Raw genomic sequence first — 60,555 nt, forward strand, 5'->3', positions numbered from 1 at the left:
GAAAGATTTCGTCAGCAGCTTAGAATATTTCATATCTTCAAAGAAGGGTGTTTGATGACGTAAGCAACCTTCAAATCCCCCTTCCCCCCTTGTCATCAAAAGTCAGCAAATCCGAAACCCCCTTCCCCCTCGATGCTGACGTAATACTTGAATGACCCCAAAGGAGCTCGTAACGAAAAAAAACTTCTCTATGATTTTGATTTTGAAGAGGATTTTGAAGAGATTTTATTACTTCTGTATTATATAGTTTTCCTCTTTTGCATTATATGAATTTGTTTTTAATTACTTTATTTTAATTTGTGCGAAGGTATGTGGGGCTTGTGTATGTTAGTTTTCAAGTGTTTCGGAAACTTTCGTGTCATGTTATATTCTTAGTCAGCTTTTATTCTTTGCTGATTCAATCAGGGGCGGCTCGAGCTTACCTGCCGCCCGGGTGTGAAGCCTCATGTGCCGCCCCTAATGTCGTCAGTGAAGGGGACCTGGAGATGAACCTAATTTTTTTTTTTTCAGAAGAAAGCCGCACATCACTGTTTACGGTGCAAAATGTGCGTGATCATACGTCCCACTTTTGAAGTAGAATTTTTTTTTTGTTCCAGAATTATTTTACCATTCTTATAATAATGCCAGATAATTTAATCCTTTAAATAGCACTTACTTTTGTGAGCCATCATCACTTATCCTGTAAAGATGATATTTAACGGAGTAATTTTTATTAAGAAATTTTTTTCAAAGGTGTCTTTGGTACTCCAGGGGCTGGACGAGGGAAAAGCCAAATTTTTCCTTTGCTTTTATTTGACTATTATGGAATGAATTCTGAGTGAGGGTATGGGCCCCAATCCTAGAGCAGGGCCGCCTAGGCTGGAATCTTTTGCCGGCCCGCCCCCCTCCCAGTCAGATTTCTCACGGCCTCTTTTCTATAGTTAATTTATAGCCTAAAAAAAGATAAAAAAATTATGAGAATTGTCCCCGGCTCCCGGCTATGGGAACCAAAGCGAACCAAAGTTCGCACATGCCCCTTGTAATAGAGTACAGGGCGGCGCTGGGTCATGCGACCCATTGCGACCACACTGGGCACCGCTCGAGAGGGGTGCTAAATCCGAGCTGAATGGATAAAAAACATTTTTGTTAAGAATTATTTGGATAAATTGTGGGAGAGAGGCATGACCTTCCAACGGGGGCTAACAGGGCTCCAGCTTGAGGCCCGGGACTAAATACTTATAACTTTTCTTTTTCACTCTATAAATTAACTGTAGAAGGGCTCCATGGAAAACCTGGCAGGGGCAGGGCCGCAACTAGGTGCTTGGTCACCCTGGGAAAGCGCGCATTTTGACGCCCCCTTGTAATGTTTAAGGAGAGGTTTCAGAATGAAATTTGCGCCCCGTCGGGGTCTAGCGCCAGGGGCACAAGATCCGCCTGCTCCCCCTAGTTGCGGCCCTGGGCAGGAGCCCCCACGAGAGATTCCAGCCTAGGTGCCCTGATACAAGATGTAGGAGACAATATGTAGGAGGCGCAAAAAAATAAGTCCCACACTGATACAGATTTTGTCTTGAGCGCCGAGATAGCCGAGATAGATCGCCTACATTCTTGTTTCTGGTATTAGGTCAGAGGTCCTGTCTATTTTCTCAACGTTTCCGTTGTCAAAGTATGACTCAAAAGCGTGATGCCGTGTGAATTTTTACTGTGTTAAATTTTGGGGTCTTAAGTAAAGTCTACGCTGCCGCCCGGGTGCGCCGCACCCCTTGCACCCTCGCTTAAGCTGCACCTGGATGTAATACTTGCTAAGTTCTCTGTTTTTCGAAAATCTTGTTTTTGAAAGCAGCGTTTCTCAACCTTTCGCAACATAAGGGCCTGTACAATGTCTAAAAGAATTCGATGGACCACTACCTGGCAGCTTGAGTATAGTCACTATGACTTGTTCTTAAGGGAAATTAACGCATTTTTTGGCTATTCCGGTTTTTTTGTTTAATTACCGTTTTTCAAAGAATGTTGTGAAATTGGCGATATATTGGCGAGATCCCATTTCCCTGTGTTTTTATTAATGAAATATCGTCATTCTGTCATGATCTTTGTTTTGAAATACGCCTTTACTCACAGCGATTCGCAGTAGTCCTTCATTTCTCACGTTCTTCAGCAGCAACAAGCAAAACTGTCAACTGAAAACTGTGTTTTTCGGCCGCAATTAGCGATATAGGGTAGTTAGGCTATTAATTTCTAATATTTGTTTTGACGAAATATTTTTCATTATAAGACTAACTTATCATTTTTCACTCATAAGGCGATTACTGTATGCCGGGCCGCAACTAGGGGGGGGGGTGTGCCGGCCGGTCTCGTGACGCAAGAAGAACAGCGACGAAGGAGGGATTGGCGAACGCTGTGGAAATATTCCAAGCATATCGCGAACATCCCAGCAGCAGCCGAAAGTAGCCGCTGTGGTGCCGAGTGATTATAGTGACGGATTCGCATCGCGAGAATCCGGGTTCAAACTCCACCGTCGCCACAGTGGTGGTCGGCTGAAGTCGGTTTTCTGCGGTTCCCAACTTCGAGGCGCGAATGCGAGCTGATCTCTCCGTTAGAAAGTCTCGCCGCAGAGAGCAACGGACCTACAATCAGTACAAATGTAATTCAATCATAACACATCACTCACTTCACTTCTGAAATATAGACGGCAGCACTGAAAAATCAAACACAATACTACATACGCACTCAGACTGTTAGGTACACACCCACAGTTGCACTTCCGGACAACTCACTAGGTAGTAAATCGCCCATAGATGGTGATAGACCTGAATTGCGCTCGGTTTAAAAGAAAGAAAGAAAGTACGCGAAAAATGACTGGGCTGACCATATTTGCCGGAGAAAAATACGGGTAATTCGATCCCAAATAAAAGAAATAATCAAAAAGATTCGAAATAATTAAATAATAAATACACGATAATGTGAAAATTAATCAAAATTAAACGAAAATTTATTCAAATTGAAATTTCATCACCATCAATTTCTTTCTTGAAGGGATAATTTCTCCACATAATCGGTATATACTCATTTAAAGGACAGCACAACATGGTTCAAGTTACCCTTCGAATATTCAAAGGACGTTATAGAGGTATGATCTTGTTTTATGAAGTAAATAAATCATTTCTCACTATTTTTTTTCCACATAACTTTTGTTGAGTTTACTGATAACATAAAATATGAACCGCTTAATTTAAAATATATAAATACTATTTAAAATTTAGTGATCTCTAGGATCCGTAAAAATAACGTTTTTCTTTTTATATAACGGATAAATTGAGGGTTTTTTTTTCATGTTATGTTGAATATTTAAAAATTGTATTTATCTCTTCCTTTTTTTATTTATTCCAGATATTTGCGCGCCAACGATGTATCATGATCTCAAAGATTTGGTGCTTAAATTATGAAGAATCGGTGCTGTAAGTAATAGCAACATCCCCACTTTTATGTTTTGAACACGCCTCGCAGCATCCACATCATTGAGTGGTTACCCAGCACCTCCTAGAGATAGGCGTCCTCCACTCTAATTGCCAAGTTCATCTGCAGCATCATTAAGACTGCCTAGCAAGTTCGCCACTTTTTTCAAACACAGCATCCTATTTCGTTTCTTATTATTTTGCCGTAGACTCTTTCTGGTTGGCTCGAAAAAACCACATAGTGATTGGATGTGTGGGCATAGAAATCACCAATTCTGAGCCCGATTGTTTCTCTTTCGCACATCGGTGATACTAGCATATGCAGCAGAATTTTTTTGTCTGGATATTCTGAGTGTGGAGGGACTACTTATTGATGTCATGGGCAGCGTGCAGGGGTCTTCTATCTCTAAGAGGTGCTGCCGCCACACGGGTTGCCAAGTTCATCTGCAACATCATTAAGACTACAGTGGAACTTTGGTTAATGAGCATTCACATAACGCGCAAAAATTTTGCTTCAATTAACAAGCGACGATTCAAATTACAAGCAAAAATTTCGCACTTTGTTTATTTATTGTCATGTTTTCACAACTGAATTCCCATTATTTCCTATGGGGAAGGTTGATTTGAATAACGAGCAATTCGTATAACGAGCACATTGGCAGAACGAATTAAGCTCGTTAACCGAAGTTCTGCTATATCTAGTAAGTTAGTCACATTTTGAACTACAGCATCCTATTTCATTTCTTCTTATTTTGGCACAGAATCTTCCAAGTTGGCTCGCAAATACCACATGGTGATTGGATGTGGGGCATATAAATCAGCAATTCTGATCCCAATTGTTTCTCTTCCACACAATGATGGTACTGGCGGGTGAAGTGGAATTTTTTTCCCTCTGAAAATCCCGAGTGAGGATGGACTACTTGCTGATGTCATGAGCAGCATGCGAAGGCCTGCTATCTCTAGGAGGGTTAAAATGCAGAACATGGTCCACCTAAGCATTCCAAATAAAATTCGTTGTAACCGAAGCTACCAGCGCCAAAAAAAAAAAAAAATCCACAGCATAGAAAACTAGCAGAAACCCACAACCATAATAATAAAAATATCGCTTCATAGAGTAAACATCAGAACAACATCATAAGGTATCAAGATTAAAAATGAAACGTTTTAGACTAAATGAAAACCCAGACACTTAAATAAACCATGGTTCTTTTCCTGTTGTATAAATGAATATTCTGTGTATAAAAGAAATAATACAGAGAGAGAGAGACTATTTTTTCAGATCAGGGCATAAAAGTCAATGGAAAAACGATTAAAACTCAGATATAATGGCTAAATATTAAAGGTACAACCTGAGATGCAATGATATATAAAACAAAGTAATCCAACACTGTGACGATATACTGATGGAAAAATAATAATTCACGACTACTGACGCACTGGGAAAATTAGCGAAGAAATAAAACAGCTGTTTGAAATTTCAAAAGATGCTATCGGTTGAACAAAGGTGAAACCCGTGAGAAGAAACAGCAATTAGCACCAGAAAGATCTAGAAATACTATGCTACTGAACCATACATGCACCTTGTCCATATTCCTCTGCGGAATTTCTGATGAATTGGTACATGTTGGCATGTGTAGGGGAACCAGACGTGAAGTCGTAATGCTTGTTGTGTGTAGTGCTTCCATCTACCATAAATTTTTCTAACTATGAGTGAAGTGTAATGATTGAATTGTATTGTTGTAGGCCTGTTGCTCTCTGTGATGAGACTTCAATGGGGAGATCAGCTTGCATTTTCACCTTAAAATTGGGAACCTAAGAAAACCAACTTCAGCCAACCGCCACTATGGCGATGGTGGGGTTTGAACCCGGATCCTTTTGATGCGAGTCCATTGCTGTGACCACTCGACCACCGTATTGGCATCCAGAAAGACTGCAAGTGGTACAGCAACCCATCGCCATTATGTGGGCCCTGGGTAAGTTATCATCATCTGGCCATCTAAAAGAAAGTCAGGGAAGTGGCCGATTATATAGTGGTTCCAATCCAATGATATTTGTTGACCAATTACAATTTTTTTAAGGATTCTTTAATCATTACGATTAATCATCAGATAGATGTTAATCATACCCAACTCAGAAGTACCCTGGGCACAGGCGGCTGGAGCTTACCTGCCGCCCGGTTGTGAAGCCTGATGTGCCCCCCTGAAGGTATTTCTGGCGAAAGGCTTCCAATTCAAGAGGGCACCTTGAGATAAGTCTGGTTTTTTCACCATTGTTATCGTGCATTATGTTTGCGACCATGTGTCCCGCTTTATGATTCAGAATTAGACTAAAAAAATCAAAAATTTTTTCTGTCCTCTCTGGAGATGTGTCAAATCTGAGATGAAAGGGCAAAAATTGAAAAGAAAACTTTTTTTTTTTGTTAGGAATGGGATAAGTTATGAGAGAGGGGCATCCCCCGTCCCCACAAGAGTAGAGCTGACAGTGCTTCGGCTTCGGGGGTTCAGTACTCGCTTTCCTCGTCATTTTCCTTTTTTCATTCTATAAATTAACTGCAGAAGGGGTACCATATGAAAAATCTGGCTTGGGGACCCGCGAAAGATTCCATCTAGGGCCATGGGGAGCAGATAGGCAGGAAGATAAAAAAATAAGTCCTGCACGGATAAAGGTTCTATGTGCTAAATTCGGATGTTCTACAAAAGTGTGTTTTAAGAGAAAATAGAAGAGTGGGAGGTATATAGAGTTCACAGATTTGTCATCACCAACATGCAGCTGTTTTGGGAACGCTTGCCAGGAAGAAGGGTTTGAATGTTCGCAGGGGTTGACCCATGAATTGAAGATGCATTGAGAACATTATTCACTCTTTGTGCATTATGATTGGTTAAACTGGTGGTTTCAGAAATGGTATGATACATTAGGCTATTTCTGGGTCGAGAGTGGATCAAACTCTATTTCAGCCAATGCCATATATTTTCTCATCGTCTATTTTCTTATCAAATGTCAACAAAATGGAAAATATCGTGCTTGGAAGTGCGTGAATTTTTTTTTTTTTTTTTTGACAGCAATCAATGTGTGAACACTTTCTCTCTGTCTTACATAGACAGAAATTGCCAAAAAGTGCATGATTCAAAAAATTTTACGTAGAGCCCTCTCTCAGCAAAAGATCATATCTACAGCAAGTGATTCCAGCGGCATTCCACCATCTTGAAAATATTTTGGAGAAGCGAGATTCACATGAAATGTTATCCTACATCAATTCCATGGAATCATATTTACCAAAATGTTGTGATGAAGCTAACAAAAATAAGTGATTTTTATGGGAATCGCCAATAAACGTGAATGATTCATTTTTTACACTTCTCGCATTCTTTTTTTTTCTCCATCGTCTCTCTCATTTAGGAACTTTCGATTTTACAAACTGATTACCAATTCTGGGTTCATAAAAATGAGTGAAGATTGTATCGGCGTCTGAAATACCAGAAGTTGTTTTCATTCCTTATTGCTTGTAACAATTCCATAAGATTTCTAGAATTAGATTTTAAAATGCCTGCCTTGTTCTATTTTTTATTTGCAGTTTCCATTACAGAGGGCAACGCGGGGCTAGGAAGATTATGAGATTTTTTATCAATTTCAGAAAATAATTCGTTTACATGGAACACAACTTTATGCTGCATATTATGACTGGCGGAAGTAAGTCGAGCCTGCAGTATATTTTTTTTAATGTTTTAGAAAGTGTCACTTATGTACAGTGTTTGCTCCCAAATTTTTCACGCTGCTTAGTTGGTAAGAAGATATATTTTGGTAGGAGCTTGAGTGCACAGTATGGTAGGCTTATTGTAAAATTGATGAACTCTCCATCTTATAAAATAGTGCTCCAGAACACGGGTTGACAAATCGATAAAAAATTTAGGTGCCAGCTATGTATAAATGTTTTGGTAGTTAAGCATATCCAAGAAAATCAGTTGCATTTTTTTTTACTTTTCTGTGACCAGAATGGTAAATGCATTTACGAACGCGTTAGTAATACATTTAGATTACATTTAATAATCAGACGTAAAAGATTTCTGGCAGCAACATAATTTTTTTTTCGTCATTGTGATCACCTATTGCCTTGGATTTGTCAGGCTCTGCTATTGTAATGATTTCAAATTATTCACATTGAGCGCATGTAATAGCTGCATGAAGCTCTTCCCCTTGAAGAGTTATTTCATGAATTAGTAACTCGAATCATTCCGAATATATATTGTTATCCTTTATTATAAATTCTGACTTTTATGTTGATTTTCAGAACTGATTCGAGCTTTAGCCAGCCAATACGCAAAGTGGCCAGAAATATTTGGTCAAAGTCGGATGTGCAGATTAGAGATGTAAAATTCTCTAGAATAATCTATAGGAAAATAGGCCTATCCTCTGGTGGAATTTCTATTATAAATAACGAGAATATATTATAAATTCTTGATGAGAGTATTTTCCTGTTATTTATAATATCCTTGAGAATATTCTCTGGAAGGATTATTTCTATAAATTACTGGGAAATATTATCGAAAATAATAAGAATTATTCTCAAGTTATTAATAATAGTCCTTCAGGATGTTCTCCTCGATGAGAATATTCTTTAGTTATAGAAGTCCTTCCAGAGAGTATTCTCAAGAATATATGTAATAACGTATTATAATAAATAATCTCTATAAACAACTTAAGCAAATTTTATTTTCGTCCTGGAATATTCTCTTGTAATTTATAATAAAAGTCCTTTGAGAGAATATTCTCTGTCCCCGTCTCTCTTCCCATCAATAAGACGGGAATACTGAGGTTTGTAGCCCACAATATTAATGTTTGAAAATAAGGAAATGAAACTAAGATGGCTGAATTACATAACTTTTAAAGAAATATGAGTGATGTACGGGGCCGTCATTTCAACTTTTTCCAGGGGGGAGGGGGCAAAGAACATGTACTCAATGTATTTATAATTATATATATATATATATCATTTTTAGTGTATTTTCAAAAGCCAGGTGGGAGCACCCCCCGACCCCAAATGATGGGCCTGGTGATGTATGATTTAAGTGTATGCACAAACTGTAAACATATTTAATATAATATATTTACAAAGTGTAAACATGAATAGTTTTTCCTGTCAAATTTTGAAAAATATATATATATTGTTTTGGCCACGATATGATCGGTTTCCATAGCTAATGTGGGCATGATTATCATGAAAAAATATATAAACTTGGCGATAACTCAGAATCACATCTCTTGTTATCAGACTTTTGCCAGGGATCTCCAGCCACTTCGCGAACTGGCTGGCCAAAGCCCAAAACAAATCAATTTACAATGAAATTGGCCAATTTGTTTTTGCGAACTGACCAATTTCACGCTCCATAGGACTACTGGCCTTGGCAGTAACATTTATATGTATACACCATTAGGAATTAACTCAGCATTCAACAGTGCTTAAATATACGGGGCGAATGCGGCCTATTCTGCCAAATGAAAGGGGATGATAGATGAGCTCAAGTGGAACATAAAGCACCCTACCAGCCCTGTCCTATCTCGAACTGTTTTCAAGTTATGGTGGATAATGGATTGTGTAAGAAAAATGTGTCAAGTATGAAAAAACATGTTTAGCTTGAAAAATTTGTGAAGTTTCTTAGAGACCTACGTGCAAACTAAGTACCTATTTCAAAAGAGCAGAAAAATCGTGGAAAAAAAAAGGTGACACTACTTCCATCAAAATATCTGGATTTATTGGCAAGCCACAAATGCTGAAAGATTGGGCATGGACGTAGATACGGGGCCCCCCTCCCAGCGTCAAAGGTGGAGTCGACTGATCTAATGTATATATATATAGACATCATCATTGTGCCCCCCAGCAATAATGACCGTGACCCCCCTCCCCAGACTTCCAAGTCTAGACTAAAAGAGCCTACACTATATGGTATCATTGTTTTGGTTCAGGAGAAATTTAGCCTGTGTGTTGTTGCAATACACCACTGAAATCAGCATTTGTCGAAGTACACATTTTACTACATTTTGGCGACACTTCAATTTTTCACATCAACAATCTCAGCACTTCTAGCTCGCCATTAAATATAAATATCTTCATAGAGGTGGTGTCACCTTACAGGATTTTTCTGCGAAATTGAATTGTCGACAAAATCTGTAACTGCCAATGCTAAATTTTCAAAAAACATTGATTCTATTGATGTATTGCGAACAAAAGGTTAAATTTATCCCGAACCAAAAACCAATATGGCTTACTGTAGGCTCTATTGAAAGCTGGTACAGTGGACTATTGTTTAGTAAATTTTCCCAATCGTAGCTTAGAGAGTGCTTGCGAAATTGGCTGTTCAAAATTTAAGCAGATTTTGAATCTCTCCAGTTTTTCAGCATTCGTAGCTCACCAATATATCCAGATATTTTGATATTTTGATGGGAAATAGTGTCTCCTCATAGAATTTTTTCTGCTTTTTCCAAATATGTGCTTAGTTTGCGTGGAGGTCTCCCAAAAACTTCACAAATTTGGGTTTTTCAGACTTGTCACATATTTTTTTCCTATAATCGATTATTCACTATAACTCAGAGATACCGGAAGTTAAAAATTATTGGTGTTGCTCAAAGTGTGCTTGCTTTGCAAAATAATAACAATAAATTTCTTTTGATAGAATATAATATAATTCACCAGATACCATACATCCCGCTTTCAAGTAGAATGTCCTGTAATGCTCCAGGCAGATGTGCTGGACCGGTTGGGATCTTAATTCACTCTTTGGCCACTGAATCAATATTGCAAGAATCTGTCCGAATGTAATATATTCTGGGCAACAAGTTGACCAGGTATCTAATTGCGGATCTGTTGTGTATTGTATTTATTTTGAGCATGCCTCCTTGTGCGTTTGGATTGGATTCTGTGTATACGATGTTTAGCAGAGATAGATTGTGTTTTTATTGGTAACAGTGTGCACACACATGGTGGTCTTGAGAAGATGAGGTCACACCCATGGTCACAACTAAGGCAGTTCAGGGAATCTGGTGCCCTGGGCATTGGACAGAAAGGGTGCTGAATTTACTCTTTTTTTTGTTAAAAATTATAGCAACTGGGACACCAAAATGACAGTGTTCCCTAGCGACAGAATAAATTCTCTTTTTTTAGTTGCGAGTGGCAAGTTTCTGAGGTCAGGGTAGTAATCACACTTGACCGTAAAACAGGATTAAAGTTTATGTGATATAATTCTCATTTAAATTATTTTCTCAGGTCAACCCCGTCTGACTCATGGGCAGATAAACGAAGCATCTCTACCTATGCTGGGGGTATTGCTCCCCCTCCCCAAGCCAAGTCAAAGGCAGAGCTAGCTGATCTAATGTATATGCATATATATAAATTTACAACATCATCATCGTGGCCTCCCCCCCCCCCCAAAGTTTCAAGATAGGACAGGGTTGGTTGTTTTATGTTCCACTTGGGCTCATCTATCATCCCCCTTTCATTCGGCAGTATAGGTCTCATTCACCCTGTATAATGGAAGCAGTTTGCTTCATAAAAAGTTTATTTATGACATTCTTCGGTATTTGCAGAGAAATCAAGAGGGGCTAGCATTTCAGCAAATTTTCAGAATGGAATCACGTTACCTTTGCCTCCAATTGGCGTTTTCTGGGACATTGAGAATGTGCAGGTTCCCAGAGGTAAATCTGCTGGATCTGTGGTGAGCTCGATACGGAACAGATTTTTCCAGAACCACAGAGAGGCCGAATTCATGTGTGTGTGTGACATAAATAAAGAGAATAAAGCAATCATCCATGAATTGAATGATGCTCAGGTAAGTAAGTCTTGAAAGGTTTTGGTTATTTTTCGTTTTAATTTACTACTGTATGTACTTGTATATAATTCGAGTTTTTTTTCCAAAATTTGTTCCGAAATCGGGAGAGTCAATTTATATAAATACAGGTCAGTTTTTGCAGAGGAACACCGTGATCTCTCTCTCCATATTGTGGTTTTGTTGGTCCTCAAGGGGAGGGGGGATAGACTTATACACCAGTGGCACAGTGGTACAATGCTCGTCTTCCACTATGAAGGTTACCATCGAGATCCATGAGTTCAAATCCAGTCAAAGAACATCAGAATCAAGTTATTTATGTATTGAGCCTGTGGCCACAACCGATAGATAGTGCCTTCATTTCCCACCCAACTCAGTTGGAAATTGCAATATGGCAATATATAACTGGAGTTGGTGTGCAGTAAAGTAGTATGTATGGTAAATATCTTAGAAATAGAAATTTTTTTCTTCAAAACTTATTTTTTGGGTTGGCTCATACAAAAGTTTTAAATTATTTGTTGTTTTTGTGGTCCTCAAGTCTGGGAAGGAGGCATGGACTTGAGGTTGATTTGTGTGTCACACACAGCTATTACAAACCATTTCTGTTTTGTGAGATCAGTTCATCTTTTCTCAGTCAAAACAAAATTTTCCCTGTACTAGCCTAATCATTCATACCATCTTAATGTGTTACAGGGGTAGATGAGCAGGAACTCTCTGAATGGAGATGGGTCGTGTCTGTTGTGTGGGGATTGGCCTTTATACCATGAACAGTTTATAATCTGGTCAGGGCTGAAAAATTGAAAAAAATATATATATGTAGGCAATAACAATTTCCTAGGAGCCACAAGCATGTTTTTCATCGAGAAGAACGGTCCCAAATTATGTTTTTTTTAACTACAGTCAAATCCCGTTTTAATGAATACTGTTATAGCAAAAATCTTGTTTTAACGAACACTCTTCTAATCCCTCAAATAAGTATACACAGGAACAACGCAAACAACTTGAAATTCCTTTATAATGAAATTTGGTTATAACGAAGTGATTTCTCTGGTCTCTTGGAGTTCGTTATAACGGGATTAGACTGTATTCCCGGGACTTTATAACCCCCTTTCCGATGTTGGAAGAGACATGTGTTGTGTCATATTTATACAGTAAAACTGGTCTTTAACGGAACCTGTATTAAACAGAAACCTGTCTTCAATAGAAAAAAATTTTGGCCCTGTGATTTAATTGTCAAAATTCATATTTAAAAATCTGGATTAAACAAAACCTGTCTAATGCGGAAATGGGAAATAAAATTATATATACTTTTGGGGGCCGTTCAAGTATTACGTAAGCAAATTTTTTGCCATTTTTGACCCCTCCCCTGTCAGCAAAATTTCATCATCAGCTCTGCCCCTCTGAATCCTAACTCATATTTTCATAAATGGTAGTTGCTGATGTAAGCATTATCCAAACACCCCCTCCCCCCTTGTGATAAAAAAAAGTCAGCAAATCGGAACCCCCCCCTCCCCCAATTGATGATGACGTAATACTTGAACAGCCTCTTAATGGAAATTTTTTTATAGTTGACAAAGAAATTATATTGGGTTACAGAAAATAATCATGTTCTAGAGTTTCTAAAAAAATACATTCTAACTTTGGAATTGAATACCTTAAAAACTTTTAATAAAAAAGTTCGTTTTGTGTTCCTCAGGCACAGCTAAAAATTTTCATCACAATCTTAAATGATCCTTGTTGAGCATTTCATCTATAGATGGTACCGTCTTGTCCAAATCAAATTAGTTAAGTCAGCTCTGCATTGTCGGATTTCTTGAAGATTTGACATCTTGTGTGTGTGTTATTGAGAAAAATAGATATTTGCTGTGGTGGTCGAGTGGTTATAGTGACGGACTCGCGATGCGAGGATCCAGGTTCGAACCCCACAGTGGTGGTCGGCTGAAGTTGGTTTTCTGTGGTTCCCAACTTCAAGGCGCAAATGCGAGCCGATCTCCCCGTTAAAAAGTCTCGCCACAGAGAGCAACAGTCCTACAACGGAAAATCATTCAATCATAACACTTCACTCATAGTTTGAAAAACTGGTGACAGATGGCAGCACTACACATAACAAGCATTACAGAGAAACAAAAAAACTCCACGTCAGGTTTCACTACACGTACACGCACATTCCCGCATGTACCGATTCGTTGGGGGTTCCGCGGGGGGTTGTGGGCGGGGTGCATGTGTGGTGTAGCAGTAGTAGGTAGGGCTCGTAGGTAGGGTAAAAAAGGGCTCGGGATCCATGATGTTCTTAAGTCAGCCACCTCGTTGGGCAATTTGCCTGTTGTGGTGTTGTATTTGTATTGTATTAGAGATCCGTGAGTGGTTGTGCTTTTACCGAATACGTGAACCTGCATCTGAGAACCAATGAAAGTCCTTTAAATGTACTGCCATCTATTGTTGAAATCAATAATTGCATAATTTTGTCAGACCTGATAGTTAAAATTTTACAGTACAGATTGTCCAACAAACATGCAAAGAATTTGTTATCATTTGTTGGTTTTAAAGACATTCAATTTCAAAATTGGAAGTGCCCCTTTTCTGTACACTCTGTACATATGTATCTATTTCATCATCGCATTATATGCTGTGTATTACATACTGACCACTTCTAATGTATAATGTATGTTAAGTGATAAATAATTTATAGAGCTTAAAACATACATTACTTTAGTTTGACCTTCATTTAAGACAAGTAAGTACAAAGAAAATTGTTATGCTATTTTACACATATTGTGTTCATTGAACCTTTATTCAGTGGAAACCTGTCTTCAAAAAAAATCTTGGCCCCATGTGAGATTCCGTTGAAGACAGGTTTTACTGTACTTCAGTTTAGCAATTGATGCATATAAAATTGTAGGTACTAATACCGATTTTCTAGTTGTCATGAGGACCTATGTGTCTGGGATTTGTCCACCCCTACTTCACCAAACACCAACTCTGGCCATATCGCTATATTGCAATTTACTGCCATTAGTGAGATGGGTTGGAAGTGAAGGTGCTGTCTATCGGTGGTCGCCTCGAGTTCGTTTGGGAAAATATCTTATCTATATCCTCCCTTGGGTTCGAACCCGGGAACCTGACAACCACTTTCACGATGGTAGATGAGCATCTTACCACCATGCCACTCGGGCACCCAAAGTGATGCCAACAGCACGTGGTGTTCCCAGGTGGTCACCCTCCTAAGTACTAACTGCGCCCGATGCTGCTTAACTTCGGTGATCAGACGAGAACCGGTGTTTTCAGCATGGTATGGCCATTGGCATTTGTCCAGCCCTGGTACATACCATAAGTAAAGTTTGAAATTTCAGATCAAATGCGATATCGGCCTACATCAGCTGTTTGGTGCATTAAAAATCTTTGTCTTATAAGTAAAATTCAAATTTCATTCGTGTTTTGGCAAACTCAGCAATCCAAATTATATATATTTTTTTGGTTACTTATTGTAATGAATGTGAGAACTTGTATACATATATATTTATACCATGTGTAATCTTGATCATTCACTATACAGCTATTTATTTTACATTTGCACTTTTAAATAAAGTGAATTGAATTGCAACTTTTAGCAAGTGCAGCTTATAAATGTGCATCTGTAGATGCTGTGTGTGCATTGATATTTTCTTCCTCTGACCTTTCAAATTAACTGTCAAAAAATGTATTTTGAGATGCTTCTCTCAATTTTTATAAATTTTATACTGTTTTGGAGATGGCATGTAAACTAGTATATTTGCTCTTTTTTTAGGTGACAGTCGTCCATATTGATGCCACCTGTAAAAATGCTGCGGACGAGAAGCTTCGGCAGTGTATGAGACGTTTTGTTGATACCCATGGCAGTCCATCTACAATACTTTTAATATCAGGTGAGTATCTTGTAATGCTATCAGAAAGAAGGTTTTTGTGGGTTTTTTTTCTGCGTATTTTTTTTAAACTATTGTACACATGTATGCAAGTACTTATTTGTTTCATTTCATTCAGAATAGGCACAGATGTGGATTCATGTTTTTGACCTGCTAAACATTTTGTATGCTATCTAAACTTTAATATAGTACACCATTATCTCATTTTTTATTCTTACACAGATTTTAGGTGCCATTAAAGTATTACATCAGCATCGACAGGGGGAGGGAGTTTTGGATTTGCTGACTTTTGATGATGGGGGGTGAGGTTTGACTGATGCTTATGTGTCACCAACGACCCTTTATAAAAATATGAAATATTCTCAATGACATCTTTACTGCCAAAAACGAGAAAACTCTTTCCCTAGTTTGTGTGCACCTGCATTAACATTCCACCTTATTAATAGGTCCTCTATAAAGCTCCTTTTCTAGTAGAACTCTCAGACCTCTACAGACTCCTAATCCTGTCTCACTTATTCGGGGGGGGGGGGGGGGGGGGGTCGGCTAAACTGTTTTGTGTCCACTCAGCATGTGTTGTTTTTGAGTGATTTGCTGGACTCCCATACATAAGTGGATGCATGCTCTTTGAACCAGGAGATGTGGTTCACAGAGGGTGTGCATGATGATCGGAGGAGGGGAATTGACTACTTTTGCCCTGTCGCCTATGCTAATGATACAATTTTGCTTGAATGGCGGATCACCGCCCTCTCCTCCCACCTTCGTATCATCTATGCTCCTGTATGATGTGGACAAGAAAACAAGCTAGCTGCCATAATTTATGGAACAAGCAAAGAAACTACTACTCGGGAAAACAATTTTCTTGTGTGATGGAAAGCTGCCACCGCAACTGGTTTTTGCATAGGTGAGATATTAAAAAAGAACCAAACATTCAATGCAACATTTTATTTACTATTCCTGTGAAATACTTGATCATAGAAAAAAATGCACTCTGAAAAAAAATTGGACTAGCCAAGACCAGACACATCTGCAATACTTTCATTAATCTCATTGATGACTAAATAGAAAAAAAATCACTTCAAATTACTCAAATGGTTGCCTTTAAGCAACCCTCTTGCCATTGATTGATTAACATCTCTGGAATTTAGAGAAATCATGATGAAGATGACAAGAGCTCAATGCTCTGTACTACCAAAAAAGCAACGGAAATCTATATCAGGCCTTTAATTAATGCTTAACTTAAACCAGTGATTAATAAATTGGAAACACAAGCTAAAAATATAGTGTGCTCAGTCTATAATCATGTGAAAAATAATACCTTTGCATACATACCAAAATTAACCACAGCAGTGTCAGAAGGTGGCGATCAGACCCCCACCTTTTTATATTCTCGAAGGGCAGTCCAATCAGAGGCGCGCAGGATTGACCTGTTTAGGGGGCACAAAAGGCTTGAAGGGGGGTGGGGCCCTTATGGGTAATGGAGGTAATCAAATGCTAGACTTTTTTGGCTTCTTATTTCAGATATTTTGCCAGATATTGATCAGTTGCTCTGATGGATATTTCTAGAGTGTTACTAATCATAAATCAATTTTTTTTTAAGTCTTGCATGATGTAGTTTTCGCTTCAAAACCTGATATTAAGCAACATAATCCCTGTAGTTAGGTTTGCAAATGAATACTTAGAAAATTATGTGCTCGAGTTATTTTTTATTTCAATCATGGAATTTTATGTTTGGTTTATTTTTTCCCTTCCAGATGACATAAATTTTGCACCAGATTTGTCAGATTTTCGTCATCGCCATCAAGTCAAAATAATAATATTGCATAGGAGTAATGCAACAGAAGCACTGCTAGCATGTGCGAATGAACATTATGACTTTTTTGAACTAACGGAGGACTTGCCATTCAGAAGTCCAGTTAAGGTAATTGTTTCTGTTCTTGAATGATCTTTATTTCTTTCAAGCTGAGCACAGCTGCGGTCTGTTGCCATGGCCAATTTCCTACAGAATAAGTTGTGCCAGAAATGATATACCAAACAGTCTGAGTTTGTATCCAGTGTAGAGTGGGAATTTTCAGTGCTGCAATCTATCTTTCAAACTGTGAGTGAAGTGTGGGCTAATGATTGGATATTTGTACCGTTGTGGGTCTGTTGCTCTCTGTGGTGAGACTTTTTGATGGGGAAGTCAGCATTCTCACATCCGCTCCTCAAGGTTGGTAACTTCAGAAAACCAACTTCAATTGACCACCACTGTGCCACTGATGGGGGTTCAAATCCAGATTTTCATGCGAGTTTGTCACTATAACCACATGATTATACAGCTGCTCCTGAATGATATGAAAATTTTTCCTAGATTTAGGCGGTTTTCTCATTTATAATTTAAGCCAGATGTCTGAAAGTGTTGGTTGGGGAAACAATAGAAATATAAAAAGCCGAACCAATAGGACTAAGTCACACTGAAATATCAAAATGTATGAATTTACCCAAGTATTTGAAATTTTTATACACAGTCCCATTTTTTTCCTTTTTTTTCACATTCTGGGTATACTTTTTCTCTCAAGCACTCTATATAAAACCTTCCACCAGTTCAGCAGCATTTCTAAGAAGTATCTCTCGTAAGTGGGCTGCTTTATGCTGATTGGTACAGTAAAAACTCTGTCTAAATGTTGGTGGTTTTTAATATGCCACCCCACTTATAATAGTTTTTAAAAGTCTCAGCCGACAGAATAGGAGTGCTTTGTTAAACTTTCCTGTGTTTAGCATCATGCTTGAATTCCAAAACTGCTTACAAAGTCACTTACACAATTTTGTTGAGAGTAACAAATGGATACGAAGATTCAAAATCAAGATACGACTCAAACTTTTAGAAAGTTTGGAGTGAAGCATCCCAGATGCAATAGAATATGTGACATTAGACAAAAATGTTCTCACTACTTTCTCTGAGGCCTCCTTAATAAAGATAGTTGCAAAGATAACGAATCAAAACAAATTTTCAAGTGGTAAATGATGAAAGACTGGCTGTTAATCCAATATTGAGATTGTATCACAAAAACAGGTCTCTCATCTCCCATTATTATAATAAGTGAAAACTATATCTTGGTCCTACCTCCTTTTTCTATACGTAAAATGAATTTTGAATGTGCATTTTCATAAATTTACCTTCCCAAACTGTGTGTTTACTTATGAAATCAGACCTAACTTTTATTAAGTCACTTTTATTCAGTTCCCAGAGGTTATACCAAGGTCTGACTAGTTGCAGTCTTAAAGTGATATCCCACCGAAACGTTTCAGACCAACTGATTTCAGCATGGCCCTCTAGAGATTTTTATTGAGATGCACCTTTCATCTTCTGAGGGCGATTGATTCATTTTCTGCAAACAGCTTTCTCCATGTGCAATCCTGAAATCAAAATATTACATGCACATCCTTTTGAAATACTTATATCCTCATCAACTTATTAGATTTCCATTCACACATCATCCATCCAGTACCATTTTGTGTCCTTGATCGATGAGTTTTGGTGGTGGTGCACTTTTTGAATATCCTCCACAGGAATCGTCTTTAATTCTGGTAAAACCACATTTCAGCATTGCTGCTCGTTTAACAATTTTTGAAGAAGAATATTCATGAATTGCTTGTGAATTTTGAAGGAATTTTATTTGACAATATTTAGCCTTTTTTTTTTGCATTTGTAATCACCACATGCCAGATTTATCTATTTTAATGGCTGTGGATGGACAACCATATGAAGCTATCACACAAAATACTGAAAACAGAGCATTTTAAATTTTTCTGACAATGCTTCTATGTTCTTATATGCATCTGGTATTGGAATTTGTAAATGTTATTTAAAATAATTTAAGATTTTTAAATTAAAAATAAAATCCATTTTTTTCCTACTTTGTGTATATCTTAACCCTTTCGCTGTCACATTCGTATGGAGCGGAAGGGGGGAGTTAATATATTGGCACCTTAGGTGTCAAAAGGTTATTTTTGTAAGTTCTCCTATCATATAAGACTACAAAAATAATCTCGTATAATTTTAATGAGTCACAGACCACAGTTATCAGCTTCTCAGGAAGTGTCTTTGAACTAACTGTTGATTGAGCATCATGTTCATTTTTGTATTCATTTCCTCCCAGACTCCAAATAACAGACCGTGTAATGTGATTGTCACTGACTTGCCGGAGAACTGTAGTCCTGCCATGTTGAAAAAACGCTTGAGACGGATATCAGACAACTGTGGTGGGAAACTCAAATCCCTATCTGGATCTAATGCTGTTGTAAGCTTCAACAATCCAGAATCTGCAGAAAGGTGAGCATATTATAGTTGAACACATAATTTTGATATGCATATGAACCAGGGCTGGACAAATCCCAGGTCGTCATGGTGACTGGAAAATTGGTATTGGCACCTAAAATTTTCTTTGTGTAGTTACTAAATTGCAAGCTGAGAGCAGCGCAAAATGTTTGAAATTTATAGTAGCGTATCTGCCAACAAGAAAGAGGGTTACTATGCCATGAAAAAAAGTCAAAAGAAGCATTACTTTGCACTTTTTCTTTGGGTAAAAATTTTTTTGGTGCCTAAAAAGTTTTCTGGCACCTAGATTTTTTTTGTGATTTGTCCAGCCCTGATATAAACTAAAATAGAACCTCTTGAAGCTGGCACTTCTACCGAGAATTTTTTCTCTCTGTTTCTCAACCAGGGACTTTAATGTTTTTCTTTACCCAAACTCCCTTTTTCCTTTTTCTTTCTTTTTTTGTATCACTTATTGTTGATGTCCCACTGTGGTCTTTGCAGTTTCTGGGAAAGTCGAAATGATTGTGGCACTTGCATGTATCAATGAATTTGATTAGTCAGAAATGTCACAACTTTGGTCAAAAAAAACTTTTCTTTCTTCATTTCATTTCTCAGCGCTGTACAGTTAATCTTAGAACTTGGTCAACGCTCTATTATTTTTTTGACTGCCAAAGTTAGTTTCCAAACATGCCAAAAACGTCAAATAATAATGTGGCAGGTACAAGCTGCAAATTAAAGCATAACTTGTTAAGTATGTGTAGTAAAATTTAACTTTTAAAAGATCTAGAACGTGGAACACCAGTACAAATGCTGTGTGGCGAATAGGGATTCAGTAAATCTATTGTGTTTACTGTGTTTACAACGGGGGTGGGTGGATGTGCAATCCTTTTCGTTAGCGAGAAGTGCTGTATTTCTACCACTGTCAGGCCCAAAACTTTTATATATATAAATATATATTGTGACCATATTGCCCGTATTTTACAGGACATTCTTGTAACTTTTCCCGTACCAACCGTTTTTTTTATAAAATATCTTATTTTTTCCATTATTTTTAACAAGGCTTTGCATTATTTTCATGACTTATAAATTAAATTATAATAATTATGACCCCATCATAATTAATTATAGTCATATAAATATATTCATCTCGCATATTTATCACACATATACTTTGTTTGGATGAATTAGTTAGCCTTTGCCAATTCTTTTGACTAAAATTGGCAACTTCGCATGCCTTTGATATTTTTTGGCTGTAATTGAGTTTTGCTTGCCTTAGACAATTTTCTTTATAATTGTCAAACTTACTTGAATTTAATCGTATTTTTTGCTGTAATTGACAATTTTACTTGCCTTTTACAATTTTTTTTTTTTTTTTTGGCTATAATTGGCAAATTCTCATATGAATCCTAATTTCCTGTATTTTTATGAAGGAAATGTGATCAGCTGAAAAAATGCAGAACACTTTTTGCAGGATGGAACCCCTTGGCAGGCTGGAAGTTGTGCACTTCAGTTTACAATCTTCAGTAACAAATTTTTTTTTTTGGATTTGGGCAATGCCTACAAAAAATGTTAGAAGAATAAATAAAGGGATTTTTTTTTCTGCAGATAGCTTAACAGTATATAAATTTCTGGTTTAAAATTAAATTATCTGCAGGGCTCCCACTTGTCTTATTTTTCCGACTTTTTTGAGAAAATATCCTATTTTTTCATCAAATATTGTCAATAAAGTTCATGTAACTTTTTTTTAAATGAAGAGGGAATCGTTAATATATTGCCAAATAATACAAATGTAACCGATTGCAATTAATGATTCCACCAAAGCAGAAATTGTATCATTTTTCAGGTTATTCAGGGGTGCATATGGACCATTTAGTTTATTAAGTTTCCTTTTGCTTAATTTGAGGATTTAAAAAGTCACCAAAAACTTCTATCCAGATAGAAAAAATAATTTCGTATTTATTACTTCATTGTACAGTAACTAACATTCATCATTTAAAATTATAGTGTATATTTTGTGTATAGGTGAAACAACAATTTGCATAACAAAGCAGTTGGATACATAGCCCTATTCTAGGTTTTATGTGATTCTGATGCTACCCAATAGCATTCTATTGTCTTCCGTATTTTTAGGGCATGCAGAGACATAAACAATGTTCACAAAACTCTGAAAAGAGCTAGAAATAAAAATACTTCATTTGTCGAAAACAATTACACTGGCATATTAAATGGTAAAATGCAAACAAATTCCTTTAAAAAAAGGATGGACAGCGCAGTAAAACCATCTGGTCCACCTTGGCTTATTTACATCAGACTTTGTAATTTATAGATTTTGCACTGTGCTTTTGAAAGTGATCTCAAAGGAGCCTCATTCTTAAACTTGTCTTCATAATTTGCTATGCATCAAAGAAGAGAGTCGACAGACTGAACTTTGAAAGACTCCTTAAAAAATAATAATAATGTAAAACTCCTCTTAACAGCCACCCCTCAGATGTGATCACCTGTCTTTTATGGATGGATTTTTTTTTTGTCTCGCTGGTGCTCACTTAAGAGAAGTTTCACTATAGGAAAGAATTATCTGTCATTGCTAGTATGCTGTTTTGGACCCAAAATTGCTTTTTTTCCAAGTAATTTTGCTTTGGCTCGATGGGATGTTGAAATGATGCTATGAAAAAAAAAATCATTTTTAAAATGTTTTAAAAAATGAAAATAATAAATTTTTAAATTTTTTTTATGTACAGTGATTATTTTGTCTGTGGTGGTGGTGGGGGGGGGGGGTGAAGAGCACCCAAGCCTCTGTCGCACTTTTTCTAACTTTTTCAGTGGGGCTCTGCATTTTTTATTTTAAAGATGTATAAGCCTATTGTGTTTTAATTTTTTTAAAGGAAAATGTCAATAAAAATGCCCAGAGGCATTATATGCAAAAATATAAAAATATTAAATGTGAAAACTTAAGAAATAAATCTTGATCCATAACCCGTAATCACCTTGGTCTGAGGAGTCTGGATTAGCGAGGTTCTACTGTATTTTATTTGATTCAATATGCTTTTTCTTTTTGTAAGTTCTTTCTTCCCCCCCCTTTTTTTTTAAATCTGAAAATCAACAACGTGTCATTTACAATCCTAGATACAATTCATTGGTGAGGAATTTGTGAAATGTTTGATGGGGAATCATAATGAAACACACAGGGAGATAAGTAAAAAAATGATGATGAAGAGAAAAAAAATATGATTAGCTGAAACAAAGGAGTTTCAATATTGAGTATCACCTGTGGGAAAAACCATAGAATCAAAGTATGACATTTAGAGGAACAGTTTATAAGAGGAGATTTGGAACTGATTAGAATCTTCTCTTATATGCTGTAATTGAAGAGCACATTCATGTGAGAATTTACTGGTGCATACTTTTTTTGTGAACATTTCTGTTTCTAACTTTATTTTTCAGTGATCAAATACTTTAATTTTAAATAGTTTCTTTAGGATAATGTTTCTTCCAGAGACTTTTTTTTTTTGGTATTTGAGACTTGTAGATTTGTTGACTTGGATAATGTCATGAAAACATATAATTAAGGTGTAAATTGTTGATAATTGAGCGATACTAGATTTTAGCTACTTGGAATGCTGTATAATCAAAATTAGTTATTGAAAATGGGTCATATATGCAGCTAGTTCTGAAAACAGGTGGTTTGAATGAGGCTAGTATTTCAATAGCAATGTTTGAATTTTTATCCTATATGACTATATATTGAAAAAACACCATTCTGTTATGTGAAATATTAGAATAAGAAAGAGTTGTCTCTTAACCTTTATAAGAGGCAATTAGAAATAATTAAACACACCCCCCCCCCCTCAAAATGCCATATCTTTTTTAATGAAGTAGGCTTTTTTCCGATTTTCAGCTGGTACAAACTAAGGGGTATAGGGAAAAGAGTTCCATTGAGAAATAAACTTTACAAACTATCAGAGCTTGTCAGTGCTAAAATAAGAGGCTCTTATGAAGACTAGTTATCTCGTCAATGCTGCTTAAAGGGTTAAAATTAACAAATGTTTATTGAAAATTTTCCATTCTGATTTAGGATCTTTTTATTGTTAGAAATAAATATTCATTTGTGATTTATTTGTAATTAGTCATTCTAACAGCTTATATAAAAACATCATCAATGTGTTTTCAAATGACTTACTTTTGCTAGAGAGAGAGTCACCTTGAATCTCAGTGTGTAATGTCATTGTAAAATGTTATCTCACAGAAGATTCATCTGTTGGCAAGAAGCTTAGAAAAATAAGCAGAGAGGTAATATAGAGTCCCCGGGAAGAAAATGTATTTTCAGACCATAAAGTTTAGTATTTTATGTGGTAAAACCTTCCAGAAATGGTCTAAAATGGAAATTAATAGTTGGACATTTCTTTGAACAAAAAATTATTTCTCTACATAAGGAGACTTGAATGACATGCCATCAACATTCATTCTAAGTTTTCTTTATCTGCACAGACTGAGTGGGGGGGGGGGGGGGGGGATGCCATTACATGCAAACGATGAGTTCATTTATTTTGACTGCTCATACAGGGTGTCCTGTAAGTCCTAATTTGTCCTTTATCTCATTAACCATTCATCATAAAGGTATGGTTGTAATTTAAAAAATGCTCAGCATGTGTTCAAAAATCATTTTGTAACAGTTTTTTGAGAGTGAAAATATAGCGTGTCATAAAATAGAAAAATTTAAATTTTTATTCAGTCCTCGTCATCTAACTTCCAATCATAAAGTTTTTGCCGTATCTCTCCCTAAGCCGATAATAAAAGTTCCATGTTTTTAAGGGCAATATTTGTTGAAATCGTTCAATTCAAAAATTGGAGAAAAGCTGGGAAAGAACCGCATATAAATGAGAAATGCATTGTCAGTTACTTTATGCTGTTCTTTACCAACTTTTCTTCGATTTTTGAATTTACATATCTTGGAGGATATCCCCTCCATAAAAAAGAGAGCAACTATTTTCTGTTTGGAAGTTAGAGGATGTGGGGACTGTATAAAAATGTAGATTTTTTTATATTTTATGACACTATTTTCACTCTCAAAACTGGTATGAGTGATTCCTGAATGCATTTTTAAAATTTTTTTTTAATTAGAACCACACCTCCACAACGAACAGTTAATAACATAAAAGCCGAATTAGGACTTGCAAGACACCCTGTATATGGGCCTGCACAGCTTAGAGGGGGAACTTCATCTATTTTGATGGTCAAGTTTCTGTTAAGAAATATTGGTATGGAACTGATGAAAGACTGTGTTTGGTGAAATCAGTAGTATACTGTACCATAGGCGTTCTTCTCATACTCTAATTTAGCAATCAAACATAAAAAATTTTGGATGCCAATGCCAATTTTTTTGTCATAATAATCTGGCACCTGGGATTTGTGAAGCCTAAAAGAAAAATATTTGTTTATATTAAACATTTCAAGCGGGTCTATTTAGCATGTTATATAAAACCTTTGAATTTTTTATGTGAAATGATTGCAGAATTAAATTTATTAATTGCTTATTTATTTATGCAATATTGTTGGCCTTTCACAAAGGCCAAAACAAAAGGACACGGTGGATTTACACATAGATAATTTGCGACTTTGAACAAGAAATCAGAGATCATGAGGGAGTCAACAATAGTGGGGGGGGGGGGGGGGGGAGGGTGTTTTTTCCATTATACTATGGTATTAGGAAAGAAACTGTATTTCAAAGGGTCAGTATAGGGGTAAAAATTAGTTTTAAATTTTTTGGAGTGGTCAAGTCTATATTGGTGACATAGGTAGGCTTAGTCAGAATACTGGGTGTATCGAAATTTAGATGACCATGTACCTTATAAATATAGATGACCAGCCTTATAAATATAGCATGTCTAATTGATAGATTTTTTAAGAAAAGAATCTTTTTGAGATTTTGGTTTTAAAAAGGCTATATTCACATGCCTATACTCACCTTATCGACTCTTAAGAACAACGCAATGCTAAATCCCAGATAGTCCAATGCAGTATGTGTGACTATATTATAATATTTATTGAATAATAATGTAATTTTTCTCATAATCTTTATATTTCATGTAATCTAGAACAATATTTCGATTGGTCATTGGTTGTTTGAATGTTTTTCACATGCTTATGAAAACTATAATATAAGTGTGTGGTATCTTATGGAATTAATTTTATTCAACAGAGCTCAAAAGCGTATGGATAAAGAAATGATATGTGGCCAAAGAATATCAGTGAATTTACTAAATAAAGGTGGTGTTGGCTGGAATGATTGCTATGCCCGAAGGAGTTTATTCAAAGACAATAATGAGACCTGTTCGAGTTCAAGCCTCAGCAGCCGGGATCCTTCGCCTCTAGCATCCAGACAGGAAACCTTTAGAAAGGACAAGGGAAAAGAAAAAAAAACGTTTGTTTTTCCGACTCCACCTATACTCGACGATTCCAACCTACCCACCGTATTGAAATCACCAACTATGAATAGATCTCCAAATTTCTACAAGGCGACAGCGAATAAATCATCGTCATCATCATCGGACAATCCTTCGATCCAGCTGTTTGGGAAAAACTTGGAATCTTTGAACTTGGTTAATTTTCCCATCAAGACTGCTGCTTCTAATGTTGCCAGTGGTGGTGATAGAACATCACAAGACAATCATATACGACCATTTTTTAGTGGCGTCGAAAATGGCAGTTGTAATAAGAGTGTGGGCAAAGTGACTCCTTTCCTGAAGCAAGGAGGCATGCAGATTCCTTGGAAGTCATCTGACGGTTTCAGGATTCCGGAGGCATCTTTGAGTCGAAACAACCAAAATGAAGCATTGGGTCAGAGGATGCGATTCCAACCTATTCGCAACAGTAATCTTCTAGCAGGCCAGAGCTTCGGTTTTGGTTTCCGGAACAGTGAGTTAAGTAACCACTCATGCGATGCTAACACCCTGAACTCTTCTAATTGCTACCAGTGGCCGAATCAACAGCTTGCTGCGTCTCTGTTGAACTCGTCAGCAGCGCTGTATAATGAATCTTCTGCAGTTGAACTTGTCATTACGAATTTGGACCCAGTCATAGAGGTCAATGAAATGAAAAACATTCTTCAGTCATTATTCAGGGAGCATGTTATGGTGAGTTCATTACCTATCATCTATTCAAATATGATAAGTAAAAGTTTTCCCCCCTTTTATAACTGTGAATATGCAAGCAGTACACTGAGTAATACAAATGATTTTTATTTTTTTACAAAATCTGTTTATCAGCCTAGCCAGTGTTCCTCAAAGTGTGCATCGTGGCTCCTAGGGGTGTCACCAACTTTTGTCAGAGGTGTTGATATGAGCTGGAGATGTTAATTTGTGTGCCTGTTTACGCTTTGAAGTGATTCTTATACAAGTGAAAACATCTATTGAACACTATAACTAGGGAACCGTGGTGGTATAAGTTTGAGAACCACTGGTTTAGCCAATAAAAAATTGTTGTTAGCCTTTTGAACTAGAAAATTGTCTTTCAAACTAGGATCCATTCAAAGCAAATAATTAAAAAAAATAAATATTGGGAAAAAACTTACAGCATGAGTAGCATGACCATATTTCCCTTAAAAACAATACATATAAACTCAGGTGTGTCCCATATTTTATTGGCCATTCCAACTTCTTTATACAACTGTCCCATTTTTGTGCAATGAAAGTTATTTAAATTGTAATCTTTACTAACACATCATAAAAAATATTCATGTCACATATTAAGGAATGTAATTTTCTGTGTTTTCTTCAATGAGATAAGGTTTTTCTAAGTATGAAGGTATAATTTTCATTTTAACTCGCAAGCATATTGCTAATATTAATTACAAAAGTAGAATAATTTTTCATTTGGTTAGAATTCAACTACGAAGTCTGGGTACGATACCCCAGTCCACGTGGAGTATCATCATAGACTGGGTGGTAGATGTTCATAGGCTGTCATATAAAAAGACACCACTCTGTAATTTTAGGGACGTAAATGTAGAAAAAATACACCCCAAACCTATTATTTGAAAGAGCAAAAAACGATAGGCCCCTGAAATTACTAAGCTATAATTTGATAAATGATCAACTTTTTATAATTTTTTCCTGGCGTCAGATAGAATATTTTACAAGTTTAATACATAAGGTGGCCATATAAATGAAATTGAGTTGATGAAAGTACCCTTTTCACTCCAAAGGCAAAAACGTGAGTCATTTGTCGGTCCTCAAACAACTTGATGATTATTGCACGTTTATTATGTGACTGTTGGAAAGTGTGTATTAGCCCAGATCAACAAGGTACTCGAGTTTGATACCAGATTATTCCTAGTTAGTATCTTTCCTGACTTTGGTATTCCGTCATGGCAATAAAGTGAGCACAAAACGCATGTGACCATCCAAGATGTCGCTACTACTTACTTAACTGTTCATGCACCTCGTACACATTCCTATGCGGAATTTCTAATGAATCGGTACTTGCTGGAATGTGTGTTCTGAGTGTGTGTGGCCCCTAACATATTAATGTTGTCAGAGCTGTACTTGTTTCGTGGTCTTGCTGATGGTGTCATCCATCTTCTATACTTTGAACTGAAGTGAAGATGGTAAATGCTTGAATTTTCATGTTACGAATATCGCTGAAAAAATAATATCGAACAGTGCTGTTTGGAATTGGCAATAAATTGTATTCATCAGTCTAGTTAGCCCTCATATGCTGGAAATAACCATTATAACCATGAAACAACAAAAATCATCAGCAAATGTTGGAGAAGTTATTCAACATTGTTACTATTAATTTTAATCGCATCGAAGTTATTCTGTTAATATGCAATTTAGTAATCAGATAATATATAGAAAGTGATATCCCTGATTTGCATAAGTGGTATTGACACGTATGTTTCTGTCATTGTTTTTCATTTTTGTGTGAATTTTTCACTGGATGTGTTCCCTGGAAAAAAATTAAAACATTGCTTATATATAGATGTTCAATCGATGTTAATCCTCACTTGTGTTGTGTGATCACTTCATCGTGTATAAATTTCCCAGGCATGCATTGTCTCATTAACAATTTTAACAGTCGATCATCAAATTCTTTGAAGCAACATCTAATAGCTTCATTTTTCTGTGGAACTTGTAACAACAGTATGATTGATTGTAGTAGAAAATTCTCAAAATTCCTATAGATTTTACAGCTCATTTTTTTCATCCCCAAACCTTAAAGGTTTTGCACATACGAATTATCTACCAGACTGGAGGTAACCCGAAGGCGGTGATAAGAGTTCCGTCCTTCCAAGATGCACAACTTGCTATAGCGAATCTTCAGAGAAGAAGAATCGGACGTAGACGCATTCTGATATCTCATGCCAGCAATGACAAATCGCCTCCTTTGCACATTCTAAAGTAAGGAAGTTTATACTTCATTTTAATTATTTCATTGTTGTTTTGGTTTTTTTTTTTAAATTTTGAATGTAATTTTAGTTTTCTCGACAAGAATTTTTTTTAAAAACAGGTTTTACCATAGTACAAGCCACTATGTCAAGATTTGGGGTGGTGTCATTATACATCTTACATATTAAAAAAAATTTATATACCTCATATGTGTCTGGTATGGTAGCCCTCTGTATTTATATATGCAGGAACGTAAAAGTGAAAAAAAAATTTGGATTGAAGAAGAGAGGGGCTTACTGTGTCATTTGTTACGTGCATATAGCTAGAGTTCAAGTTTTCGTGTCATGTTCTTTTAGTAAGAAGGGTGTAAGAGAAAATGATTCTTCAAGCAAGAAATGAGACTTGGCTATGTCATGTCACTTTTGCCAGTTCTATGTTCTTATTTTCTTTTAGGTAAAGCAATCAAAAATTTATTAAATTAGCATCATTAGCTTCAAAAATTTCTTGTCACTGACTGAGCTTTCACAGCTTGCTTCTCCCTCTAGATAATAAATCGCCCGATGTGATGGTATGTAGTCAAATCTCATCTGAAGAATCTACAAAGATTATTGTTACATAAGACATACATGTACCAAGTCTCCCGAATTTCTACTCTATCTCCTGGACTCCCATAAAATTCTTTTATCTCCCAAATTCAACCCGTATATTGTAAAAAAAGTCCCTACATTTAAGGAAAAAATTATTCCTCAAGAATTTACCAGAAAAAAAAACTGCTGCTTCATATGCATTGCATAAATTGTCTCCATTTCGTCAAATTGCGAAAAAAACATCTCATTTTTAGGAGAAAACACAAAATTCACTAATCAAGAAACATCAGTCCGGCCTTTTGAAATCTAAAATTGGCACGCGTGTGTATCTGTTTTATCCATATGTCCCATTTCGGGCCTGGCAGATTTTTTGGTTTGTAAGATTTGATTTTTGAGTCCATGTTTAGCGATGACTTGCATGATGTCACGGTTTTTGCAATGGGAAAAATCCCTAAAATTTCCCTTTTACTAATGGAAAATCCCTAAAATGTTGAAAGATACCTTTTACATTTATTTTTTGTATAGAATTTGGATCCGCGCGAAAACCTCCCAAATTCTCATTTTCCAAAGTTGACAGCTATGTTATAATACAAATATATTACAAATATATATAAAAAATCAACAAAGTCTTAAATGACTTCTTGTTTAATTCTTTAGAAGTGAGGTTGTCTCCCTGTTAAAAGATATCCCGATCAAGCGCCTACCTTTTTTCAAGTTCAGAGAATTGTATGAAAGCAGGTGAGAATTTTTTTCTTAATAGTTTTTTTAAGCGAATTCTTGAGAAAATTGTGGTGTTATATTCATTATTTATTTTTTTATTTAGCTAAGTGATGAATCCAAAGAAAATTATTGTTTGAATTTTTGTAACGATACTATCAATAATAGGAAAAGAAAAAGGTTAGCTTGATTAAAAATCTGCTTTAGTTACATTATATGCATCACAACACTTTAAGTTAGCAAAACGTGTGCTTGCTAGCATCCTCTACCACTTTCACATTTCATTTCCAACCACGCGTCCAATGACAAAAAAGTCTGGACAATTTTTTTTTACTCCTTATACATAATACTGTATGAGTTTGTTATCATGTTAATTATATTTTAATAGTAATGATAGATGCCACCTGTTATCTGAGATTTTTTTGGGTTCAAGTTTTTTGAAGCCTCTCAAAAATTAATTAAAATTTCACACATCTTCATTGTGAGAGTCACCAGAAATTTGGCAACATTAGATGGCACATCTTAGATTATTTAAATTAAATCTCATTATATTACTTTACAGGTACCATAGGGCCATAAGCATGTCTGATGTGTATAAAATCCGTGATGTGGTAGAGATTCAGGAAGATTCCACTGGCCGTATAGTGTGCTTAAATTATGATGCCCGTAATACATCATCTCCTACTGACTCTGAGAGCTCTCAGGTAAGTTTCTAATCATGCTTTATTTTATGCAAAAATTCTGCGTGCAGTAACTTTTTTCCTGTTGTGTGAGACAATTATTAAGCATAAAGCTTATTATTTTTATATCAATGTACATAATGTGTTTGTATCATATTTCCTGTAGGAACTCCCCGCACCAGAAAAGCCATACTGTGTGCTTCACTTTCAGCCCCCTCAGTATCAAGGCTGGGCCGAAGAAGACTCTTTGCCTCCATTGCCTGATGTCGTGATCTCCCTTCATAACCTGACTGTGGCAGTACATACTTTGCTAGATACACATAGAGGCTCGTTGCCATTAATCAGGTATATTAGAAAAATTATTCAAATTCATCATGTATGAATTCATCATTTGTATGGATGCTGATCTCCGTACATTGTTCCATTTATAAGATTACCATCAGCACCAAAATTTGTGATTCCAAAAGAAATGTTCGTCAGTGATTGGGAAGATATCCTGAAGAATACTCATGAAGATTCGTCCATATATATTGATTTAAATAGTCGCTTGTGTTTGAATTATACTTATCAATTTATATTTTTATTAAAAAGGGTACAGGGTCATAATCATAAAATTACAGAAAGAAAATGCTTTATCTATTGAGTTAAGGACTCATTAACTTGAAGGACTCACCATTTTCAAAATGGTTTTGGTCATTTTCCATTCTATTTCCCCATACAAACAACTTGATATCAAACATTTCAAGATATTTCTTGTTGTTGAACATTTTCCTGCAATACTATTTTACAGTACAAATCTGCCTTTGTGTGTATGTAGGACTGCAGGACCAACAACCGGTTAAATATTCTTGTAAATGGGTTCTTTTCTATCCATTTACTTCATTTTTCTTTTTCTCTGTATTTTAACTCTTTAAGCGGCATTGACGAGATATCCCACCTCCTTAAGAGCCTCTGATTCTAGCATTGACAATAGTGGGAGAGGCCATTGCCTTTCTCAGGATCTGCTCAGCATTGACAAGCCCAGATATTTTGTAATGTTGATTTCTCAATGAAACACTTTTTCCCTAAACCTTTTAGCTTGCTGGAAAATGCAAGAAAGCCTGCTTTATTAAAAAAATATATGACATTTCAAAGGAGGTTTAGTGATGTCTGCTATGCTGTTTAAAAGGTTAATGAACAACTGTTCTTTTTTTTCAGTTTCTGTGCCTGTTACCAAGCAGATATTGGCCCACTTCCTGTGGCAACCAACCAGCCTTCAAATTCAGCGACTGGTGATAGCAGTACATGTCCCCGACCCCAGCCAAAGGGTGTACCAATGGAGCATTTGATTTCATGCATAGCAGGAGTTGAAATAGTGAAATCAAATCTTAGCTTAAAAAGAGTTCAATGGTCTGAAAACCGAAATTCAACCCAAAGTATGTGGTTTGTTTTTTTTTTTGTTCCAATTGTAGTGCTTATTCTTTTTTGTTCCAATTGTAGTGCTTATTTTTTTTTTTAATTATTGTTTCTTTAATCTTGGCCATCTCGAAATCTCTTATTTTAATATCTGGCAAAATTTAGATATCAAAATAAGCGATACAACCAGCTGATAAACCCAAAAGTGAAAATTTGCGTTTTCATTTTTCTGGCATAATGGGGACGATATATAAAAGGAATTTTATTGAGGTTACTTGCAGCTCTTATTAATACTTAATTAGAATTTAAGCCAGTCTGGAGCAAATATATTCAGCTCAAGCAGCTTACATGAACATTTTGTTTATTAGTCAACAAAAGTACACATTAATAATATTAAAAATATGGATGAAAACTGAAATTAATCAGTTCAAGTTTTTTACTCTTCTAGTTTTAAAAATCAGTTACCATGAGCAATAATTAGTGATCTTTTCTGATGTCCCTTGTATGTCCTTTTTTGACTATCCTGATGTACTGTTCACCAGGACTTGACAAATCTCAGGCACCAGGTTGCCGTGGCAACTAAAAAATTGGTACTGACCTAAAATTTTCTATGTGTGATTATGAAACCTGGGGACGACAAAAAAATTTCAAAATGCATGTCACCTTCTCTATGTTCGTAGACATGTTTAAAGGCTTTGAAAAACCAAAAACAACATTATTTTGTACCATTTTTCTCTAATAGATTATGAGTTCTGGGTTCCTAAGAAATTTGGCTGGTGCCTGATTTTTTTTTATTTGTTAAGCCCTGCTGTTGAAGTCAAAAATAGTGTTTTTTAATAAGCCTTTACTCTCCCAAGGACCTCTCAGCTCATCACAGAGTGAACCAAAGACCCTTTTAACTGTGACATAATTGCTTGTGATGAAGTATATGGATTTTCTATGATTCCCTTTTAGTTTTTGCTTTGTTCTGAAACAAATCCTACAAGCTCCTTAGCAATCTATGCCAGACACAAACCCTCTGGTCCATTGAACCTTTTCGAAAAAGTTAGGGTACGTCTACACACTCATGATATGCATTGCCTTTGAACGATTTTCTGAGACCTCATATAATGTAAACAGGGTGACATGCTGCAATGATTTATGAGGAAAAGCAACACTCATTCTCCCGAGGCTCCATTTTTTCTCTTTACATCAGAGACTTGCGTTACACCTTGAGGATCTTGTATAACTATAGCAACACAGTTACAGTTGGTTTATGCATTGGTGCAAAAAGTAGAGAAAAGAAAAAAAGTCAAGCATTTTTATCTATCGCTCCACTGCACAAAGAAATCTAGTATGCTAATGTAAAAGTTCCTTAATAGTCTGTGTGTAGAACATACTGTAAATTATATATTACTCAAGAATATGAGTAATGAATTAATGTAATGAGAAATCTTGTTTTCTTTCATGTTGAGTCAATCTCATATGTTATGGTTTCAATGGATTTAAATTTTCTCTGTTTTTTAGTTAGGAGTATCAGTCCAGCTTTAGCTGGACCACTAAACACTTTTGGTAGAGAGGTAATTGAGCTTCTGAAGAATCAACCTCGTTCCATGGTGTTGTTCCGTAAATTCATCCCTGCTTACTATCGTCATTTTGCTAAACAATGTAGAGTATCAGATTATGGGTTTACGAAACTCATCGATCTTCTGGAAGCCTTGCCTCATATCATACAGGTATGTCCACATACAAATATTTGTCTCCTTTTTTCTTGCGTATATTATTTTGCAACTGTTATCTTTTAATGAGTGCTAATGTGTGTAGTGAAAGACTTTGTTATGTGAAACGGTTTTAAGTTGATAGTACCTATATATTGCTTCTACCTAATCTATAGTATGTGTACACAACACACTTGTTTATCTCTGTGTGCATTTCAACAGATATTTCTGTCTTAAAGTGAAATGCTTTGGGCATAAAGCTTGTGTGAATATTTTCAAATGTACATTTAAGGTTCTTGGAGAGGGACAGAATCGCCTAGTCACACTGACTTACTGCGCCCAAGTGAAACGGTTTGTGAACGAGTTGATGACGATTCTCAAGTCATATTCTAGTAAGCAGCTGTCATTGCCAGAGTTACCGGCTGCATATGAGCAGTACCTTGAAAAGCCATTCATCATTTACAATTATGGTGTTTGTTTTGTTGAAGATTTGCTCATAGAAGTACCAGAGAATACAGTTGTTGTATGTATTATCTTCATTGTTTTGTGGTTTTTCTTTATTTTTACTCTTTCTTATTCTTATAAGCAGACTTTTGTGTTCAGTGCATAATATATTTATAATGGGAGCAGTTTTGTGGGGTGAATTAGTGCATATTCTATCACCTCAAAATTCCAATTTATCGACATTCATTCTATCCCAATTACTTGATCCCTGGATGATTAAGGTTTTACTTTATAGTATCAAATACAGTGGATCCCGCTCAACAAAAAAACCTTGAAACCTCCTTTTCAAATTCTTTAAGCCATTTGTCTATCTTTAACTTCTTTTTTAAAATATTTTTGTGAAAACAGATTCAGGGCTTTTTGACCACCCTGTGTATTGTATACAAGACAATGAATACTGTTAAAATACACAGTTAAGTAAACAAAGAAAAAATGAGCTAAGCTAAAAAATATATACAGTCAAACCCCGATTTAACGAATCAGAAGAAATTGACAGTTTTATTTGTTAAATTCGGTTCAAATTGATCAGGAGCAGAAACACACATGAAACTGCAATTTTCAAAAGCTACTTTCGTTGGGGTTGACTTACAACTTATTTCTGACAACAGTTAAAAAAAACTTAAAAAATAAAGTCAGATACACAGGGCTCGGCACGGGTCACTTTTTCCCCTAAAAGTCACTTTTTTAGAAGCTGGTCACTTTTATTACCTATTTTCGGGCCCAGGTCACTTTTTCCACTTTTTTTAGCAAAAAAACCTCAGTCTCGCGCGCTTTTCGGCTGTCAGTGTTTTTCTTTTCTTCAAGGAGGAACTTTACCGGTTCAAGGTCGTTAATTTTCTCCCTCCCTTCATTGAACTACGATCGTACAAGGAACCCCTATATATATATGAAGGCGTCTTTATCTTCCCGGGAGCAAGCATACCGTGTGACGTCAGCATAACTTGATTTCAAGGCGCTTGGAAAGAAAGCTCCTTATAGTTAAGAGCAAAGCGTATCAATAATTTGTCTAGCGTATTTGTCTAAGCGTATCAATAATAATAAGTCTTTAATACGCTTTGGTTAAGAGTCGTCATTTTATGGAAAAGCCGGTCGGAAAAAAATAGCGTAAAAGGCGTATTTACAACAAAGAATTTTTTCCCCTCCTCTACTACCATTCTTTCTTATTTCCCCACTCGTTCTTTCATTTTCATCTTATTTTAAAATTGATCCTTTATTTTATTTGTTTTAAAAAGTTTTAGTCCTAAGGGCCGAATTCCTTTCTTGGAGCATCGAGCAAGTTGCATTTGTTGTTTGTTCTATCGTTACTTTCATTAATTTTTTTAAATATTTGAAATGACGATTTAAAGGCTCATTTACATTGAGCGAGTTTATAAAGAGAGCCCGTGCAGAAACTAACTTACGCGCAGCGGGAGAATACCAAAGCGCGCATATTAAAGATGCGTACTATTAATACGTATTAAGCGTATTATTAGTACGCTTTGGAGAATACTCTTGTAGCTGGCCAACGTTAAAGAAGCTCGCAAGTATTTTGAATTTACTTACAATAAAATAAAATATCATCCGACTGAAAATCGCGATCTATCTAGAAATAAAATTCGTACTATTTTTCTAACTGGATTTAAATCTCAGCAAGAAACCGTAGCCCCAGATATGATCGAAAGGAGAACTATTTATGATAAGATCACAGAATCCTGCAATTCAACGTTTATGGAAGGAGGACGTCACTCTCTGCTACCATACGAAGGTTTTTAACAACTGGCTGTTGCGAAGATATATTTTGGAAAGAGAGAAAATTTCAGCTGCCCCTGCTGGGAATCGAACCCACGTCCTTTCACTTTCCGGTTGAATTTTCTCTTTCCAAAATATATCTTCGCAACAGCCAGTTGTTAAAAACCTTCGGATTCAACGTTTAGTTTAACCAAATCAGATGAAAATTGGTCATCAGGCTGATGAAAACTCAGTTAACGTGCATACGAGCCGTACATAGAGGCGGATTTAATGGTGGGCACACCGACCGCGCCTTTGGCTCCTACTTTATACTTTTTTCCTAATTTAAGGGGCGCAATATTAATTTTTTTTTAAGCCCGGGCCGTCAACTGACCTTTATCCGCTTCTGGTCGTAACTTTATTTAGAGCATCTTCACGATGCTGATTGTTGACTTAATATCGACATATTGCGCTCCATTCTCGGTGTTGTGTAAAAAAATCCCCTTTTCAGACCTCGGAAGTTATTACAACGTTTTTGTGTCGAGTCGCTGTTATGACCGCAATAGGAGAGGGCGGGGTCTGGTTCCACGGGTGCCGAGTTTACTCTTTTTTCCGTTATTAAAAATGGATACCGGCCCCAGGCGATAGTAAATTTTCGTACGTACTTGCGGCCCGGGTTGCTACATACCGTGATCAAATCCAAAACTGGGGGGGGGGGGAGGGCAATGCCTCGAATGGAATTTTTGATGGAATGGTATATTTAAGAAAAGGAAATAAATTCCTTTGCAAAATTATCGAATTTCACAGTCAAGGGGCAGTAAAATTACATTTCCCCTCCAGAAAAAATATCGTATTACGGCCATGGTAAATCGAGTGCCACGGGTGGGGGCGAATTCACTGTTTTTGTTCTTTGAAAATTACGGGAGGAGTCCGAGCTAACGTGGCGACTATATTCGCGCTAAAATAGGTAGCCCTGACAGCAGCATCCATAAACTCTATCAACCGCATTTATAAACCTCGTATGTCGTTGATTCGATTTTTGTGTTCGATTTTATCCTAATTTTCCGTATTTCCCGATATATTTCTATCGATTTTCGCATATTGCCGCATATTTGGTTGATTCATGTTATAAATTATATATTTTTTTGTAATTTTATGTTCCCTTTGTCAGCCATCTTGAATTGACCGCCGCAAAAACGGCGATTGGTTGGCGCGGAAAAAAGTCGCCACGTTGGTGCTTACAAGGTTCATGGGAAATTTACCGGGGAAGACCGCGGAGTCTTTTTCTGTTAAAAATTACGGGGGGGGGGCAAAATTATATTGTTTCTGGGTAAAGTAGTAAATGTTGTTTTTGCAGGGGTGTATGTTGTGTGTAAAAAAAAAGGAAAATATATATTTACAAATTTTTCTCTCAAAAACCAAACAATTTCAAAACTGATTTGTTTTCTCCCTCACCCAAGGGCAGTATTATTTTGGAACCTCCTCCGCCTGTAAAAGAGTAGACCCACGCACCCTTCCCAGTCCAGCCATAGGTGCAGATAGACTTGAAGGTCTTAGAGGTGCGGCAGATGACAATTGATATACATCAGTAGGCTCTGCCATTGACGTTGGGGGGGGGGGGAAGGATGGATTGCCCTCCCTCAACGTATAAGGGGCCGTTCAAGTATTACGTAAGCAAATTTTTAGCCATTTTTGACCCCCTCCCTCCCCCCCTTGTCAGCAAAATTTCGTCATCAGCTCTGCCCCTCTGAATCCTAACTCATATTTTCATAAAGGGTAGTTGATGGTGTAAGCATTATTGAAACCCCCCTCCCCACTTGTCATCAAAAGTCAGCAAGTCATAAACCCCCCCCCCCCCCGCTCCATCGATGATGACGTAATACTTGAACGGCCCCTAACAATTAAAATAATTTAGTTAATTTAATAATTTAAATAATTTATTTAATTCAGTAGTTTAAGTAATATTTTAATTTAATAATTTAAAATAATATTGTTAAAAATGTAATTTTAGTTTTTTTTTAAATCAATCATTATAGTAAATTTCTTAAAATTTGTTGGAAGATATTATACAAACCTAATTATGTAAATCAATTTATACTAGTTAAAAAAAGTTTGAGTACATTTTGTATACTGTCATTCATAGCATAACATGAATGAAAAATCCACTTGAATGTAGATTGGACAAATTCTCTCATCAAATTTTGTGTTATTTCATTTTTTTTTTCCTTCTTTGAGTGTGAAAATTTTTTCCCGTTTTGAAGTTTTTCCTGCTTAAATTGATTTTAAGATGGGTTGTGGATAGCAATATGGGCCATTCAAGTATTATATAAGCAAATTTTTAGCCATTTTTGACCACCCCCCCCCCCCTTGTCAGCAAAATTTCGTCATAAGCTCTGCGCCCCCCCCCCCCCCCGAATCCTAACTCATGTTTTCATAAAGGGTGGTTGACGACGTAAGCGTTATTCAACTTCCCCCCCGTCATCAAAAGTCAGCAAATCGGAAACCCCCCTCCCCCCCATCTATGATGACGTAATACTTGAACGGCCCCTATGGGGGGGGGGAGAGAAAGGCATTACTACTGTTACTTAGAAAGGATGTAATGTTACTCTCTCACACATAGTTGTTGATAAATTTGATAAGTTATTCAAAACTTTTCTGGTTAGCAGAATGCATTCGAGTTTGATTTATTTCACACTATTATATGTAAAAAAAGCAATTTCGATGAGCTCCATTGAAATACAAAGTTTAGTGAAAACTAAATTCAATTTCAATTCATTCAATTTGGTAATAATCAAAATTCATTGTCCATTTGGTCTCTTTCTAAAATTATTTTGGTCACTATTGGGTCACTTTTTAAACATTTTGGTCACTATTTGGTCACTTTTTTAAATATTTTGGTCACTATTTTCACTAGTTTTGAGGCCATGATCCGTGCTGAGCCCTGGATACATGAGAAAATTGCTTGATAGAAGTTTGTTTGGTACGTCCATCATCTCTCTACCAAATTCTGTCAAAATTGTAATTTTTCCGCTAACCAAAAAACATTCTCTTCAGATAACCCCGCCATTCTTTGCTTGTCAGTACAAGGATCAAACTTGAAGTAAATTTTCTTTACTGTTGTAATTGTTTTCTTTACAGCACAATGTTTTATGGTATCAGTGTACACCAGTCGGCCAGTGATACCTTATCAAGCTCACTCTAAATGGCTTTATTGCTTCATTTACTCAGAAAAGAACAGATTTCTGCCCTGTTTTGTTTGTCTCTCAAGAAGAGCTAAGGTCAAATCCATAGAAGTCAAATCTTTGGATTGTGCTTTTGGGTGACGACAAATACGAAAAAAATTGAGGGCAGTTTGAAAAAAAGTTTTTATTAGTTAAATAGTGGTTTGACCTTTATTTGTGTCAAAATTTTGGAAAAAAAAAATGTTGAATCAAGAAGTTCTCTGAATCAGAGTTTGTTATATTGACTGTGGTTCATAGTAAGTGAAGTATTGAAGCTCCTCCTATATCCTGAATCACTGTTGTAATGGCATAGCCAATGGGAACTAACAATGTGACATCAAGTTTGCTTTCATGTGAAATTCATTGGTACAATCATGCCCATGTGGCCATGGGTACAAGCTGCATAAAAACTGGTTGATGTCCAGCTTTAAAAATTACCGGTGTGGCTGTAGCCTTATGCATTGTGGTATTGATATTGATTAGTTTCTAGTTCAAACTGTAGATGATGTGAGGGTTATAGTTATAGTTTATTTTTGCTTACGAAAGTATACTGTAAGTTATTATACAAACTAGGAAATTGGTTCATTTCGATCGTTTCATAATTCATTTCAAACATTTGAAAATGATGGAAATACTGATGTTTGTTTTATTTCTTAAGGTTTCTACTGGTGGTGATGAAAGAATCGTCTCTTTGCCTAAAAGAGGTGAGAGCATTTCTAATTGGCATAATCCTTTTTTTAGTTGGATAGTCATAAATGTTTAGTTGTGTGCATGAATGAAGAAAGCAACAAGAGAGGTGACATGTTCTGTTAACTTCTAACCCATGGTTATTCTGATATGCAGCTGTAATGAATCAGTTATTTACTTTTTTGATCAAAATAGAAAAGTGCCTCCTGTAAATTGTTAGTCTCAGAAAGAACCGATGAAAAGGGCAAGTACGAGGAAATACGTAAAATTTCTAATGTATTTCGACACATTATGGGTGCCATCTTCAGAGCATTCTGACCATGATGTTTTTGACTTAGACATATTTTTTCCAGTTGAGCAACCAGGAGTTAAGATTTGGTAGACAACTCAAGTGAGATCCCTGGTCAGAGTAATAATGTTATATTTATCCTCTGAAGATGACTAAGATGTCAAAATGCATTAGGAATTTTTCATATTTTTCTTCATATTTGCATTTTTCGTTGGTTCTTTCTGAGTAAATTGGACAAAGGTTCCTTAAACAAATGAAGGTTTATTCTAACAGTATTCAGTCAAATTTTGCTAAGTCTAATTTACAGTGGTCAACAAACACTTAGACTTATGGGAAATTCTGATTTCAGAGTGGGGGAAAAAATAGATTTACTAAAATAACAGTACTATTTACTTACATATATCGTATTAATAAAACATGACAAATTACTGGAGATGAAGAAATTTGAATAATTTAATCATATTTAATTATCGAATGAAAATATTTGGAAGTAAACTATAGACGTACTGTATTATAGGAAGAACACTCGTATAAATGGAATGAATTATAAATAAAGTGTATACAAGATTGTTTTTCTGTCAAAAATAGTGAATTTTAACTGCCTGTCTCTTCTTTCATGAGAAAGCCATTCACTTTTTTGCAAGCAGAACAATGAATCTACTGAATCTATTGCTAAATAGTAAAAATTTGATTACTTAATGCTATTTTTTAAATTTCTCTCATTCCCGAAAACTTCGACTTAAAGGAAGAAAACTCCGAGTTATACAAGGGAAAATTCTACCTAAAAATGTGGAAAAAGTTCTGGGGCTCAGCAAAAATATCTACTTAAACAGATATTCAAGTTATCTAAGTTTGACTTATTACGAATTGACTATTTGCTGTTCCATATGAATTGTTTAACTAAGCTCTTCTTAGTCCTAAATGTACCAATTGAGAAACAATGCTTATGATGGACTGGGAATTTTTTTAGCTAATGCAGTGGTTATCAAACTTCCATGACACACGGTTCCTTTGCCTAATTCATGGTTCATCCGTGGTTCCTTAGAATGGTTTAGTAGATATTTTCTTTTACACAAGAATCACTTTAAAACATAAATAGGCACACAAATGAATATCTACAGCTTACTGTGATGCCCCTGACAAAGGTTGGTGGCGCCCCTAGGAGCCGCGGGTGCACACTTTGAGGAACACTGATCTAACAGATAAACCATCTTGATCTATACAGATTTTTAAATTCTGTAAATTTTATATTCACAGAATTTTGCTCACAATCAATTTCATATTTTTTTTAATTTTGATATTTTTTATTCATGATCATGGTACAATAATTTGAATATTTAAATTTTTTCTCGTATTTTTCATCATAGATGTATCTTGACTTAACTAAAAGATTAATTACCTCAGTGTAAAATCTTGTGTTTCAGAGCAAACTCCTGCAGAAGCAGAACGTGTGAAAAAGTTTTCAGAGGAGGTCGTAGAGCTTCTGAAACACAAGCTGACGTGCAGCATGGCGTTCGATAAGTTCATTCCGTCGTATCATCATCACTTTGGCAAACAGTGCCGTGTATCAGACTATGGCTTCACAAAGCTCATAGAGCTTCTTGAAGCTACAAATGTTGTTGAGGTATGAACATTTCAACCTAACATTTAATTAATCTGTTTTTATTTTCTTTCTAAGCCATAATAAAGAATTTTTTTTTCCAGTGTTACTCAGCTATCTCATGAAAAATTTCACTTAAAATTCTGATCATGCTATATGTGTATTTAGCGCTTATGAAAACTGAATTTCAAAGTATATGCATGTTGTTCTTTACATGAGGGGTGATCTTAATTCATTATAGAATAACCAGCTGCCTTTTCGGATGTCTCCGTTGCCATTTGTTTTTTTATAAGGCCCAAGGCAGGGAAGAAGGATGTTTATTTGCTCAGTGTTGTGTGACATTTGCATAATAAAAAGTTGAGGGCTATTATGTAGTTAAATTTTCAGCTAATTTCAGTCTGTGGCTTTTCCATGTCTAGACTTATTGTTTCATCTATTTCTGTGCTTGACATCTCCAGTAGGCAGAAAAACATCTGAATGTATGGGGGATGTGTGCTAGTGAAACTGATACAATACATAAGGACCAACATCGTATAGTAGTCATAATTGAAAAAACACTGTGCAAAACCATAAAAAAACTGATCTTGGATAGTATTTTGATCTGACTTATTATCTTTACTGAACTCACAAGTGTGTGAATGTCATTGTAAGGTTTTAGTTCCTATTATTCAACTTTGAGTTCGATTTTGTACGAGCTTACTAGTGTAGAATCATAAAGCAACTCATGAATGCACTATTAACCAGAATTATGGCTTTTATTAAGTATTCATGGATCTGGCTAATTTATGCAATAATGTTGAACAACAACTGTGCTTTCTGTTTTCTGCTTTTTTAAAAAAGAAAAATTGATAACAAAGCATGGATCCCCCTTTGAAAAACATTAGGCTTTTGCAGCTAGTGTTTGCACTAAAGCAGAAGGATATCAAGCTGTTTGGCCATTGAGCAATAAAACCCATGTTTACAAATATCTCCAGTAGATAGTAATCAAGTGATGTGAGGTTGGAGTATCAACTAATCACAACAAAGCAGTATAAGTCCAGTTAGATAATTGCAAAAATACAGACGTCATGGCTCCTCGTCACTGATATTAGTGAAACGTTTCACTGCTCATTCATGATGACCAAACAGCTTGAATTCCTTTAATCCTAGTGCATGTTATCTTCCTGTTCGTAAAATTGAAGAGAGCACTATGGTTGAAAAAAAACACTATTATATGAAGATGAAACGAAGATGAACTCCATAGTTCTTATTTTATTGTGAGATTTTATTTGTTTTACACATGCTATCTGTTCTTTGATGCAAATAGATCACCGGTACTGGTGAAGACAAGGTGCTGACCCTTATCGAAGAAGAGCGCAACAAGGTTATAGCAGACCGTCTCACTGCTGTGCTAAGAGCTCAGCCGAATAACATGATTGCTCTACATATGTTGGGGCCGGCTTACATCGAGATGCATGGGCACGTCCTGCAGCCGGCTGATTACGGTGCGGTAGACATGCCCGATTTGCTGAGGAAGCTCACTACTTCACTGAGGGTGTGTTATGTCGCTATTGAAATTAGTATTGAAAGTATTTAGCTGAATGCTAGTGTTTAATGATTTCCTAAGGGATCTATTTTGCATGAAAAAATTTTTTCTTTGTGTTACATCATTGTTAGAAAATGGATCATTTTATGTTGAATGATTCTAAAATATCATTGATTTGAATTTGTTTTGTTTTAACCCTTTACTGATTCTTGAAGGATAGTCAGCGATCTCTGAAAATAACCTATTTTTGCTTTCTGAAATTGACTCGTCCAATCTTTTACTGCTCACCTAACCCCCATCCTTTCTTACCATTCAGTTCCTATATTGTATTGTTACAAAACAACATTGAGTTCCATTGCGAAACTTGAGTGGAGCTTTTGAAATCCAATTGATGGGGCATCTACTCTTGTCTTTTTCGTTCTCGCCCCTCTTGTAGTCATTCCTCCCAGCCCTTTCAAAATAATCTCTTATATACCCTTCCCCCATCTCGGCCATATTCTTTGTAGAGCGGTCTACGGCAGGTAAAGAGTTAAAATTACTGAATATAAAAATTTTAGATGTTTAAATCTGTATAATTTGACTGATATCCATCTCATTTTTCCTCTATTTTTATGTGTTATAGATCGTTGAAGGTTATGCAGGTTCGATTGTGACAGTAGTGGATAAAACATTCATTGATCAGGCCTCGCTCAGGACCCGCAGAATTCTGATGGAGCAGCCACATGGTGAAATGCCTTTGAGCGAGTTGAACAGGTTGTATCAGAAGCGATATGGCCATATCATTGATCTATCAGTTTTCAAGCATGAACTCAAGGATGTTGTCAAGGTATGCAAAGCTTCTTCGCATGCTGTAATTTCCCGTGTTTAATCTGTAGTTGCAAATTCTGCTGCTATGAACAAAAATATGATCGCTATAATTCACAGTGGCCTGTATGTAATCCGCATGTAGAAGTTTTATTCATTACTAGAGGAAATCTTAAGACATGAAAGAGGTTGTTGTCCCGTTTTTTAAAAAGAGAAATGTTGATTTTTAAAAAAAAAATATTTCTATTCCAACTTATAGAAAATAAAAGCTGCAGATAATATGCAGTGTTATATATGTGATTCGCTCTAAAAGATTCAGATGTTCACACCAGTGCTGGCTTAATGCATGGGCCCACCCGGGCATGGCCTGGTGGCCTCAACAGAATACCCCCCCCCCCCCCACCAAAATGAGATCTGGTTGAAATTTTCTAGAATTTACCTGGTAGGGCCTCAGAAAAAATCACTTGGCCCAGGGTTTCATGATGCTATTAAAACGGCCCTGGTTCATACTAAGAAATTAGGGTATAACCTGTGGGGATGATATGCAGGAAAATCAGTATGAATGAGATATGAATGCAAGCTGATTTCCCCCTTTGAAAAGTCTCGCCACAACAGGCCTACAACGGTACAAATATTCAATCATTGCACTTCACTCATAGTTAGAAAAATTTTTGGCAGATGGAAACACTACACATAACAAGCATTACACAGTCACTATTTCACATTAGGTTCATAACACGTAAACGCACATACCAATTAGTTAGAAATTCTGTAGAGGAATGTGGACGAGGTACATGTGTGATTTAGTAGTAGTAGTATGTGTTCAGCCTAAAAGCCTGTTTTGAGAATAAGTAGTGTATTTCAAATGCTGTAGTTTTTTTTTTTCAGTGTAAAATTTGCTTATATTTGAGTCTCAAGGTTTGAGAAAATTACTGAGAGTGCAACTTGATTAGTCTATATCAGTAGTTCCCAAAGCTTGGGTCACGATCCCCCCCCCCCACAGGGTTGAGGCAGTGGACTGGGGGGTGGGGGGTCGTGAGAGATTGTCCAAAATAAAAATGTCCAAATGAGAAATTTATTTTAATTTCTTGCAATTTAAATAAAAATACGTCAAAACAAAAAATACCTTTATACGTTCAACTGAACTACTTACTGTGTATCATATAATTTAATTTTATCAAATTCTATTTGTAATTAATATGTTAAGTTAATACTTATACATGGTGACGTGGAAAGAATCATCCGATTTCAAAATTAAGTAGGTATTTTTGAAAATTTAAGAAAATGGAAGAAAATTAAACTTCCCTTCCGGGAATCAAACCCACGTCCTCTCACTTTCCAGGTGAGCACCCTAGACTACAAAGGCAACGAATATCTCAGTCTTTCCTTAGAGCTCGCTAGCTCTGAATGAGACCGTACATGGACGATCCTGTTTAAATAATGGCTGAATGTGAGTAAATTAGAATAAAGTGATTACATTTTGATTTCAGGTTGAAGAAACCAACACGCTGAAGTTGATGCCTTTACAGCTGCTGGCCAGGGACATGATGATCCTTTTGGAAGAACGCAACAAGCAAATACCCTTCAATGAATTCGAAATGGCTTTCCAGGAAAGGTTTAAGACTCCGATTCAACCGAGCGATTATGGGTTTGTCAGCCTAAATAGTCTACTTTCGTCATTGGGCGAATATTTCACAATAAAGGGTAGACGCCAGAAGCGCACTGTTAGCATCAATTCAGATGTTTCTGGTATAAGTTGTTTCATTCTCTCTCTCTCTTTTGTCCCTCCTTGTCATAATCGTGCTCACTTCAGCCAATTTTGGTTTGTTCTTTGGAGAAAATAATGATTGATTTTTCTGATGGAATGTTTCTAGGAACACCCTTGCATGACTCACAGAAGCTCAAATCTGAGAGTGGTTCATCAGCTGCTAAATTATACGAGGATCATTCTAATACGACAACAGCCACCACTGCAACTACTTCGACCAAATCAGGTTAGAAATTATGGGGTTTTTTTTTCCAGGATTATTTTATATAATTAAATTTGATGAGGGGTAGTTGTTTCATTCTATTTGTGGGGATGGATTTTTATTTTGCTGCAACAGGGTTTATGACGTTTTTTTTGTTCTTTTTGAAAATCCAGTAATTGATGAATTTAAAAAGGAAAAGGGGAGCTTGAACTGCTTGTTCTAAATTGATTATACTTGCTTTAAGAATGACTATGATAACTGTTCAGGTAGGGGGTTGATTATCTGTGATCACATGTCTGGTTTGAGTGTTTTGTCAAGTTCTGGGACAAAATCTGCAGACCTCCTGTCAGAATGGTAGCCAACAGCTCCACCAGTAAGTTGCCCATATTCTGGAATATGCTGCCATTATCTGGAAATTTTAATTCATCGATGTAGGCTCATCGCAGTTGCGTCAGATAATTGAGGTAATATGGCACTCCACAGTAGTAACTTCCTGCCCACTGTGCGGTCATGTGAGCACCGTACTTGCCTCTCATCCATGAGGATCCAGGTTCAAACCCCCCCCCCCCCCCATTGGCAGCAGCTGAATTTGGTTTTTTGCAATTTTCTAACTTTGAGACGCGAATGTGAGCTTTTCTCCCATTCCAAAAAAAGTGTCTCTTTGGATAGCAGTCAGACCTTTAACATGATACTTACAAGGGCGTAGCGAGGGGACGACGACTTGGGACCCGAAATGTGAGAAAATTACCGAAAAAAGGGAAAAAGATGGTCAAATCCATTGTTCTGTCACTTTGGTCCCCCCCCCCCCCCCGAACGAAATTTCTGGCTACGCCCCTGGATACTTACATAACATGAAAATTAAAGTGTTCACCATCCTCACTCCAAAATATTGAAGACTAAATATTGGGGAGAGGGGGGGGGGTCTGGATAATGCTTACGTCAGCAACCACCCTTTATGAAAATATGAGTTAGGATTCAGAGGGGCAGAGCTGATGACGAAATTTTGCTGACAAGGGGGGGGGGGTCAAAAATGGCTAAAAATTTCCTTACGTAATACTTGAACGGCCCCTAATTCGTTGGAAATTCCATATAGGAATGTGTATGAGGTGTATGTACAGTCAAGTAAGCAATAACTTCTGATTCAAATTTTTGTCATATCCCTGAGAAAATGTTCTTAATTTTTGCACTTGAATATCATCAGTAATTTTTTTTATGTTTAATCATTTTGCTACTACATACAGTAGCTGCTGCTTATAAGAATCCCCTTTTTGTTCACACACCCGTTTTGATTCTTTTAACTAATGAGCTTCCCATGTTGAAACAGCATTTTGTTTTGCCGATTTGATTCTTGTACTTGATTCTTATAATCAGACATTACTCTAATTTCACAGTGAAAAATGTGTAAAATCACAAGTACAACGTATTCAAATATATGTCAGAACTTGGCATCAAAATGGTTGATTTCCAATGCTCTTGCATAAAAAAAAAAGTTTCGATAGTCAAATGAGATGCTAAATCTTGCATAAAATAACTCCCTTGACTCATCATAAAACTTTTTTTTAAGGGGCTTTCTGTGCGTCATTCCTCACTTGCTTTCCCCAAATGAGCGCTTGGTCACAAGGTACGCCTGAAAGTAATTCTAGTCAAGATAATTCTTTGCTCAAAGGTATGCTTTATGTTTCTAAATATTGGTGCATATGGGTTTTTTCAAATTTATGGGCTGGCCATATTCCAAAGAGGTATTTAAAGTGTAGCAGTGCTTATTTTATGCTAGCTATTGGCTATTTTTACACAGTGCAGTAGAAGAATATTGCCATTCGTTGCTGATTTTAAAAAATTTCATTTATCAAGTGATATAAGCCTATAATCTCAAAACAATAATGCCCAGTACTGACTCAGTGTGGTCAAACTATAGCAGCATGTCTACCATCATGGAAAAATCACAGACATCAAAGAAAAGTTCACGAAGTAAGAGAGAAGGTCACAAGACTTTTTACGAATTTTCATGCTCTCAATTTTGTTCCTGAAAACAATGGACTTTTATCGGGCTGTTCATCGCAAGAGTCTGATAGATTCCTGTGATCATGCAGTAGTAATATGCTAAGATTAATTTGCATATTACTACTGCATGATCACATTTGATTAATGTCATAAAACCAGTGTTGAACCATCGATGCTGCCCAAATAAGTAATTTAAATTATTATGAGAAAGATGGCTTTTTCTCAGCCCGAGATATCAAGGAAACAGTTATTTTCCGGATATTTTTGCTGAGGTTAACTCGGAAAGAAAAGTCACCATGTCTCCGCCGGGACGTGGCGAAGACATGCTGACTTTTCTTTCCGAGTTCACCTCCGCAAAAATATCCTGAAAATAACTGTTTTCTTAAATTATTATGTTTATTGCAAAAAAATAAGGCTTAGAAAATGTCACGAATAACAAATGCTAAATCGCCAAAAATTGGGCCAATTTTCCCAACTTTTTCCTCTCATTTGGTAACAACTAGTTTTGTAGCCAAATCGCAAAAAATGAACAAGAAATCTGCAGGAATCACGCTCATGGGGGGGGGGGGGGGGGGGGAGTTAATAGTAAATATTCATCCATCATCAGGGCTGCAACTGAAGGGGAGGGGAGTAAGTGTGCTAGGGCAAAGTGTACCAGGGACGAAACTTGCCAAGGGTGAAATTTCCATACACTGCCTATTTTGTGTAATACATATGGTGTTTTCTTGGAAACATGCATGATTATCACAACTGCAAATAGCATCGCCAATGGGCTTTTTTTTCACCTTTCAGTTTTCCAAAGAAGAGAAGAGAATCCTCGAAACTCAACTCCATTGAATGCCTTTTTGGACACTTCCTTCAAGCCCTTTGTTCAGCCGGTGATTGCGACAGTTTGTTCAGAGGATCCTAAAACATTCCTACAGCCGTACAACAACCTCATAGCGAACCAGGCGGCTCTAGCTGCCTATTATCATAGCATACCCATCTATAATCAGCAGAGCGCCACCACTGCTGCCGTGAACTTCTCGTCTCCTTCCATGCAGGCTCTCTTCAGGCAACTGCCGAGTTTGAGCAATACGAAACAATGTTTTCTCAGTGTACCTGATCCCAAAACTAGTCCTGTCTGTAACGATGGTAACAGAAGAGCATCCGACGTGTCAACTCAAACTGCGAAGAGCCCAAACGATGTGGGGGAATCATCATCATCATTATCATCACAGACTGACGATCAGAACTCGTCACCGTCCTGCAGTTCTAAGAAAGCAATCAAGAGCAGAATCGCTGCAAATTTTACCATTCCTCTTTCTGAATGATATGTGTGTGTATGTCACACGTTAATCATGTTAATTCATCGTATTCACCATCATTTGTGTATTAGTCCAGATACTTCAGTTGTTAATCTGTTGTCGTTATTATTATTTTTTAAGTATCCCGAGTTTTCCTTTCTTTTTAAGCACATTTTTAGCGATGTTTTATGATTTATGCGATGCCAGTTTTGAATTGAGAGGGAGGAAAAGAACGGTGTGATATGTTTCGTTCTTTTTTTTTAGTCGATGATTTATGTGATATTTTTTTGATATCTTTGTCTTTTTTCAATTTACATACATTTTGTCGAAAATTCACGATTGTTTTTCGCTCTCAACACAGATGACATTTCTGTGCTACCAAATTTGAGTGACAATGAACGAATTCGTATTCGTATTGATGATTTGCAAAAAAAAGTTTTAGAATAAAGTGCAAAGTTTTTATTGTTGATATCGGGAATATCTTTTATTGAATTCATTTCATGCAGATTTTTTTGAAGAGTAGGTTCTTGCCCATAGCATTAGATGGTGTTATGTAAGTCCAGTAAAGCATCTGGGTTCCCTTTAACCATTATTATCCAATGGCCAGCAATAACCAGATGCTTCACTTATAGTTTGAAAAACAAAATAGATGGCAGCTCTAAACTTTCATTTGCAATACTAGATACACTTGCACATTTCTGGCATGACTTATTCAGTTGGAAATTGCCTTTGGCGGTAAACCGGAGTTGTGCTCTGTTTAAAAGAGAGGCTGATACCAGATTTTTGGCTGCTGGTACTTGTTGCTGGTCTGATTCAGTAAAGGTGATATTTTCTTTGTTTTAAACTGAGCGCAACTATAGTATATCACCATGGGGCACATTTTTTCGTGTGTGAACCAATAAAGCTAGGGAAATGTGGTTTGGTGCAATCCTAGTTTGCATCCTTGAATTTTTTTCCTGCCTGCAGAAGCTGTCGGTCACCGGCAGGCTACCAATGAGTGAGGAATTAATGTCAAGTTTTGTTTTTTAAGGAAAGGTAGGAGAAACTTGAACATTGCCAACTCGTGTTGAAACTGCCAATTGCGACACAGAACCTCTTAGTAGTACTCCTCAGTGGTGGTTGTACTGTGTGGTGTGTACTCATGATGAACCACACCACTAGAGTCATAGAAATCGATCAGCGTGACTTTGACATTGTATCTTCTGAAGAACAAATCTTAATCAAAGTGGAATGAACGGATCCAGTGCTGATGCGTGCATTATCTGCTAGTTCTTTGATCCTGCATCCCCAGTTTCCTCACTTGGTGAATAATGATCTCATTTCTAGATGTTGAGGACCTACCAGAAAGTGCTTCACTCTCTATCAATGTTTGGCCATATTTGTAATGGTTGTCTCACAACTTTATCAGTGTGGTGTCCATTTTTCCATCTCCGAAGGCCTGTCAAATCGGCAAGCTTCACGTAAAATTTAATGCAGTATTGTCCAAGTTTTCCTGAGAAAAACCAAAATGTAACGCCATTCATTTGTACTTCCTCACTTATCTGCAGTCTGTCGGTGACTGGCAGCTTCTGCAGGCAGGAAAAAAATTAAGCATGTGCACTAGGATTGGCTACGTATATGCACCAAACCACGCCTCCCCTAGCTTCATTGGTTTTCGCACAGAAAATTATGGTTGCATACTTCCCAAATCTTACTTCAACAAATCTCTAAATCTGCCACTGGTTGTTTGGTTATGCCTGTCCAATCCCCATAAATTGCTAATTTTCTATCTTTATAGGATATGTTCTTAAAAAAACCGCTTATAAACAGTTCCTTAAACATTCCAGATTCAACTTCTCTCTTTTCTTGCAGTTGAATCGATGGACTTGGGTTCAAACCCCACAGTCGGTGATCAGCTGAAGTCGGTTCTCTGTGATTCCCAACTTTGAGACACAAATACATGCCAATCTCCCCCATTGAAAAGTCTCACCACAGAGCAACAGGCCTACAACAGTACAAATATTCAGTCATCGCACTTCACTCCCAATTCAAAATACAGATGGCAGCACTGAAATCCACGCACAACACTAGATATCCACTCAAATTTTTAGTTGCACAAGCACATATTTATGACGATTAGAAAGTAAATTACCCATGACGATAGGACCATCGTTGTGCTCAGTTTGAAATAAAGTCATAGCAATGTATATGATCAATCAACTTTCATGCTCCTAATATTACAGTTTTGATTGAAAAAATATATATATAGATGCTTATATACACGTAGCATAAATTATTCCCATTTTTGAAGCTTGCAGGAAAAGCTATGCTGGAGGATCAAATGATAGCGGAAGAGTTGTTATATAATTTGATTTATGTGTGAGTGTGACAAAACTTTCTGTAAAGTTATGGTGGGAAGGGGTTAAGAAAGTCAAAACTCCTACTGCAGAATAGATATGCCCAAGGTAGTTGCTCGGATCATTCGATATGAGCTGAAGGTCGGCCAACAGCCAGTCGTTTGTTTTTTCATCTGCATCTGCGGAATGTTTGTAAGTGAAGAAGATCAATGTGGTGTTGTTCGTTTTTTAATAGCAGAAGGAGTTTGTGTGAAGTGCATCGGCAAATGAAGGCAATGGACTGTGAACATGCACTGTCATTGGCTTGTTTGCATTACTGGTACAAGCATTTCCATGACGGACAGGAATCTATGAATGATGGTTTTTTCGACCCTGTCAAACTCACCTTGTCATCACAGACTCTTTGGTGAAAGAAGTCTGCCAGTTAATCAACCCAAACGGATGATGCACTCTGAGGGATGTCATCAAGAAGGTGGGAGTGAGTTTCGGTTCCATTCATGGCATTATTAGAGAGAAACTCCACTACAGAAAAGTGAATGCACAGTGGAAACACTTAATCCAGTCCTGCACATGGTGAGTCAGTGCAGTTTCATTATCGACTGCCTTTATTTGGTGATGCATTTTGCAAACTCCTTTTGCCACTAAAAAAATAATAACACCACGATGCTCTTCTTCACTTGCAAACATTATGCCGACGCAAATGGAAAAAAAAAACAGATTGCCTGTTGTGTGGATGATAGTGTCAGCTTTCCACCAGCACTTATCGCATGCTTCTGAGGAACCACCTAGAGCAACTCCATTCCACAGTAGGGGTTGCCTTCTTTACCTCCCACTGTACCTCTACTCAAAGGTTTTCCACACTCATACAAAAGTAAACTGAATTATAAACGATCAGTTTTCATTCGATCCACTCTTATGTTTGCTTTATTTGATTGAAATACATGATATATTCACGGTAATTACAGATTCGACAAAATGAAAGAAATGAAAATGGGTTGGTTGCATCCAAATTATTGCTGAAATACTTGAATTATAGTTGATAAGGTTTTCGTGACCATCATTTGATGAAAATTGTTTGTTCAGGTTTGAAGACTGTCTTCCGTTTGAGTTAGTTCTCAATGTTTCCCCAACACTAGTGGTTGGCATCATCAGGAGAATTGATGAAACCAGTTGTGTTGGGAAAATGTTGAGAACTAACTCAAACGGATGGCGATCTTCGAACTTGAATTGTGTTTTGTATATTTTTGAAAATTGGAATACATTATTTCTTTGAAAATAAGCGAGTGATGTAATGATTAAATAAGTTAAAATTATTTCAAATGTGAGATTTTGGTCTATTATTATTATTATTACAAGAAATTATTTATGCGCAATCTATTTTCCTGTATTTTTAAAAAGTATCGTTTTATCAAAATGTTTCTTTACCGAAAACATTTTTGTTTTATATTTGAAACAGTGATTGTATGCATCATTGTATATTTCTATGAGGCTTAATCGCGTAAAACTTGTTTGAGTGGATTTATTTTAAGACTATCAAGTATATGACCAATGATGTGACATAATTTTGACCAATTTTATAATAAATTTGTGGTTGTTTTTTTTTGACGTCTCTTGACCTTGAGCCCAATAATTGCTTCGGGATTTTTGCCCATTTTATTGCAACAGAGCGTACATGCCTCGATCCATGGCCCACAGGCCAATTGTGGACTTCTGAGTCCTTTGATGTGACCACCTGGACCTCAAACGTGATTTTACAAGAATGACATAAGTGGCATATTCCCAGATCACTAAAGTGACTTACAGTGCATTTAAAAATCGCTTAAGTGACCTAGCGTGCTGGTGCAGATTACATAAGATCCCTGCGGTACATTGCTATTTTCAGAGGTGCCAACTGCTACAGATTGTCCATAGTTTCTACGGACAGCCATGATGAACTACGGAGTTAAGGGAGATGCTCTCAATACTAAGGGAATCGGTTGAAGGAAAAATTGGGTCTGAGTGTTTCTTGAGGGGGTTTCACTTATTTTTATTATTTTTTCAAAGTTGCATTGATCTTTACCATAACTATAAATTTGTATACACATGTCAGAGAGTTCATGAGAAGACAAACTTGGAGCCGATCTGTTTTTTCTGTATGCAGAAGGCAATCTGTGAAGGTCACTACACAGTACACTCACCAGTCAAAAACCTGTTTTTAGCACACAGTGTATGGCAGTGTTTGAAACAGGTTTTTTTTTAGCTTTTGGGCATATATTAAAGTGATGAGTTTAGACCCAGCTTAAAGCCGCTACACACTACGCTGACGTGGTCCCACATCACATCAAATTCTGATTTGTGGGAATTCTGTGATATGAGGTTCCCTCTAGGTTCCAGTACTAACAAGGTGCTGCATTTAATGAACTTTCAATTAAAAATTTAAAAATAAATAAATTTTTTGAACGATTTTTTTTAAATTGTACTATGATTATATTGTTGCCCCCCACCCCATGGCAAAACTGAACATTCGTCACTACTGACAAGCTTCATGCGAATATTGGCGAGTCAGCATTTTAATTAAGATTCCGGTCCCAGGTCACTTTACTTACTTGCAACACATTTAAAGGCTACCTCAGTAGCCTAGTGCAGCGTTTCTTAACCTTTTTTTGCCCGTGGCCCCCTTTTGAAGCATATTTTTTTTCTCGTGGCTCCCCTGTCTTACCCAGAGTCTTCGACCCTCATCTAGAAGCAAGATCCTTTATACGTATTGATTTTTTCAGTGAATTTATACTGAATGAAAATTTTGCAAATAAGATTGGCCTCCAGACCACTGGCCTAGGATTTATTGAGGTGAAAATTTAATTTGAGTTCTATTCAGGACCGTCTCAACATCGTGGGCCCCCTAGTCAAAGCCATGCTATGGTAGTCCCATACTTAGCCGGAAATAAACAGCCTACATATATCCTACTTATTTTCAAAATTTATTGTTCTCTACAAAATATCATAAGGTAGGGTCACTTATGGACATGAGACCCCGGGCATGACTCCTCACAAAAGTGGGACTGACAGAGCTGCAGCCCGGGACCTGATACGGTTTTCATAATTTTTTGTTTTTCACACAATAAATTTAATATAGAGGAGGGGTCTGTGAAAAATCTAGCCGGGACCCGCTAAAAACCCCATCCTAGGGAACCTGCTGCAAAATGTAGGCGGTGAGGCCCTAAGACGACCCTGGTTTTGTGCGTGGTTTCGTTTTTCTATAAGTGTATAGTCACTAATATAAAAGCAGATTATTTCTTCACACCTTAATTTTTCTTCTCAGCTCTCTGCAGTCCTCCAAATCACCTGTCATGGCCCTCTTTCTAAATTTTCTTCCATGGGCCCCCTTGAAGTATCCCAGTACCACTGACCTAGTGCACTATTCCAGATCCTCTCAATTCTCTAAAAAAAATGTATTTCAGGTTTTTTTTCTGAGCAGAAATCACAAAAAAAGGAGATGCGATTACGTTAATATGTAGTAGGAAGGAGGAAATTGAATTTTTTTCCCCAGTGTGTTCTGAACTAAAACGTTTTTTTAGTGCTGTTTGTGTGTAAAGATAAATATATGACAATAGAAGATAACAATAGATGATGTTGTATAGTTCACAGGAACTTTTCCCAACTTCAAGACACAAATGCAAGCCAATCTCCCTGTTAAAAAGTCTCGCCACTGAGAGCAACAGGCCTACAACGATAAAATTATTCAGTCATTACACTTCAGTCATAGTGAGAAAAATTGGTGGTAGATGGCAGCACTACACATAACAAGCATCACACAGAAACAAACTTCACAACACATACACACACATTCCAACATGTACCAATTCGTTAGAAGTTCTGCAGAGGAATGTGGACAAGGTGCATGTGTGGTTTAGTAGTAGTACACAGGGACTGGGAGGTGGGGGGGGGAATGTCTATGAGTGAATATTTTGTGAATTTATAGTAATCTGCTGAGTTTGAAAGTTGCATGAAATGCCAGTATGCAGGCCCGTTACTAGGCTGGAGCAAATGGAACCGTGAGCTGAATGGGGACCTCGAACACTCCTTTTTTTCTGATCATAATCCTTTCAAGGGAGCCTCAAATAAAGGTCTAGAAGCAGTCCATGACTCATTTCCAGATCGCTTAAGTGACCTGCGACACATTTTCAAACCAACGAAGTGGCCTGCACTCCCCCAAAAGGTTGAGCACCTTTGCAGTAGATTCTCAATAACACTGAACAACAATGGAATTGCCGCCGACATGAAAATATACATTCTGAATAATTTTGACCTGCTGAACACGAATACCACCATTAAAAAGTTCCATCAGTCTTTTTTGGAGACATTACCATGCACACACAAAGTGTTAAAAAAAAGTGCTTTACGAGTGATGTCTGTGGGCAACAATGAAGTTGCCAACATGAAAATACGAAATTCTTACTGGTTTTGTGACCTGTTGGACATGAATATCACCATAAAAAAGTTGCATCAGCCTTTTTATCAGAGATATTATCGTGTTAAGAATCAATGAATGATAGTGCTAAGATATGTTTGCGTTTCTATGCATTTTTCTAGTGTTTTATATGTATTAATATTGTGTCTATGTTTACTTAGAGGTCTCTATATGCAGTCGATGCTCGATTTTACAAACCTCCAATTTATAAATTACATGTTTTTACAAACTAATCTTCTAATCCCAAACAATATGCTGCAGTCGAATCCTGTTTTAACAAAAACTGTTATAGCAAAAATCTCGTTTTAAATAACTTTTATAATCGTCCAGGTAACCTCACATAGGAACAATGCCGAAAACAAGGAATTCCTTTATAATGAAATTTCGTTATAATGAAGTGATTTCACCGGTCTCTTGGAGTTCGTTATAATGGGATTTGACTGTACTTCCTTAAACGTCTTTCCCATTTACGAATGTTTGATTTTATGAACTATTTTTTAGGTCCATGCTGTAACAGTGGCTGTTACAGGCCGACATGTAGGTTCGAGGTCTGAATTTGGTTGTAATCGTAGCCGATCAGCAATCACTTGTTCTCTAGGTGGTTGGCTGCAGACCTCCGCTTGAGGTTAATTTAGTAGTTAACAATATTTTTGCAATTTTTTTTTTAATAGATCTAATGACTCATTGGGTGAACCTAATCAGTCCCCCCCCCCCCCCCACTTGATGTTATTCTTGTTGCCATTCCAAAATAATTTTGCTACTAAAAGTTTTGTGACGTGTGCTGATGCAAATCCTGCATATAATCCGTCATTGTTTTCATGTAAAGATGGAAGGTTTGTTCGAGGCACTGTTCAAGTAGGACAGTGTCAGTCCTGAAATACATTTATCAACCAGTTGTATTAATACTCGTGCTGCCTACAGATCTATCACTGTTTCTTCCAGTTGAATTAGTTTGATTAATGATTGATATTTTTTTATTAGTCCTCATCCGCCGGCTGAAACTTCCTTAGTTTCATTATGTAAGGATTAACTGAATAGCTACTCGTTTTGCTTCCGGCAGGTCCGGACATGCAATCACTTGAAATGTACTTAAAAATGTTCTCATCTTGAGATATCTTACGAGTTATCCTAGTGATATATCCTAATCTCATTAAAACAAAGGCAGGTGTTTTCTAATTATTGAGAGTATAAATGGTCTGTTCCAGTTGACTTTCGGATATTCAGGGCGTCTCGGAATCAGGTTTACAAACTTCTGGGAGGAGTAGGGCATGCCTAGACAACTTGGAATCGCATAGCAATGCATGGTTGGAAATGCTTCCCTGATGTGGTAGGTTACACAGAAAACACCAGAAGTGAAGGAACTCTACGTAAAGGAACACACGTTTTAACAATAAATGTGCACCAAAAAAGTAACAGAGGTTAAAGGTGTTCAAAGTGTCACCCACGAGCTGTAATGCAGGTCTTGCATCTCAGGCGCATTGAATATCGAACATTTTGGAAGATTTCGGACATGTCTAGGACTTCCCTGCAATGCAGGTAACAAGTTCCTCAGTGCTGTCAACAGGGGCGTTATACACCAATGTTTTAATATGCCCCTCCAGTCTAGGGACTCCGAAAGAAGTAATCAAGGCATGATCCAAGTCCAATGATCGAGCAGACCAATGCACCAAACTGCCGGGACCACAGTTCCTGTACACCAGCTAACGTGCCAGGAAAGCATTTCTGCTATGCGATTCCAAGTCTCGTGTGAATCTAGGTGTACCCTACGCACTCCTAGAATTCCGTGAACCTGATGCTGAGACACCCTGCGATTTCCTGCCTTGAAACCTTCTGTGAGAGCACCTCAATGGCAAATGGAGAAATGTCGGCACATATATCTACCGTGGGGTTCCAGGACCAAAATGCTTGATTTCAGCGACTTTTGAGGAATTGCAGGTGTCTGCTTCCAGCAGTCAAGAAGGATTTCACTAAATGACTTGGAAGTCATCTGATATGAAAAGTTCACCAAGAAAAACTTGAATGCTGTTGAGTTTTGAAACTTTTTGTTCTGTTGGAGTATCGCATGGCTAACTTTGAGAAACATTGCTCTAGTGTAATCCGAGGTGAATGGTACCGAGGCTAGCTTGGATTGCAGAAAACTCTGATTATCCTAAAAAAAACACAATATAAACCAACAATTGGTAGGGGCCCTAGACGACTAGCTAGCTGAATGAATGCCAGAACTTTGCCACTAGACTTATCCCATTGCCGAGATCTCTTCCGGCTCAGCTTTATGGCAGAGCCTGGAACATAGACTAACTAGCTATATAATGATATGATGATGCCACTGTTTTCTATCCATACGAAGGATTCTTTTCAACAGCTTTCTGATGCAAAGATGAATTCAAGGGAAAAAATTCAACTGCAGTTTTCGGGGAATCAAACCCAGGTCTTCTCATTCACTGGGTGAGCGTCCTAGACCGCTTGGACTACAAAGGCAATGAATCTTTCCTTGGTACTCGTGTGCACTGTACGAGAATGTTTGAGTTGCATTTTTTTTCCTTTCCTAAATTCATCTTTGCATCAGCCAGCTGTTGAAAAACCTCCGTATAGACCTATGTACTCATACCTACTTTCACCCATTTTTGATCTTAATTCAGCAGCTTGGTTCATTAACATCTGGGCTGCTGAGACCGATGGTGAGGCTGACAGAGGCTCTTATATCCCTGGAGCCCAATATGAATGCCATTATTATTATTTTTACAATATAAATTTACTATAAAGGGGCCTGTGAAAAATTCTGGCAAAGGGGGCGTGGGGGAACCCCAGCCTACGGATCTGGACTCTTTAAAAAACTGAATTTACATCCATCGAACCAAATCACCTTCGACAAATTGCTTATCAAATCTCTTCACCAGATGTCTCTTGAGCCATCTATAGCAGAAGGCCTCCACACAAATGGCTATCGGAAAGATGACCACCTTCAGTGGTGTCACAAGCTTCGCACAGAGGTGGTCTGCTATATAGATGGAGTTTCTTGAGCCTGATATTTGCTTCAGAATGCAACCCGTCTATCTTATTGCAAGTCTATAAGCAGGAACACACTTCAAAAGCAAGCATCTGTTAAATCTAGCGATCATCATTCGATTTCCATGCTTTCTTAAAGTGGTTCAAATTTTAAATAAAATCACCCTTTTCCGTGTTAGTCGACACAGTTTTCTTTCTGTCAAACGGAGCACAACTCAGGTCTATCGCCATCTATGGGCAATTTACTTGTGAGTTGTGCCAGAAGTGTATGTTCCTAACAGTCTTAGTGTTGTGTCGCATTTGTCAGTGCCGCCATCTATATTTCAGAAGTGAAGTGTATTGATTGAATCACATTAATACCGTTTGCAGGTCTGTTGCTCTCTGTGGCAGTGCCGTCTTAACGCATGGGCCTCACAAGAATGAGATTTGGTTGAAATTTTCTAGAATTTATCTGGTAGGGCCTCAGAAAAACCACTTGGCCTGGGGGCCCATGATGCTCTTAAGACGGCCCTGCTCTGTGGCGAGACTTTTTAACGGGGAGATCGGCTCGCATTCACGCCTCGAAAGTAGACATAATTGCCCAAAATTTTATGTTGTCTTAACGCTTCAATTTAGTAATCAAACATATGTTTTGGCAACAATGCCAATTTTCCGATCACCATGGTGACCTAGTGCCTTTGTCAAGCACTGACCTAGAGTGTATGTAAGCAGTATAAATAATCAAGAAAAACCTAGAGACACCAGATTGGTAAGGAATTAAAAGTGTGACCTAGAACGAGTACAAGCACTTGAATGATCAAAGGTGATCGACCGTGAATGGCTAGGGTTGTGTTTTTCATTGCAGACAGCAGTTTGAAATCCAACGGCCATATTTTGTTAGAACCGAAAGCACGTCTCATAGACTTTATATATGCCCCCCTTTGACATGGAGTCTGGAATAATAATTTTCAAGGGCCATTTTTCCCCCGACTACTACAGAGGGGGTGAAGGTACGTGTGCTTTCTTTTCCTAGGTATAAATACTAGATGAGAAACAAGTGATCTTTAAATGTACAGCAGGTTACTTTATGTGATCTATAAATGTTCAAGTCACTTAAGTGATCTGGAACAGCTCCCCCAGGTCACTCAAGTGGTCTGTGAATATGGGGGGGGGGGGGGCGAGAATTTAACGCTTATAGTCGATTCTTGCAAAATTAGGTTTGGGATCACGGGGCACATCAGATGACTCTGGAAGGCCACGTTTTGCCCGCCTGTCATGGGTTGAGCATGTGTGATG

General features: G+C 37.0%; 1 protein-coding gene and 1 non-coding gene across 3 annotated transcripts; one reads left to right on the forward strand and one right to left on the reverse strand.

The window, feature by feature from the left end:
- The first annotated feature begins 3,051 nt into the window (after window positions 1–3,051).
- Window positions 3,052–49,955, forward strand: Marf1 (meiosis regulator and mRNA stability factor 1-like protein). 2 transcript variants are annotated; one of them, XM_089248490.1, is made up of 23 exons: window positions 3,052–3,103; window positions 3,364–3,431; window positions 7,000–7,115; window positions 11,004–11,245; window positions 15,027–15,144; window positions 16,893–17,059; window positions 19,278–19,450; window positions 25,632–26,565; window positions 28,655–28,833; window positions 30,066–30,146; window positions 30,688–30,829; window positions 30,972–31,150; window positions 32,003–32,220; window positions 33,707–33,915; window positions 34,190–34,420; window positions 39,988–40,033; window positions 41,730–41,929; window positions 43,212–43,439; window positions 44,053–44,256; window positions 45,725–45,983; window positions 46,109–46,228; window positions 47,769–47,870; window positions 48,998–49,955. In XM_089248490.1, exons 3-23 carry the CDS (start codon window positions 7,076–7,078, stop codon window positions 49,516–49,518), a joined length of 4,593 nt encoding a protein of 1,530 aa, XP_089104616.1. In that variant the 5' UTR covers window positions 3,052–3,103; window positions 3,364–3,431; window positions 7,000–7,075; the 3' UTR covers window positions 49,519–49,955. The 2 variants fall into 2 exon arrangements, with proteins under 2 accessions (XP_089104616.1, XP_089104617.1); XM_089248491.1 differs by lacking the exon at window positions 43,212–43,439.
- Window positions 14,427–14,545, reverse strand: LOC149070807 (5S ribosomal RNA). The gene has a single exon (XR_016195016.1). It is a non-coding gene; the product is annotated as a 5S ribosomal RNA (ribosomal RNA).
- Window positions 49,956–60,555: the final 10,600 nt, after the last annotated feature.

Source organism: Pholcus phalangioides, unplaced genomic scaffold (assembly GCF_987345545.1).
Source record: "Pholcus phalangioides strain wild (caught in Gottingen) unplaced genomic scaffold, Ppha-v1.0 ptg000020l_1, whole genome shotgun sequence".
NCBI classification, from domain to species: domain Eukaryota; kingdom Metazoa; phylum Arthropoda; class Arachnida; order Araneae; family Pholcidae; genus Pholcus; species Pholcus phalangioides.

Excerpts from the sequence above, each read along its gene's own strand:
- Marf1 (XM_089248490.1), top strand. The coding sequence starts at position 7,076 with ATGGAACACAACTTTATGCTGCATATTATGACTGGCGGAA. Across the intron at positions 34,421-39,987 it reads TACCAGAGAATACAGTTGTT|GTTTCTACTGGTGGTGATGA; the intron begins GTATGTATTATC and ends TTATTTCTTAAG. Across the intron at positions 47,871-48,997 it reads AGATAATTCTTTGCTCAAAG|TTTTCCAAAGAAGAGAAGAG; the intron begins GTATGCTTTATG and ends TTCACCTTTCAG.